The sequence below is a fragment of the Centroberyx affinis genome, unplaced genomic scaffold (genome assembly GCF_046629955.1).
Source record: "Centroberyx affinis isolate AG114_WGS23_722 - 3 ecotype Tasmania unplaced genomic scaffold, CSIRO-AGI_Caff_v1 ptg003629l_1, whole genome shotgun sequence".
Taxonomy (NCBI): Eukaryota; Metazoa; Chordata; class Actinopteri; order Beryciformes; family Berycidae; genus Centroberyx; species Centroberyx affinis.
This window is the reverse complement of record NW_027281541.1, coordinates 106,692-160,000: the sequence shown is the minus strand read 5'-3', so window position 1 is coordinate 160,000 and position 53,309 is coordinate 106,692. Positions and strand designations below refer to the sequence as shown.

Here is a 53,309-nt window from a genome sequence, read left to right as displayed (position 1 = left end):
AGGGGTGGGGGGTTATTTTCTGGGCATTGATGTGAAGAGCGTCACCGTGGGCCTGATGGTCCCATGGCATGCACATAAGCATGCACATCACACAACCACAAGTTGGTTATCTCTTGCCGAACTCTGATACTGTGATACTGTGACAGTTAAGAAGTCTGAAATTTGTGTTTCTCAAAGATGAAGAATGCGTGGGCTCCTATGTTTCGAAACTTCTTAACCAGAAGAAAGCTGCTGAGTAAAAAATTCTTCAGTTTCGGATAACTAGGGTTTCAGTTATCTCCATTATAGACTGCAGTGTGGGCAGCGTGAGACTTTGTGGTGCAGTCAACTGGGTGGACATTTCCCCCTGACTGTCTCTATTTGTGTCTGTAGGGGTAGGAGAGATAGTGGAAAGAAAGTAAGTAAGAAAGAAAGAAAGAAAAAAGAAAGAAAGATCATCCTCCAATATGGGCTTTGGTTTGAGTTGGCCCACCACAGAACCATAATCTCTTTCCCCTGACAGCAGCAGGTGAGCCTTCCTGCCTGGAGAAGCACACTGATCCACAAAAAGTCCAATGAGATTGTGGTGAAGAAGAAGAAGAAGAAGAAGAAGAAGAAGAAGAAGAAGAAGAAGAAGAAGAAGCAACACTTTGGGGAGTTTGGGTCTGAGTCCCAGCTGTGGCACTATCTGTCTTGTCACATGTTAGCTCTCTTTGCTTTCTAAAGCCAGGGGCACACTACTCGACTGTCAAAAACCTGAGATCTCTGTATCACTCACATTGCACAACCTTCTTTCCTGTATTTATTAGGACTCACACACACTAAACAATGTGGCACATGGGGTCACACGTACTGTAAAAAGATTCTTCAACTGATTGTGTTAAAATGAAGCTTGAGCTTGTGTGTGCACTCATTTGTACTGCAACAGAAAAAAAGAAAAGGGCTGGACACTGAATTTTGCAGAGACAATGGTCGTGTAAGGTGAGCCTGGCTTGAGTGAACAAGTGAAAACTAGCATAGCGCTAGTTACATGCTCGCCAGCTGTGAGCATCTTGATAAATAATCACCAATAACAGCTCAAGTTACTGCTCACATAACATGTAGCAAGGCTTACTACGGTAATATTACATCCTCAGCAAAGGATTAAGCTCACTTACAGCGAAGAAGTCCAACAAACTATATGTTAAACCTGAATCAAAGAATCTACTGTTGTAAAATGACATGACTTAGCTTGTCAGGAAACCAGGGAACTTTAAAATGAGTCTTCTACTAGCTGGGGAAACGCTAGGGAAACTTGAAATGAATCTTCTATGCTAGCAAAACGCTTCCACAAGCCATCTGAAATGTAGAGAAATGGGAAATGGAAAAAGCAATGTTCCAGTGCAACTGCAGTGAGGAATAGCCACAGCAGGGGCGGTAACTGACGGGCCATCAGCTCGTCTATAAAGGTGACTACCTCAGGCGTTTCACACATATACAGTTCAACAAGGACCTAATGAAAATCCAACAATCTCTTAGCAACATCAGCACATGTAGAAGAAATATAGACATAGAATCGAAACACAGACAAAAATGTTCCAGCACTGTATACAAACTAACACACATATTCATTGGAAATCCTGTGAGTGTGAGTGTGTGTGTGTGTGTGTGTGTGTGTGTGTGTATAGGTGTGTGTGTGTGTGTGTGTGTGCAGTCCACTAATGAGGTATTGACTCCATTGTGACTGTGGTACATTGTTTATCCCAATTATTTATTTATGAACATTTGATGTGTGAGTTCAGCTGAGTTCCTACAAACACACAAAGAGAGTGAGAGAGGCAGAGGGAGAGAGAGATCAATATGCAACATTAACACAGGATTGCCTTTAATGTTATTTTCATTTGAAAACACAGATCCAATCTTTATTTCCATTTCTTCACCCCTCATTCTCTTATGATTGATGTCAGCGGCGCTCCTTACCTCTCAGTCTAGCTCTCTTACCCCCCCCCCCCCCCCCCCCCCCCACGTGCACACACACACACACACACACACACACACCACACCCCGCCCCGGCCTTCTCTTTTCTCTCTCTCCTGGCTGTGTCAGCAGCAGCACTAGCGGTACCAGGGTCTTTGTGTCTCCTTCATATCATCTTGTTAAAAATTAAAGTGATTCTACTTCCCTCCATCCTTCTCTCTCTCTCTAATGCTAATCTGTTCCCTGTTGGACCAGTATGCAGATGAGACGCAAATACAGCGGAGCCTGATGAATAGTGATGAGGCTAGAACACACACACACACCACATACACACACACACACCTGAGCAGCCTCGGAATGCCCTGTGGTTTACCTGTCTGACTGTCAATCAAAGCAGTGACCGAGTGAAGGAAGGTTTGTGTGTGTGTGTGTGTGTGTGTGTGTGTGTGTGTGTGTGTTTGTGAGTGTGTAAAACCACTCTTGAAACCCTGAAATTAAAGTAATAATATAATCAAACAAAGACAATGTAATTTTTTTAATTATCATCATTGCATTAGAACAAACTACGCTGCTTCAATAGCTCCATTCATTAGCAAATAAACCACAGAAGGTCCAGTGATGTTTATACTGTTTTGCTCCCTTGCCTGAAACCTAAAACTTTAAGCCTAAATATCTTGCTTGGCCATTAGAGACACATGGGCCACATGGGACTTGTGGACTAGAGCTAACTGGCCAGCGTTTAAAGTCTATCTTTATGCCTGTTAGCATTATAACTGTATCTATTTCTCACCATTTACAGTCAGTTGACAGCACAGACAGCCGAATATGAAAAACTTGCCACTGCTTCAATCTTGACAGGATCACAAAGATCCAAACTAGATGTTTAGCTTTGGTTTACTCCGTGGTTTGGATGGTTATCTAAGAGCAGGGGATGACTGTGTACCCCACCAATGTGTTTTCCCCCTTTAACACCGCCTCTCTCTCTCTGGGTATCTGTAGCTAGGAGGGGATTCCCCTTTGTCCTACTGGCAGATGTATGGTTTCCTGCATGGGTGACCCAGGTTTGAATCGGGTTTGTTACGTAGAGAGACAGGAAACAGAAGAGAGAGAAGTTGCCATAGGTCAACTTATGCCCAAATCTGACTAATGTTGTGATATGTGGTATTCTGTAACGGTGAAATTATCGCTTTTGTGAATTGGTGAATTGGCGCTGACACATTACAAGACAGTTCTACAGTAGAGGATTGACAAAACGTAACTATATATACTGTATTTCAAACATATAGAAATAGTGTTTAAGAGTGTTATGAATTTGCCAACCAAAGACTTAAGTTGCCCACTATCTGTTAAAAAGTCCCATAATTTATTTAAATTTTGTGGCATCACTCATTTTGTAGGAGTAGGTGTCACTTTTTTTCAAGTGGATATCTCATTTTGGAACGAAACCCCTCAAATCCAAAAAATTCCAAATACATCAGAAATGTCATAAATATGTGAGTGTTTATGAGGTTTTTTTTTTTATTCCTCTCAATAAGAGCTTTTATATTCCAGAGGCCTTTCCGGGAGACAGATGACAAGTCACTGATGGGAAGTGCTTTTTGAATATGAACAGCAATCTGAGATCACAGCAGTCAGCTCTCCTCCAGTCTCGTATCAAATAAAACAAGTGAAGAGAGACTGGAAGGGACGGAGTGGCTCACATTTTTGATTATAGTGGTGTGTGATGCCATCTAGTTCTGCTGACTGTCACTGCATTCCTTTATTGCCTCTTCTGCATATAATGATAACTGCTGCTACTAATCACACACACACACACACACACACACACACACAGCTGCAGAGTAGGCTGTTTCCTGTGTACCGTTCTCAGCGTGTCCACATTACTGTTCCATCTGCACAGGCATTTCCTGTCCGACCTTGAAATCAGGCCCCCACCCACCACCAGCACCACTACACATGCATTCACACTCTTTCCCCATTTCCCCCCATGCCATGTACCTTTGAAGAGAAGAAAAACCCCTTCACATCACACACACACACACACACACACACACACACACACACACATTGACCTGTTCAGGAGTTGTTGAAATCCCCAACAACCAAAGACACATCTGCACAATCATACATTCACTAAAGCATTGACAAAAAGTTACAGATAAAGACGAAAGTGTGTGAGAAATAAGGACTTGGAACAAAAAATCACCAGTGGAAGATAAATAAATAAATTCCCCGAACCTGCAATTATCAATTATGAATAACCAAATTCCTACGGGAGAAATGAACGTGGCATTGTTCTCATAACCGGAGGCTAAATACACAACAAGCTCCAACTTTACGAGTGTCCAGTGATACTCTAATCTGCCACTTTCACACCGCAGAGCCGTGATGTCATCAATCAGCACTCTAACCCAGCGTTCGAACGCCGGCCAGCCTCCCTCAAAACTGGCCACATGTGTTTTTATTCAGTGGGAAAGTTATAGCAGAAAAGGTTAGGTCACAGATAGTTTACAATAATATTATTCATGTAAAGGAGAGTGGAAACGATCCCTGGATGTGACTTCACTCTATTTACACAAGCATGCCCTGAATACATTGATATCGCAAGCCAGTAAAATTCACCACCGTTCACACACGCACACACACACACAAAACACACTACACTTTAATTGCATGAACCGGGTTTCATAAGGTGATGGAAAGGAAGCAAGCCAAAGTCCGACAATTAGCAAAGATTTAAAATAACAACTGAGGGCCTGAGGCGCAGCGTTAAAGCAGCGGAGACATAATGAGACTCAGAGTTATGATTCCAACTCAGAGGAGAAACAGAGACACTGTTGTAACGTTTAAATGTTGCCCAATGCCAATGGTTACAGCTCTTGGGCTGGCGCTTTGATTGTATTTAATACTGCCTTGATAAGGAAAACATTAATTAAAATACGGGCCATTAACTTTAGGGAATAGTCATATTGTAAATTAGTGTTGTCTGTGTTTTAAGACCAGTTGCAGGATGGGTGGATGCATGGATGGATAGATAGATAGATGGACCACAAGGGAAATAAGTCTGACTATTTTTGTCATCCTAAATAACTTGTGCTTTACAAAACTGTCCATGTGTGTGTGTGTGTGTGTCTGTGTGAGAGAGAGAGAGAGAGAGAGAGAGTGTGTATGTGTGTGTGTGTGTGTGTGTGTGTGTGAGTGTGTGAGTGAGTGTGTGTCTGCACGTGTGTACAGTCATAGTTTCCGTGCAAAAAGAGGACACATCATCAGTGACAACACAGGATACTAGCAACATGCTTCCCATGGGAGAATGCAGAAAGAGAGAGAGGGGGGGGGCGGGGGGGGGCGGGGGGGGCGGAGGGAGTAACATGGAACTCTGATGCTCCAGCACATCCCATGTGTACAGGACGGTTGCCTCAGCTGAACCAGATGTTAAACAGCATTACTCTTTTAAAACCTTTATTTAAAGGAGCTATGTGTAGCATTTTTAAACATCAATATATAATAGTCAAATTAATTGTGATACTGTGGTATAATTACTGTAAAATTACCATATAATTGCCTCTATCGCAGGCTACTACTATGTTTAGTGCTAGTGGTTCTGAGAAATAAGACCACATTTCCCATAAGCCCTGTTGCTTTCTTTCACCAAGAGGATGTTGCTACTTCAGACAATGGTTTTCTCCTTCGCTGTACTGAGGATAAACATGTTGGAAGTGATTTTTCAAGCAACCTTTCACTTATTCCAGCATCTGCCATTGTGAGAAACTCTGAAGCTCCATTTGTACTGCAAGGACAGCACCTCCTCCAGTTTTGAGCAATAAAGCAATCCAGCAGATTTCCTGCTAAATCTGACCTGGTGTCACACAATGTAAAATGCAGTGTAGAGGCCTGTAGAAGCTGCCAATCTTCTCAGCAATGGTCTTCTTTGTTTACGGTAATTATACTAATGTCTCAAAATGAATGTGGTAATGATGTCTTGATGTTAAAATGCTACACATAACACCTTTAACCAAGCAAGTTGACTAAGACCAGGGTCATATTTACACCAATGGTCTTGAGGAGTAGTTGCAGGGGGGAAGAAGCATTACACACATTCACATACAATGTAAAATCATAGTTTTCTACTGCTGGCCACTGAGCTGAAGGGAAGGGTTGGGGGTTAAGGTGCCTTGCTCAGCTGCACCTCAATCGTATTTGCAGAGGGAGAAGAGAGTGTATCTGCATCTATTCCTGCGTCCATATAGCTGGTTTGTCCCAGTCAGGATTCAAACTAGTGACCTTTTGGATCACAGACTCTCTTCTGTAACCATTAAGCTACCGCTGCTGAATTCAACTGGTCAGTGTTTGGTTTAAAATACTGGAGACATTCTCCTTTTCTTGCTCTTACAAACCCACACATACACAAACACAAGCACACCCTTTTCCAAAAAAGATCAACCTTGTGTCATTTTCCCAGTAGACTGGAGCATCTGTAGCAGATCACTTTCTCTCTCTTTCCCTTTCCTTTTCTCTCTCTCTCTCGCTCTCTCTCACTCTCTCTCTTACTCACACATACACACACACACACAAACCGTTGGCTCCTAATGCATGTTTGCTGTCATGGACAGGTGCTTGTCTTCAGCCTGTCCCTTTTCATCAGTCACACTGCTGCCCCAAGACCTCTTCCCCGCTCCTTCACACACACACACACACACACACACACACACACACACACACACACACAGAGAGAGCGAGAGAGAGTGAGAGAGAGAGAGAGAGAGAGAGAGAGAGAGAGAGAGAGAGAGAGAGAGAGAGAGAAGGAAGTTATAGACAGAAATGGATGATTCCTCTTCTTAAAATGTTTACACTTTTAACTGCATCATAACATAGCATAGTTGTAATCAACTTAATGTGCTGTGTGCATGTGTGTGTGTGTGTGTGTCAATGGCTGTGTGTTTTTCTGGATGGAAATATGTGTGTATTTGTATTTGTTTTACTTTTTTTGTGGTCATAACATTTCCTTCTTTTTTATGCTTGTTATATCTTTTTTTTGTGTATTTGTGTTGTGTGTGTGTGTCCTTGAGAAGTCCTTGTCCTCATTGACTCCAGGTGTTTTCTTTCTATTCTGTTAAATAGTTAATTGAATCTAGCCATAAAAAACAGATGCTTTTGGGTCTGTGGGACAAGAACAGTAGAGGGGGAGAGAGAGAGAGAAAGAGAGAGAGAGAGCGCGAGAGAGAGAGAGAGAGAGAATCCAGTTATACCAGTCCTTGTTGATCTGTAACTGAGCAATGTAACTATCACACGAGTATTGGCTTGTGATCAATCAGTATTAGAACTTTCATTTACACTGTGTGACCAAAGTGAAAGTCAGTTCATGTGACGCCCCTCTGTTCCCAGCTCTAGGTTTCTGTTTCACACGCTGGAAGTCCCCCCATGCCTGCAGTTAATGGAGCGGACCTGTCTATGCTGTGCAGCGGACACATCTACACGCTGGAATTTCCCATGGCCGATCATCATCTACGGTCACGGACGCCTTCCATCCCGCCCACTCCCCCAACTCAACGCAACAAAGAGGGAAAACAAATCAAACAATTCACAATTTCCCATTATTCTCTCTGTCTGTCAGCATATGGTTCCAATCAGCAGTGTGAGTGTGCGTGTGCGTGTGTGTGCGTGTGTGTGACACACCATGTGAATGTTTTTATTTTCCATACATTTTCTCCTCAAATACAAAGCTCTTTGTCCGCACTCTCACTCTCCATCTCTCCAGCTCCTCCTTCCTCTCACGCCCTCTTCATCTTCTTCCATCTCTCTCTCTCTCTCTCTCTGTGCCCACGTCTTGATTCTCAGGTTGGAAATCTCTACATCTTCCCTCTCTCTCTCTCTCTCTCTCTCTCTCTCTCTATTTTAGTCATGCTTTTCTTGGCTGCATGTCAGACCTCAGGCAGACCTAGAGGTCTTTTTCCCAAGCGATCTCCAGGGTGGACTCCAGGGAGCAGTGAGCACATACACACACACACACACACACGCACATGCACACACACTCAATCACAGCCCCCCACTTTCCTCCTTTCCTCCACTTCATACTGAAACAACATCTAAACACACAGATATCTCCCCACACAACATGTCCTTCCCTCCCCTCACATGCTCTGTCCATTTCCTCCTCTCTGTTCCAATCCCATATCTTTCTCTGTCTGCACCTCCTCATTGAATCATAGAGAGTCATAGAAAGCTATTATACTACTTTTTTTTTTACTGTTCATAGTAGAACAGGGAGCACAGTGTCCAAGTGTTGTGTTCTTGGACCAGTTGAACTCTCTGTACCAACTACACCCCTATAATACACAGTACATGCTTTGTAGGGTTTTTTAAGCTTTATTTATCCAGGTTAGTGCCATTGAGATTAAGGATCTCGTTTACAAGGGAGACCTGGGCAAGACAGCAGCAGCAGCATTTAGTTACAGACAGAACAACAACATAAAAACAAACACACCCACACGGCTGATTGAGCACTAGCTTCTCAGTGAATGAAAGATTGAATAACGCTAAAGGATACTCATGGTAAATAACAAGATCTGTGTGAGATCTGTTGCTCCACCCTGCAACAGAGCTTTTGACTGTATGAGTTACAAACTACACAAATCCATCTCTGTATTCAACTTTGATTGGCTCAAATTTGATTAAAAAAAGCAATATTCTGCTGGGCATATTAGCATGAAATTTGGTATGTATGCTCCAAATTTTTGTCCAGATACGTATACTAAGTGTCATAGTGATTGTTTACACTACCTTTGAGTCATGAGCCAGCAAAACAAAAGGTTTATGTCATATGGGTTCGAACCCCTGAAAATGCTTTTGATATTTTTTCAAGCCTATGGTTCAAAATAGTTACTTAAACAGACACTTATTCCTGTTAGTCCTCATATGACAGACCAGTGATATCTGTATGAGAATAGGTTTTGCTTGTCATTAGATGCAATAGTAGGATTACAATGCTATCTAGTGGTGAGTCGGGGTACAGCGCAGAGCAGCCACAAACACACTTGGGTCTCTACCAAAAAGGAAAAAAAAAGAAAGAAAAGAGAAGTTGTAATTGAGTTTCACACTTTTGTCATCAGAAGAAACAGACACTGTTGACAGTTACTGGGGGTTTGTACCTGGTGATCAATAAGCTACTACCACTGTACTACCGCTACTGCTATTTCCACTAACACTAATCATACATTGACTGTGAAGTTTAAGTGTAGACTGTCTGCTGTTTTTTCAGCCTGGATGAACACTGAAAAAACTGCATCCCTTTTTGTATGGTAGAACTATGTCAGGATCCTACAATTATTATTACTAAGTATTGGGACAGATTAAAATTATATTCAATAAAGTAATAGGCCCTAATATCAATTTGTAGTCAAAAATTCTTACTGTGTAACAACTAGATGTCTGAATCCCATAATAATCACCCAACTCTTGGTATCTTTTCAGTTTTCTCTTGGTGTCCTTTTGCAGTTTATCTTGATGATAATTCAGCTGGGATGCAGCAGATGGGGTGAATGAAAATAAATAAACAGAGTTATAAGTCCAACTCTGAAGACATCATACTCATTCAAGTTTCCAGAATGGGAGGTTCAACTAAGCATTTATTTTTCATCCCCTTTTTCTATTGATCTCAATGGGCAGAGAATTGTCCTTTAGAATTTATGCTTTTTGTCTATGCTTGAAGTGTTGATAAAGTCAATTAATAAAGAGTTGAGTTTATTGTTAACATTTTAAGAAAAACAAGTGGGAAAACAATTGGGGACCTGACACCAAATATCAACAAATAAGTTGGCATTTAGTACTTTTGTTGCATCCAGCCGACAGTTTGCTTTCTGTCATTCTATTTCCAGTCATGCCTCCTGGGTTTCTTGTTCCTGTGCTCTCTTGACCTGTCCTCCCCTGTTAGCCTCCTGTCTTCCTCCCCTCCATGTCTTTTCTCTGCTCCCTTGATCCCAACCCTCTTGAATACTTCATCAGCTTTAGCTTACCGGTGAACACACACACACACACACACACACACACGTCTGTCAATCTGTTCTGCGAATCCTGTGATTCAGACATGATAGTTTCTGAAAGCTCTGGCCTCCACAGCCTTGTTGTTGACCAGGCAGGTCCGGTGTGTGTGTGTGTGTGTGTGTGTGTGTGTGTGTGTGTGTGCGTGTGTGTGTGTGTGTGTGTGTGTGTGTGTGTCTCTTGGGGGATAGCTGACAGGGACACTGAGTGCACTCTCATGTCATCCTTTTGTTTTCACTCAAACAGCTCCGTTTTTTATCTGTTTTTCAGTGTGCTGACTTCTTCCTTACTTTTCTCTTCCTGGTGTCTCTGCCTGTCTGTCCACATCCATCAGTGTGCAGATGTCGCGACCGCATTGAACACACACACACACACACACACACTCACACAAACACACTGTATAATAGTTTGTTTATGTGTTTGTGTATAGTTGTGTACTTGTTTAGGCGGACACACTGCTGTCAGTCACACACAAAATGAAGGAATCAGGAAACAAGGACTGATTCTTTCACTCCGACACACTCTCAAACATGTGCATGTGCTCACACACACACACACACACACAAACAGACACATACACACACTCACACTGTCTTTAGTATCAAGGCTGATACTTGCTGTGGCTTGTCAACAGTCTTTTTTAGAACGGCCGCTCAAGATGGATGGGACCTAAGGAGACATATGCACCAGAGAGAAACATGCACATGCACACAGATGATGAAACAACAGATACATTCGTTACCCAATTACTTTCCCTGTCCCTCTATGGAATATTTTCTGTCCAGAATAATCAGATTTTAACATCTCTTCTGCCACATCTAGATAGACACCTTGACATTGACATCTTAAGTTTTCTGTACTGGAGAGGCAAACTGAACCTATGGCGTGAGTCCTATGTATTTAGACTAAACAAAGAGGAATGTTATGAGTGAAATGTGATATGGCAACTGTGTGCTTTTAAAAGCAGGGGAGCTTTGTAGTGCAGTGAATAAAGTCCCCACCTCTAATGTGCCATTAATGCAAGCCCTCTCTCTGTATTACACAGGCCTGGTAACAATATAGATGCCAAAAAATGTCAACACAACTGCCAGAGACGGTTTTAATAATGAAATCATGAACTGAAGGATTATCAGGTCACGTCTTTGCCAGTAACCTACAACGTACTCTGAAGGTGTTCATGCATGGACAACTTGTTTTACAAGTCAGTGGAGATGGGCGTTATTGCCTTCAGCATGGGGATAGACAAATAAATTCAAATTAATGTGGTAGCTACATGGACTTTTTGCGGTGAGGTGAGGGGAAAACTGAGGTTAACGTTGGAACAAATGCAAAATGAGAAAAATATTGGCAGTAATTAGTTGGTATCAGTATCTTGGACGGCAGGGTGGCATGGTGGTTAAAACAGCATCCTTAAACTGGAAAACATAGTTTCAAGCCCTATGTTCCCCAACATCTGCCCTGCTGAAGTGTCCTTGAGCAAATCACTGAAGCCTGGCTTTGAGCCTTGGATGTAAACACGCACGTAATTTACTGACGAAGTCCGGGGCGAGGGCGCATCTCTACGTTTCAGTGACGTAGGCAGGGTACGACGTTTCCGTAGCAACTGGGGCCGGTCCGTTAACCGCAGCCGCCGTACCGGAGCTCATCTGGGGGGGATTGTCGTCGGTAACCGGAATCCATATCTGTGTGTGGGCGTAGAGACACGGGGCGACGCAGTATCGAGGCGGCGGGCCCGCAGTTCCGTGTGGAGATGCTGAATATGTGGAAAGTCAGAGAGCTGGTGGACAAAGCGTGAGTACTGTGGGACAGGCGGAGCGGGTTGCAGCAGCTAACCAGGCTAGCAAGGTGGCTTAGCTAAGCAGCTAGCTAGGTGGCTTAGCTAAGCAGCATCAGCAGCTTTTATCGCTGACAAGAGAAAGGAAATGGGCCGTGACGTCACAGAGATAGCCCCTCAGCTGTTAGCTCCCAAACTAGCTGGCTAGATGCCAGTTCTCTGCCTTGTGGAAGAAACAGAAATTTCTGTTGTACTATTGTATGTCCCGTCGTCCCCTTTATTACACTCGTCATATGGAGCCGGGAAAACAAACTACTATGTTGCTAAATGGCAACTATTTGTGTTCCCAATACAGAATGAAAGCTATCCAGTTAGCCAATTCCGCTAGCATTGCTAAGCCCAGGACGGCTCCGTTATCTGTAGTGCTGCTGCTGCAGAATCACGCCCTGTCCCGCCCTGGCGATGCTCGCTACATCCAACATGCAGCAACTTATGTCCCTACCGGCGAGCTAAGCGTTAGGAATAGGATGGCCAGATAATTATATGTAGTTAATTAATTGTTTTGCTAATTAGCTAACAAGTGAGCCTCATTGTGTGGCTAAACCGGTCTCAACAAGGCCCATGGCCGGGCAGAATAACAACAAAGCTGGCTCAGAGACCAAGCTAGCTAAACAGTTCATAGTTCATTATGGTGGTGGTGCAGACGAGTACATCCTGTTGTTACTCACAACACTATGCTAATTGCTATTGCTTCAAGTATAAAGTGCAGTATAATGGTGTATAGTGTTTTTGCTATGCACCATTAGGAGGAGGGAAGAACAACAGAGCCTCCTGTTCTACTGGACTTAGTAACCAAGTAAACGATTTGCAAATTGTCAGAGTGGCTCGAAGGGAGATATTTTACTAGTCCTGAAGGATAGGTCTATCATAGCTCTATATATTTATATACAAAGAACTTTACAAAACAAAAGTTTTCATAATGTGCTTTACAGTGCAATAAAATAATGCAATTTAATTAAGAGAAAGCGATAGAAAAACAAATCAAATCCAAGGACAGCATTTGAAGTGGAATGTAATTCAGGTTAATCTCAGGCAGTCCACAGCTTTCAAAGCTCAGGGAGGGTGGAGGAAGTGCATACTGTAGCTACAGATATATGTAACTCAATTTATTATAAATATTCACAATATCAGCAATTACTTTGTTTGACAAGAATGTAGTGCCTTTAGAGTCAGACTATCCTTAGTGTGGAGTAGACCAAGAATCAGAATTAGGTCAGTTTGAAATGACAGTCTCACCAGTTGCATCTGGTGCATCTGCTTTCACACAATACCTTTGTAGATGCTCCTTTTAAACATTGGGTCTAACCCGTAATCACAGGCATGATTTCATGTGACTATCACCATGCTATAACAATGTCTGTTCAGTTTGACAGAACAAGAATTGCCCTAATTTAAATGCCATAGAGCAGTGGTTCTCAATGTGGGGTCCAGGGACCACAAGGGGTCCTTGAGGGGGTTCCAGGGGGTCCCCAGCACATTGATGAAGTGTTACACTTCACCATTATTTAATTTACAAGAAGTTAACACAATTAGAGAATGTAGAAGAATGACTATTTTGATCATTGTTTCACTGTTATTTCCTTACCTGCAATACAGATAGTCATGGAATTGTGGACAAAATCATATCTAACAATAAAAATATTCTCAGATTTGCGTCTGAGAGACAAAATCTCATCAAATGAGGGTCTGTGGCCCTAATGTGTTCTAAATTAGGGGTCTTTGATATGAAAAAGGTTGAGAATCACTGCCGTAGAGGATTTGTTTTTCTTACATATGGTCTTCTAGTTTTGGATTCACAGCTACTCCCTCCCTAGATTAGATTTTTGCTACAGCAAGTCAGTCATTTAATTTCGACCATCATGTTCACACCCTGTGGTATCTGTCTTGTTAGTCAGTAGCCACTGTAGGACACGAAAGTCCCAATCATCATATCCATATGTGCCAAAGGGACTGGAAGTGTAGATAAACTTGCCAGTCACAGACAAGATTTACCGTCATTTGGCTGGTGGTTGATGTTAATTTGCTCTTCTCATATTCACTTATCTTGACACTATCATAGTAGTATAGATATAGTATAATCACAGTAAGGTAAGGAGAGCAGAGGCCACAAGGGGCTTAGTCAGCATACAGTTTATTGGTGTGTTCCCTTACAGTTGTCATGCATGCAGGCTGAGAGCGAGCCTTATGAGGGTTTTCCCTGGATATCATAGAGGCTTATCTGGTGTGTCGGTGCTGTTGTCAATCAGATGTTGCTGAAGCTCCAGGAGCCAAACAGTCCTGCTTCCAAACACTACTAACATCGGCACAGATATAATATGCCTACAAATCTCACTGTGCTGTCCTGTGTCCTTACAGTTCATAGTTGTCTAGTCATATAACCTGACTTTTAATCTCTGTCATAAACTAGGCAACATACAGAGTCAAATATAAGGCCAAATAATCAGTAACACCAACATCACTCCTGCAGTAGACTTCTTTTACAGCTGCACTATACGTAAGCATGTTAGCAGCTCCAAATGGCACCAAGAGGTCAAGTAGGCCTACCTCTTGGAAAAAATTGAACTTCAATACCCAGAAGTCATGTAGAATGACATCAGTAAACTGCACATAGCACGCTCATGTTTACTAACCTGGCCAGTCTGTGATGCCTCATACCAAAGGATACCAAAGGGACAAGAGAGGCAAAAGATTGAACATTGGTCAGACCAGCTTTCTCTGGACACAGCGCTGCTCACTGCTGTTTAGGAGACCGTTTCACTCCTAAGTTTCAATTCACTACTTCCCGTGTACAAGTGTACATAACAGTCAGACACCAGTATTTCCTTTGGGCAAACAGCAACAGCAGCAACAATGGGCGTTTCCCATTGTTGTAGAGTTTTGTCATCGTTTTTCATTGTTTGTTTATGTTTTTTGTCTCTTTCTCTGACTTTCCACCTTTGTTCACACTAGGGCTGGGAGATATATCAATATTATATCGATATCGTGATATGAGACTAGATATCGTCTTAGATTTTGGATATTGTAATATCGTGATATGGCATAAGTGTTGTCTTTTCCTGGTTTTAAAGGCTGCATTACAATAAAGTGATGTAATTTTCTGAACTTACCAGACTGTTCTAAAACAGGGAAGGAAACCCTGTCTTTACATTTTATTTCGATCACAGTCTTGTTTTAATGAAAGTGCTTGTGACATCTCACATGTGGCTTTGACTTACAACTGAACATTTAGCCTACTTCGTAGAAAATACCGAGATATATATCGTGTATCGCCATTCAGCCTAAAAATACCGAGATATGATTTTTGGTCCATATCGCCCAGCCCTAGTTCACACCAGCTGGGTATTTGGAAATGGCGATTTTAGATGACTGTTGATCCTGTGCATTGCTCGCGCATCACTTTCTAGATGACGACAATCCTGCCAGCACCCTTTGAAAGCAGGCTGGTATTAGATACATAAACCTGCTGTATCAGCACGCTTGTCCTGTAACCTAACCGTACTGAACTGTGAAGAAAATCTAATGGAACAACATACTGTTCCATGACATCACTGGTATAGTATAGCACATTAGTGCAGTGGAAAAAGCATATTTGTTATTTGGCTTGATAAGATTATGTTGGGGTATTGTTGCATAAAAATCTTAGTGTAGCTTTATATAGATATTGGTATGAGAAGTGGTCCTGTTCTTTCCACCTTGTGACCACTGCATTTTCAGTCCAATAAACAAAAGCCCTTTCAGAAAAAAATCACTGAGAGAATGCTAACATGGAGGTGATGGATAACATTTTCAGCAGTCATACTTCACATTTACTTTCAGTTCAGAGTTTTTAGACACTGTATCATCCTCTAGACTCCACCAATAGACTCAGGAACCTATTATATCACAAAACCTGATGAGCAGAGGAGATGAAAGATGGGAGAAGAAATAACCAAGAAAATGGGGATGAGAAGTGAAGAAAAGGGGGAAAGAAGAGAGCAAGGAAAGGCTTTGGGACCATGGGATATAGAAGAAGTAGCATAGTGAGGTCTCACCAAAGCCCAGATAGAGTAATAGACACCTGCTCCTGTTAGCTGTTGGTCGTGCCTGGCTGGGCATGATGAATACACTCTATTATTGATCTACCTAGACAGGGCTGGCAACAGAGGCCTTGGTTTTCCTGCAGGTTAAGAGTCAGGCTATTATAGAGCTCTCGCTGTCTGTCTCTATCTTATCTGCTGACAATAACATGTTCCAAGTCAGCTCTTGGAAAGTACAGGTGCCGCTTTTTCATTTTCCTTTGCTCGGCTGGGAGGGTGGAGGAGTGCGGAGGAGCAAGAGATGGAGAGAAAAGGTAGAGGAAAAGAGAAAGACGGCTTAGGGATAAAGGAGGAATGAGAGGCTGGAGGAGTAGGAGAGGAGAGGAGCAGGAGATAAGACCGGATAGAAATGAAATGGAGGAGACAGAGGAGCTGGAACAAAAGGCTGGATGAGAGGAGATGAGGGAGGAATGACAGGCTGGAGGAGTAGGAGATAAGATAGGAGAGTGGTGGAGGAGAGGAGAGCGAGATGGATAAGGGGGAGGTGGAAAAGAGGGAGAAGTGTGTTTCATGTTGCAGTGCTTTGACTGTGTCTTTGCCAGGGGTCTGTGTTCAGGTCTGCAGCAGCAAGCCAGGCCCATCAAGAGACACACACACACACACACACACACACACACACAGGGAACAAACACAGCAGCAGGTGAGCCCACAGAACAAAGAGGCCAGGAAGTAGAGGTTGCTTATGGGGAGGTTCGGCTGTGTTTACCTCACTCTGTTACGCACACACACACCCTGCTCACCTCACTTTCATGCACACATCCACTCGCCTCCCTTTGTGTCCTGAACAGCTGAATATTTCCTCAAACAGTAGGCCTGTGTTTGTGTGTGTGTGTGTGTGTGTGTGTGTGTGTGTGTGTGTGTGTGTGTGTGTGTGTGTGTGTGTGTGTGTGTGTGTGTGTGTGTGTGTGTGTGTGTGTGTGTGTGTGTGTGTGTGTGTGTGTGTGTGTGTGTGTGTGTGTGTGTGTGTGTGTGTGTGTGTGTGTGTGTGCGCACACATGCATGTGTATTTGTCTTTGATGTGTAAGTGCACTGGCCAGGGCATAGGCTTTTAGAAAGCTTTCATTAATTATTCAGTGGACTGAGATTCTCCTTGTCGTGTTGGAGAAACACTCATTCTCTGTCTCTCACTCTCTTTTTATACTACAGTTTATTCTGTGTGTGTGTGGGTGTGCATGAATGTGTTATGATAATCCTGTTTTCCACAGTTCCACTCAAAGTGTCAGTGTGAATGTGGTGTGTGTGCGCGTGAGTGAGGTGTTGCCATGGGTAGCAGTAGGTAGACATCTGTGATGTGTAGATCTGTAGAATCTAGATATGATAATCAGGGTTTGGTAGCCCGAGAGACCGTCTGTCATTGAGTAGTTGTCCTGACTGTATTTGTGTGCATTTGTTTGACATACTGGGTAAAATATGTGCGTGTGTTTGTATCTGTCTATCTTCCTGTCTTTTCCTCTTACACACTGCCTCTCTCTCTCTGTTGTTGAGTGTATGACCTCTGACCTCTGGGGATGTGACCAGTGGAGTGTGAAGGGGACCAGGGAGCCAAGCCAAAGACCATTTGCTGATAACTGACTAACGAGGCCGACTGACTGAAAGACTGACAATAATAATAAGCATCATATTCACAATAAGTCAATAGAAAAACACGGACGGAAAGCAGCAGGGTTTCAGTTTTACATGCTTGAAATAATAATTTATTTATATGGTACCATTTGTGTGTGTGTTTGTGTTTTTCTTTTGTCAACAGCACCAATGTGGTGATGAACTACTCTGAGATCGAGTCCAAGGTGAGAGAGGCCACCAACGACGACCCCTGGGGACCCTCTGGACAACTGATGGGAGAGATAGCCAAGTACGCCTAACACACACACACTAAATAAATGCATGCACATATCTTAGAGCTAGCTGAGTGAGTGCAGTGTGTGTGCGTACACTCACATGTACCCATACAATCAACACTATATGTTTTGATAAGAGGTTATTTAGATTAAGATAACACTACCTTTAGTCTCCACAAAGCTGATTGTGGTTTGATTTACCTGCATGTTGAGTTTCTGCAGCTCAATAACTTCTTTGATTTTGTGTGTGTGTGTGTGTGTGTGTGTGTGTAGGTCTACCTTCATGTATGAACAGTTCCCAGAGGTGATGAACATGCTGTGGACCAGGATGCTGAAGGACAACAAGAAGAACTGGAGACGGGTGTACAAGGTAACGTTACCATGGTTACCAGGGGTTCTGTTGGAGACAGGTCTGTGTAGTCAAAAGGAGAGTTACCATGGTTACAGTCTGGTTGGTTCCTCTCTGTGAGCTTGCTGTGTTCTGTTGCGCTGCGCTGTTCGGTGCTGTGTTGGTACCGTCAGGAGTGACTCGGCTTCTTTGTGGCTGCGGTTAGAAACCGACACCTGGTTCCACAACTGACTGCATCAAAACACGTTTGGTTTATCGCGCACCAGTTTTTTTCTTCTTTTGAATAGAACAAAATGTGCACTTTTTAATTTGAGAACAAATCGTCTCGCTCTCCTTTCTCCCCTTGTCTGATGTGTGTTTGTGACTGTGCAGCACAGTGATCTCAGGGGGAGCAGAGTGTGTTCAGTTTAGTTCTCCCCAGCACAGGAGCAGTTTCCTTGTACGTTAGAAAGAAGAGACCGAATGTTTGGCTACACTTCTGTAAAGAGTCTAGTTTATCCTCTTGTCACTATGCTGCTGCGCACTTCAGCTGCAAGCAAACTGCAGCTGAAATGCCCTCAAATAATTTTTTAGGAAATATAATTTCTGACTGAGCTGTACTGACCACATCTGCCTTCATTTCCCTTGCTCTCTCTCTCTTTTACTCCATCTCTCTCTATCTCTCTTCATCTGTCACTCCCCCTCTTCCAGGCTTTACTTCTGCTGGCCTATCTGATCAGGAATGGGTCAGAGAGAGTAGTCACCAGCGCCAGAGAGCACATCTATGATCTGCGATCTCTAGAGAACTACCACTTCATTGGTGAGGCCCTAAAAGAAAATAAACTACCTCTTTATTGATTAGACTCAGTCCAGTCTTTCAGCTGAAAGGCCTGTTATCAAACCCCCATCAGCAAGAACGGGTGCTGTTCCGTACCGGACCTGACCTCTGACCTCCCTGTAGCAAAAAGACAAATTTCTACTTCAAGGATCAATAGTGTATCACAAAAAGCTAGAAAGGGCATACACTAGAAATCAATGTTTAAATCCATTTTAAAGCCTTCCATAGAACTTTTTAGAATGTTTTCATGGAAATTTGTATTTTGTTGAGGTGCTCTTCCTGTTCATAGTTCAAATTATCTTTTTGTGTGTCTGTGTTGTCTGTGCCTGCTCATATATGTATATGTGTGTGTGTGTGTGTCTGTCTGTCTGTGTGCCTTTTGTGTGTGTGTGTGTGTGTGTGTGTGTGTGTCTGTCCAGATGAGAACGGTAAGGATCAGGGCATCAATGTGCGTCAGAAAGTGAAGGAGATGGTGGAGTTTGTCCAGGACGATGACAGACTGAGAGAGGAGAGGAAGAAAGCCAAGAAGAACAAAGACAAATACATTGGAGTCTCTTCAGACAGTATGGGAGGAACAGGAACAGGAGGAGGTGGAGGTGGAGGTGGAGGTGGAGGAGGCAGCTTCAAGAACTGTGAGCAATTCTTTGAGTTCCCTTGTGCTTTACAGCTTGTGTCAGATATTGATTAAAATGTAGCAAAACGTCCCTTATCCAAACCCCACAGGAATGGAATGTGTTTGAGAGAATGAAAAGTTTTGAACAACTATTTGGTGGACGCTTTTATACAAAGCGCCTCACAAAAACTCTGTGAGTGCCTGTCAGTCTGTGTGTGCAGACACATTGTTGTGAACACAATAACTCAAGAACAATACATGGTAGAAACCTCATACTTACACCACAGGTTCCCCCTATAGAGTAAATGCTCTGATTAGATTTTGGAGCACCTTGCTACATAAATTTGCATATTAATGAGGAAAACACATTTTCCTGAAACTACTATAAACTCTTTAATGCTTTAAGATACAGATTTCATATTAATGCCACCTATGTGTTACGTGAGTACAATGTTGACATAGAAATATTTTCTAATTATAATTAGCTTAATTAATGGCCTCATTAGCATAACTGGTTTAATATATCATGGTGATTATGGTGGGACATTAGGCAGCTCATGTGCCTCTTGTTAGCATGTGTACACCAGTGGCAATAATAATCTCTCTCTCTCTCGTCTCTCTCACTCTCTCTCTGTCTCCCTCTGTCTCTCTTTCTCTCTGTCTGTCTCTGTCTCCCTCCTTCCAGCTGGAGGTAGTGAGTTGGACCGGAGTAAGTGGGATGAGGACTGGGATAAGAGCAGAGGAGCTTTCCCCTTCAGCGAGAAGCTTGGAGAGATCAGTGACAAGATCGGCAGCACGATCGACGACACGCTCAACAAGTTCAGGAAGAAGGAACGAGACGACTCCCCCGACAGAATCAGGTACATATGCACACTCACGGTATCTGCATGCACACCTATACATGTACTGTATTTACAGTGATATACAATGATAATCATTACACACATAGACATAATTGATACCTATAAAGCAGTCAGTAGCAAAATCTCCTGGCTGCTGATTGTGATACAGTATTTGTCTGGTTGTCGTAGTGACAGCGAGGAGGACCGGGTATCCAGGAACGGTCGGCAGGAAAAACTAGAGTTCAAAGATGAAGAGGAAACCGTAACAACCAAGAGCATCCAGATCACCCAAGCAACAGAAACCACGACGACCACCACACGGAAACGCAGTGGAGCGGCAGGCAGCAAGACTCTGGACTTGGGGGCTGCAGCCCACTACACTGGAGACAGGAGCCCGGAGGAGAAGGTACACACACACACACACACACACACACACACTGTTTCAAACATGAAATTAATTTTATGTAATACATTTTTAATCCCTCTCTCTTTCTCCTTCTCACTCTAGCCATCAGTCAGGCAGTCAACCAGTAGCGGTCTAGCTGACCTGCTGATGGTCGACCCTTCATCCAATCAGAGCGCTACAACAGGTAACTCCTAACTGCTACACACACACACACACACACACACACACACACACACACACACACACAAACACACACACAAAGATAAGGGAGGATGGTTAAGTTGAGAGAGGACATGAAGGTGGATTTAGGATTCACTTTCATCTTGGGATTATGGGATCTTTAACATTTGAGACAAGTTTGTTGAACTGTGAATTGCAATTGAGTCTGTGTCTGTTGCTCATTGTTTGTTGGACAAGACAGATCTTAGTTATGCGCTCTGTGTGTGTGTGTGTGTGTGTGTCCGTCCAGGTGGCAGTTCAGACCTCATTGGTGGCTTTGCTGACTTCTCCTCTCCCGCAGCCTCCGCCAGCCTCCCATCCACCACCGGTACACCCCTCCATCCTCTCTTCTCTCCTGTCTTTTTCCTTCTCTCAGCTCCTCTAGCTACCCTGCTACATTCATCCTTTTATCTATTCCGCTCTTCTTCTCTTGCCTGTCTCTCTTCATTCCTCTAGCTGGGAATAAGAGCAGAGGGTGAAACTTCCCTTGTGCATTTGCCAAGGATCAGCTTCACTGTTCCAAATCTTAACCTTCACCATTAGCGATTCTGCAGTGCCATCATTTTAGGAGAATACGCTGCCTATAATGAATTTATTCCACTTGTAATACTGGAAAAGTACCACATGTGCAGTTTTAGATTCAAAGTAGTGATGAAAATATGTCCCTTAGTGGAAAAAAAATGTCACCATAGTTGTAAAATTAACCCTAGATCAGTGTGCATGGGCAAATTTAATGGTAGAGGTACATAAATTGGGGGAATTGAGGACTGAGTGAGGGAAGAATATTAAAGAATGGAAAGAATTAATTGGAAGTTAGGGAAGAAGTGACGGAGACAGGAACATAATTTAGGATGGCCGTGGATTGAGTCAGTGTGTGGGACCATTGAGATAAACACTAAATAAATGTGTGTGTGGTGCAGATACCTGTTGAATGCCTGTCCACATCTGGATGAAGAATAGGAAGGGTTAGACTGAAAGGAGGGGAGATGAGGTAGAAGATACTAGACGACAATGTCAAATTAGGAGACAGGGGGCAGAAAATCAAAGTCAAAATCAAAGATGAGCTTTAGAATAACAAATTGATCAAACCACTCTTCTCCTGTCACCAGGTGCTGCATCATCCAATGGGAATGGAGAATTTGGAGACTGGAATGCCTTCTCAGCCAATCCCCCAGCTTCCTCTAGTGCTGGTCCCTCCCAGCCCGTCACTGACCTGTTTGGCAGCGTCCAGTCACCTTCAGCTCCAGCCTCTAATCCCGCCTCTGTCCCACCTTCAGCTGAGCTCTTTGACCTGATGGGTGGGGTTAACCATCAACTAACCAATCAGCATACAACACTGAGCGCCTCTCAGAGCATGACTTTCTCTCTGGGCGGGGCGACACCAGGGACAACTGTTGCCATGCCCGTCATCCCCCTCTCTCGCTCCCAACAGGTAGGTACTGTACACATTACAGGCCTTGTTTGTCCGAACTTATCAGGAATTAGCGTTAGAAGGAAAACTGAAATGTTGAGAATAATGAATTGCACTGAAATACTAACCCAAATGTTATATAGAATATACAATTAATGTGCAGGCATTCTAAGATGTATTGTATAGTATAGTTTAATTTAATTGATTTGGATTACTGTTTGGGAACATAATACTGTATTAAATCTGTAATGTGATAACACACTCATAAACACTCCATGTCAACATTCATGCCAGAATTGCTTTTGTGCTTGTTTGTATGTTTTTTTAAGTGTATGTTATCTTGCATAACCTGTTCCTCGTGTATTTATAAAACTATAACAAGTATGTATTGTTGTTTCAGAGCCTGGGAGGCCTGATGTCCCAGCAGCCCATGGGACAGCAGCAGAAAGTTGGGGTCGGAGGTCAGGGATCGTTGGGGTCGACCTGGTCTGACCCCTCCGTCAACATTAGCCTGGACTTCCTGTCAGCAGGCCTCAACCCCACCAAGACACCACCCACTCTTAACAATATCATCCAGCAACAAGGTGTGCTACATATACTGTGGTCCATCTATCTTCTCTGTGCATGTACACTGTATGTGGATGTGAAAAAGAAAAACCTGTTGTCCATTAATATGTGTTTATTCTGTGTGTAATACATTATGTGTGATAGGAAGATGTCAAAAAACTCTTTTGCTGGTTTTGGTTTCCACTTTATACTGTGCTCACCCTTGGCTTGTCAGACTGATTTGTTGTAGTAGCTGACCAAAAATTACCAACCCACAATACACCAGGCTTTGAGACTGGTGTCAAGTGGTAAAAGTGATTAAAAATAATGTGTAATAACTCCTCCCCTTTCTGTCTCCCCAGGTGTGCCTCCTGTCAACTTATTGGCCCAGAACTTCGGAGGGTTGAACCTCAGCTCCCCACCCCCCGTTACACCCATCAGACCATCAGCCAATCCCGTGATGGCAGGCAACACCATGACGATGGCAACCGGCATGCCTGCTTCCGTGGCAGCCGGTATGCCGGCCTCGATGGCGACGGGTACCATGGGGATGGGCGGCATCCCTGTCAACCAAGGCATGATGGGAATGAACATGAGCATGAATATGGGCATGGCATCTCCGGTGATGATGGGCGGTATGGCTGGCATGGGGATGTCAGGAGTAGGAATGCCAGCCATGGGCCTAGCACACTCCATCACCCCCGCCATGGTGCCACCCAAACAAGATGCCTTCGCTAACTTTGGCAACTTCGGGAAATGAAGGAGTGCGCATGTTTGTGCGAGTGTGTATGAGAGAGTGTGTGCGTGTGTGAGAGTTTGTGTGAGAGAGAGCGAGACCACAGAAGGACTACTGTACTTGAAGACGACCTTGCAGGTTTCCCTCTCAGCTCCTGCTCTTCCTGGCGATCTACCACCAGTGATCTTTTGTCATCCCAGTTTGTTTGTGTGCTCTTGGAGGTAGAGGGAGGGGTAATGTGATGCGTAAAATCATAAGGCGCACTAGATTAAGGGCGCCTGATGCACTCCAAGCAGCAAAACAGTATCTGGAGTATACAGTGTACATACTCTAGTTGTCCAGCAGAGGGCAGGATAGGTGTAGGCATTGAGAAAATACGGTCTTACTTATTCCTGAGCCTGATTCAATGGATGAATTGCATATTACATGGGAAGATCTTTTCTCTTTGTCTCCCCTCTCCTGTCTTATCCTCTCCTCTCTTTTTATGAAGCTTACCTCACCAGGCTCATAGGTATTCACAGCAAACAGATATACATCAGGGCACCCGACATTGTTGTGTACAAGTATAAATGATGACATGACTGAAGCCTTGAATGGAACTGCGTAGAACGGAGTTGAACCGAGAAAGAGGGAGCAGAAAAGTGACCCAGGTCCTTAAATTACTTCACTACTGCTTGGCTCTGGGTCTCGTCTTTAGTTATATTACAGCTGTACAGTCTGTTACTGTTAGGAGTGACGTCTGCCCGCCCCCTCTCCACTTCGAATGCCTCTGTCAGATCAATGCCTCGCTGTTTGGTCTGATGGAAGAGTCGATCAGTATTTTACCCAGAGTACTATTCACTGATAATTTCTCTTTACATCTCTTCTGTCGTTGTATCATTTCAGAATGCCTCGTCTTCATGAAAGAATGGCATTCTGGCATTTTGAATATACATGCTTTTGACCTACATAGATCTTAGGATTCTACTCTAACCTTGCATACAGAAACTGTTTACTGAATAGAAATAGAGAGTTAAGTTTTTCCAAGAGTGTTTTGAAGCTTTCATGGACACCGACTGAGAAAAGAGGATGAATGATAAAAGTCGTCATTACCTTTTCAAAACAGAACATCTTACAGTCTTCTCCATTTCTCCCACATCTTTAAGGCAGTGGCACACAGGACAATTTTTGGACAACTCAGCAGCACCCATGGAGTTCCCTCAGCAGCGTTGCTTTAATCACAAAGCATTCTTGCCAGGAAACATTTGAATTGATTTTCTAGCTGGGAGCATTGCATATATGCGTTGCCCAAAAAATTGCCTAAATCACCACCCTTACATTTGAGATGGAATGGACAGATAGAGTGGGAGGAAGCAGTTTTCTTCCGTTAACTGGAGACCGATCCAAAGTGTTTTTGGCTCTTGAGTGAAGTGTGTTTGTGTGTGTGTGAGGAACAGAGAGTGAGCGCGTGTGTGTGTGTGTGTGACTGTGAATATGGGTATAGTTTTCTCTCTGTTTGACATGCAGACACAGCTAAGCAGAGCCTCTTGTCATGTTCTGAGGTACTGCACTCCAAATGACCAAATCTTTATTTTGTTACTCTCAGAAGGATGATTCCATAGCTATTAGTTTAATATTTTAATAGTTTACTTGTAAGGTTACGTTCATATACTCATGTTATATGAATGAGAGAGTTACTAAAAACATAATTTAGTGATATGAAAAATGAAGGATAAATCACTTTCATTATGGTTTTGTGTTTCTTTTCAGTACAGCTTGTTTGATTTGATTGTACTCAACGATATTTTCTGTACTTCATTCAACAGTTAATTAAATTATGACATGAAGGATTCTGTTTTTCTTCCTTTTTTAAGAATGTTTTGTTTAATTATCTGGAGCAAGTGGATGAAACAAAATTAATCCTCTTTTGAATACTCCTTATGGTCCAACAAAATAGAGTAACTAGTCTGTCAATGCAAGGTGACAACAACCATCATAGAATTGTAATCTCAGGTAGGATTTAACCCAGGAATCGCTTATAATAACAGCAACTGGCTATTCATCTTTGCTTGCAGAATTTGGCAGAATCATGATGGGGTCCTGAGAAAAGACTTAATTTCAATTGTATTAATCTAAATCAAGGCCGTTTTTTTAGGTGAGAAATCAGCCCACTCAAGCAGACCTGCAGTCGGATACTGTATGTCTTCAATTGTCTTTATTTTCATGTTTATGTCAGTTGAAAAATTGGTTCACAGGCAGGCAAGAGCTCTTAAAAGTCTCAACTTCGTGAAACGCGCCAAAAATTTGAACGTTCCAAACCAAACATTCTATGACAGTTTGTTTTGATTGTTTCGGTAGCTAACGGTTTTCGGGTCATCATAATCCACACAAAACAACAGACTTAATTCAGACTTTCTCTAAACAATCGCGACAATGGACAGACACCCCAAAAGAAGAGCGCAAATATCATTCAAAAAAGGCCAACAACAAGATGAAACCGAGGATGAGTCCGGTCTGGCGACGACGAAAATGCGCAAACGCAACCAGGCGGGCCAAGCGACGGCTACAGGGCCGGGAAGTCTGACCGGGGCCGGGGACCACAACCAACCGCTGGATAAGACCCGAGACGGCTCCAGAAACCGTGAAAACACACGCATCGATAAGGTTACAGATGGAGCAAGGTATCAGAGTGGAGACTGGAAGCAAACGCTGACCATTTCTAATGAAACAACATCACTTTCCGAAGCTGTGTCAGTGGAGGAGGCGAGTGGCAGCCAAAGCTGGGCCAGGCCAAGCGCTGCTACTGAGGCTTCCTCTGTGGCTGAGATGCTCCATCCTGTGGTGGATCAGCGGTTCAACATGACCAAACTGCCGCCGATAGATCACCAGATCCATCAGCCAGAGTTCACACAGGGTGTTGACATGTGCCAGGCCATGACGGCTGGACCACCAGTAACCCTCACCCCGCCCCCATGTCCCCCCACTGCAGCCACAACCAGACCAAGAGTTATCACTGCAGGCATCAGCCTCACCATCCCACCAACAGATGCAGGTACAACCCCAAGAAAAGATCACTACACTATTCCTCCATAGGTACTAATGGTGTAACTTGTATTTTTTTTTTTAACGAGTATGGTGTCATTATAACTAGTAATTACAGGGTTCTCTTCACAGTCCTGGAAAACCTGGAAAATGGGACATGGGATTTTAAAATAGTGTTTTTGAGGCCTGGAGAAGTATAAGTATAGTATATTGTATTTGGGGTTTTTTTCTTGAATACTGTCCAATGTCACAAAAACTGTGGCTGTGGCCCAAAACAGTCTAGACCTCCCTGCTGGAGAGACACATTGTTGTGTTTTTTTGTTGACCAAGTTAAATAATATTATAATCCTGATGATCCTCATGATTTTAAAGTGAAAAACAATCTAATGCTTAAAGTTTGTGTAGTTGATGGTTACTTTAATTCTGTCTCATAAAATTTGGTCATTGAAAAGGGGTCATGGAGAAGAAAAAATTGGAATTTCATCAGTGAAAAGGTGTGGGAACCCTGTAATTAATAGTTGAGTTATAGTTTTGCTGTGGAATTCCTATGGTGTCCTTCTAAATATGCAGGTTATTATAGGATTACCATATTTCTATTTTCTGAAGGAATCTAGGTCTAATAATGTCTCAAATTAATGATACATGTTTTGTGTCATATTATTTGTGCCCCAACTACTCGGTTTAAGTTCCACCAAATGTTTCCCTTTAGATGTGATGGAGGCGCTGTCTACCAAAGACAAGAATGGCAACATTAAAAGGCCAATGAACGCCTTCATGGTGTGGGCTCGTATCCATCGACCAGCCCTGTCCAAAATCAACCCCAGAGCCAACAACGCAGACATCAGTGTCCAGCTGGGCCACGAGTGGAGTAAGCTGAGCGAGGAGCAGAAGAGGCCGTACTACGAGGTGGCTTACAGGCTGAAGGATGTGCACAGGCAGCAGTTCCCTGGTACGACCTATTATCAGGTTAACCTAATGGTAGTAGCTGATAGTGACTAGAGGACAATGAACTATTTACAACAAGGTTACTGTTATTCTACTACATCCAATACTATACATCGCACAGTATATAGTATAGTGTTTGGTTTGCCATATGGGTAACATGGGTTGGAATCTGTTCTGGTATGGATGAGCCATGGTTGGTATGGATGGTAAAACTGCTGCTGTGTTAAGCAGGTCTTCTCTGTCCATAACTGTGGCCGTCTCCTTTGTGATCACTCCAGGCTGGATATATCAGCCCCAGAAGAAGAAATGCGGCGAGTCCTCATCCTCCAGCCTGTGTGGCTCAGGGCAGAGAGCTGAGGCTGAGCCGGACCACAGGTCTGCACTGCCTCCTCCTAACCACAGCCAGCTGGAGCCAGGTATAACATACATACACACACACACACACACACACACACACACACATATTTAAGTAGGCGCAGATGCTCATTTGATTCAATTATAACAAGGGCAGTTTTAATATCTAATCATTTTTTTTTGTTTGGATAGGGTTGTTGATCAGTACCAATGAGTCAATAATTACTTAACCAGGCAATGAGATTTTTGGCTTTCAAAACTCACTATCTGGCCCATACTCTGTTTTGGAACAACAAAACACCAAATGTTTACCATTAGATTTGATGGAGGCACTGTCCAGCGAAGGCAAGACATTAAAAGACCAATGAATTCCTTATATTGTGCCCAAAAAGCAAATGCAGTATTATTATTACAATATTACCTCTTCACTAGACATTTCTTTTGGTTTCCAGCTCTAATTACCTAGCTTACTTACATTGTGAAAATGTGAATTTTATATTTTTGTCTATTACAGGCTACCATAAGCATTGCCAGAGACCTGTCAATGTTTGATTCCTTGGTCACCGATGGAGGTCGATAAAAGTCATGAATTACTCAAAGTCCCTTTAAAATCTTGTGAAATCTTGTATTGCAGGCCCCAGCTGCCCTCCCACTGCCACAGCTGCTCATGATCCCCAGTTAGCTGTCCCAACCTACAGTGTTGTTGGCAGCATGTGCCCAGCCACGACGGCTGCTCACCAGTGGATGACTGGCATGTGTGCCGACACCGGCTCAGTGTCACAGCTCCCCTCCTCCGGCTTCGCCTGCTCCTTCCCACAAGCCGTACCAATGGCTCAGCCCAGGCTGCCGGCCTCCAGCATGTACCCGTCTTCTGCCATGGTCCCCTACCCAATGGGCTTCTACCCCAACCCACCGCTCGGCCGCTATCCTCCAGTGGGCTTCTACTCCGGGGTCCCGTACTACCCCTACAGGTTAGATGTGTCTAGTAAACTATCTCCACCAGCCAACAGCTAATTAGAGCTAGTTTCTTTTCCGCAATGCACCTTCCCCAGTCCATATGATAATTAAATCTAAAAATGTAGAAATTATATCTAAATTTCATTTTTAAATTGATGTTTTTATCATAAACAAAACAAGCAGACAAGCAAAATGTATTAATAGTGTTTCATTTAGATTTTTTGCAGCAGTGGGAAGTAGGGGATGTTCTGGTTTTCAGGACACTGTTAATGCAAAAACAACACAGTAATGTGATAATCCATTAACATAACAACACTTTGAAGCTAATAGTATAATAATCCTGTTGATGTAATACATTTCCCATTGATGTTATAAAAGTTGCCATTAATGTGATAACTTTTTGCATTATTGGGTTATTACATTAACAGCAATGTTAAAAAGTTTTTCAAAGTTTTAAAAAATGTAATAACTGATCTGATTATGTATTCATCAAAGTGTAAACATATTCATCCTTTTTTAAACATAGCATTTTAGTTAATAACCAAATCTGTGAATGGATGACAGTTGTGTATTGAATGTTGACTATTATTACATCATCAGTTCAGTTTGTGAACGGTGAACATTTCAACCGTTAACTGTTCAACTGTTAATGTACTGCAATAAAGCCCAATAATATAATAAACAACACGTTTACATGATTACTGTTATATTTTTCTAGCAGTAGGGGCAATTTTCAGGCAGACTGCCACTGCTGAATGATTGTAGAGGAAACACTGCTTTAATCAGTCACTGCAGGCATCAGAGAATCTCATATATCTTAGTCTTTACTTACGTTTGGTTGGACAAATTCACCTTTTCTAATTTGTCTTTGCTGTGTGCTCCTTTCAGTTTTCCCTACAGCTACCCAAATGCCAACAACTCCATGACGGACGTGATAAGATACTATGAGAATCACCTGCAGCGGCACGGGACGGCTCTGGCCGCCCTCAACGAGGAGCTCATGCAGCGGGAGCATCAGCAAGCCGGAGGCAGCCAGCAGTCCTTCACCTCTTCCTCTAGCTCAGAGCTGCAGAATCTGACCGCTGCTGGGAACACCACAGCCCAGGAAAATGCTCTCATACAGGCTCACAGTGTCAGCAGCCAGGATCACCAGGGCGAGGTGAAGGTAGAGGATTGTAAAGATGAGGATGGCGTTTATATTGTCAGATTGCTCTAGGAGTCATAGGCAACACACACAATACAATACAAGCATACAAAGATTTTTTTTTTTTTTGCAAGATTGGCCTGCAATTCATTTAATGGTTTCAAAATCAGTTTTGTTGTGTTGCATTACATATGAATCAGCTATTTAGGTGTCAAAGAAATTAATTATTCTACCATTGTATGTATTATTCTGATATTCTAATATTAAAATATTCTGAATGTTCTAATATTCTAATATGAAATGTTCTGGATTTGTTTGAGTTGATTTCATTTGGATTGTGTTCAGAGATAAATGCTGTTGAATAAATTATTGTTGTTTATTGTTTACCCTGAAGAAATAAATAAAACACTCTGTTATATCTGTTATCAGAGGGTTTTTCTCGTAGTATGTTAGAAATTCTTCAGCTGTGCCCTTTGAACAATTTACATGTGATTTAGTGTGTGTGTGTGTGTGTGTGTGTGTGTGTGTGTGAATGTTTAAATTCGATAATATCAGTTGACTAAACTTTAATGAATATGATGTCACCTCATTCAGCACAGTCATCTATAATTATATGCAGACCCTAAACTTACCCATACTTAAGGTAGTTTCATCCTCCCACCCCAACAAAATAGATACACACCACCATCAGATACAGCATTATGCAAGATAATGCAGAGGAACAGGTAACAGCTAACAGAGTATGCAAAATTTACTGGTGTGTTAGAATTGAGTTGTGAGCATATGGTTAGGTCTCATCAACATCAAGCAAACTGACTGAACAAAGACATCCTGGTTAATGGGACACAAGATTGCCCAGCCAAACCTTGGCGACAACTTCGTCGTCCAATCAGAGCTTATACAGCCGGGGCCTGCCTTGTGAGTGACACCGTGTTTGGCGAATACGAAATGAAAAAATCTGTTAGGGGCGTTTCCAGGAAGAGCCGTTACATTTTCCTGTAATGGCGGACCAGGCAGACAGCGAAACTATCGGATTCAACGACAACAGGTCAGATGGAAGCGAATGAAGGGTTAAAATGTATATAAATGCAATGTAATGTTAAACGCGTTTCTACAATTGATACAAAGTTGGTCAAAGTAAATTTTGCCATGCGGCCGTGATAAGCATCGGCATTGATTGTTAATGTGGCCACGCTAGCTAACTAGCCTTTTAGCTAGCTAGTGTTGCCAAGCTACTCGCCTTTGCTCTCCGCTCGTGGCACGCGGTAAACACAGCTAGTCAGGACATAACTAACCTAAACACTTCTCCTGTTTTAGTGGACTACCTACCTACACGGTAAGGGCAAGGCTCAATACAGAGGCACCGGTCGCGTCATATACATCCAGTGCACAGATGTTGATGCACAGTATCTAGATAACCGCTAGCTAGCAAGCTATGCTAGATGCGTTTGTAAGTTGCAGCATAGACTCGGGCAGTGTTTTGAATGGATGGACTTGTTATTGCTAGCCTAGTTAGTAATAGGCGATATGTAAGTAGCTGTTACTACTATCAGTTATTATTAACATTTATCGCTATTCTGTAGCATGGTTGATAGCAAGCTAGCATTTAGGTATTGGTCAAACTGGCGATGTCGAAAAGGTTTGTGCTAATGCTACATAGTGATTTGTCATCAAACATCAACCGTGGCATGATATTGTTTTGGTCTGCTAGAATGGCGCAGCAGACGGTGCGGTTTCGCGGCCCTGCGCCTGCCCAGTCCCCAGTGTTACGTGGCCCGCCCCCACTCCTCAGGCCACCGCCCCCTCCTTTCGGGATGATGCGGGGACCCCCGCCGCGACCCCCGTTTGGACGGCCACCGTTTGACCCCAACATGCCGCCTATCCCACCGCCAGGAGGCATGCCGCCGCCCATTGGACCTCCCCACCTACAGGTGACTGTTCCCCAATCTTGCGTGACAGGAATGTTTGTCTCCATAGAATTGTAGGGCTGAATTCTCTAGCTATGTCTGCAGTGGTGTACCACACAGCATTTTACAAAGACAAAAGGCGCTTACTGAGGTAGGAGCATCTGTTCAAACGAATTTCTGGGTAACTTTATCTTAATACTACCATTTCTCTATGATCTTGGCACAAAATCTGTCCAGTGAGTCACATACACCTCACCTGACAGCCCTTGTTCCAGCCAATGTTAGATTCTTTAACAGAGCTCAAGTGAAACTCTAATCATCTAATTTCTCATATTTCTTTCCCAAGCATACATGTTACATGATCTTTCTAAAGCAGTGGTGGGCAACCATGTGCTGTGGAGGGACAAGAGTGCTGGTTTTCATTCCAGCCAAACACTACACCAGCTGATTTCACTGATTAGCACACCTTCAGCTAAAGAGAGGAGAACTAATCCACGTTGGTTAAAATGATAACCTGCATACTCTCAGCTCTCCATGGAAATGGTAGCCACAATAGCTCTATGGTCACAAGGATATTATCAGGGCACTATTACTGTGACCGTTGCACTGCTCATTACTGCTTGCTTCTAATGTTGGTTATCTAGGAATGGAGTTTTTTTTTTTTACTCTTCTCATTCTGAGTTACTCTGGTAAAGAGCATCAGCTGAATGTCTAAAATGTAAATGACTCAGAGAAACTGGTTAATCACTCCTCTAGTAGAGATATGATCCACAGCCTAACTCAAGAGTGTGCTTTTGAATTTATATTGATCAGTAGCGCAGGCAGAGTCTGGAGCGAAACTGAGAGGAGCAGAAGCTATAGTCCTTGCTTGCATGACATCAGTATCTCTTACCTCTTTGAACAAGAGAGAAAGCAGAATCATGGTGTGATGTGAGTAACACTGTTTTTGAATCTCTTTGGATATCACAGGCTTCTTACATTTTGAAAACTCAATGCTAGCCCTTTTCTGTTGCTGCAGAGACCCCCATTCCTTCCACCTCCCATCGGGAACCTGCCACCCCCTCCAGGGATGCTGTTTCCTCCCGGAATGCCCCCAGTTCCTGCATCTGGAAACCCTGCGCTCAACCCTGCAGAGGAGATCTGGGTAGAGAACAAAACTCCAGAGGGAAAGGTGAGGTGGCAGTCACATGTAAATTATTTTACCGTCCACTTGACTGACTGAAAGGACGGATGTGCATGGGTAAAATCAAATAACTGACCTCCCCTGGTAATACTAATGCTGTCCGGATGGGGCTTATGATTGCGTGTTATGTGTCGTTGCAGACTCATTGTCATTTCACACATTGTGGTGGAGTTTGTTGTGTAGATTAATCTCCAGTTACAGAGTGATAGAGTGATATGGCCTAGCTGACAGTCATGTTGCCCAGTCAATACCAATCAACATCTTCAAATTCAGTCAGGAAATTAAGTCTGGAAATAGGGTGGAATTTTGAGATTAACAAATGTGCAGGAACATATGCTTACACACATACTTGCCATATCACTCCATCACATACTTGCATTCTCATACACATAACCATGATGTAGTACATTCTCATGTGCACTCATGTTTACATTTTCACATATACTTAACTTTTATAACACGCGTTAATATGTCTATTCCAGTGCTTAAAAGCTGTTTTTTCCCTTACAAGTCTCCTCCTCCTCTCCAACCCCCCTTTCCTCAGGCGTATTACTACAACGCCAGGACCAGAGAGTCTTCGTGGAGTAAACCAGACGGTGTGAAGATCATCCAGCAGTCTGAGCTCAACCCTCTACTTGTAGCCGGGGCTGCTGGGACGAGTGCGGGGCCAACTGTGGCTGCCAGCTCAAGCAGTGTCAACACTACAGCCAGCACAGCGGCAGCAGCCACCCCTACCCAGGCCCCCTCCCCAACCCCGTCCCGCACACACACCTCCAGTCCAGACTCCAGTACCACTCCCTCCCCTTCTGTGTCCATCGCAGGTTAGTGTACACGTTTATATCAAGCATGTACATACACACACACACACACAGACAAAATATTTACTTAATATGCTCTCTTTTTGCCCCCATGTCCCCAATAGCCTCTGTTGTAGCAGACCTAGCCCCTGTTGCTACGGTGACGTCAAGTGTTGCTGTCTCTCCAGTCGCCGTGGTGACTGTTTCCACGGTGCCATCGTCGGTCACAGCTGTGCAGACCATGCCACTGCTGCCTGCGGCCCTGCCTCACAGCGTGGCCCAGCCCAATGCAGCCATACCTGCCTTCCCCCCTGTCATGGTGCCACCCTTCAGAGTGCCCTTGCCTGGCATGCATATCCCACTACCAGGTAAGACCCACACACTAAGAACAGGAAGCCAAGGCTACAGTGTTCAGCCAAAGATTCACTAGCTACTTTCACTGTTCTACTAGCCAGCTAGGTTTTTAGAATACAGTAGGACCTCCAAATGATGGTTAGATAGCTGCCAAAATGGCTGGTACACAAACCTAGCAACCACAGGTAGAATGTACTAGCATTTGGGTGGCGATAATTTCCTAACGATGCAGGTTACTATCAATCCACTCAACAAAATAGGATTGCACATGACAGCAAGGATATTTTGCAACATTTAATTAAATTTAATGACAGACAAAATGTTCTGTCAGTGGCTACGTTTACATGCACGGAGAATTTTAGTTTTGGGTTGACACATGTAAAAGTTATAACTCTGATAGAATAACCCGGTAAAGCTCATACAAAAATGATGAGAAACCAGGTTAACATGCCTGGCGTACTCTGATATTAAACAGGTTACTGTAGCGTGTAAACATCTTACTCCTTGCTCTTTTGGTTTACACCGTCTGCGCACACAGAATTATGGGTACATTTTGATGTCAACAAAAAACATAGCGGCGAGCAGTACTTACTATTGGAATTACTATTTCTTTCCCTTGTATTAAAAGTAACCTACTGCTAAGTCAATGAGAGTCACTGGCGGCCGCATCTTTTTGTGGACCATTCTAGCTGTTATCGGAACACCACAAGTGGACAGAAATATTATGTTAACTGGTTTATTAATGTCAGCAGGGATACTCAATCACAAGGTTTCATAGGCGCATGTAAACAGCTAAACCCAAAATGACCGGAGTATGGATAATAACTATAATAGATAATAGTTACTCTGTGCATATAAACATAGCCAGTGTGTGGATAAAAGATTTTGAGTTCCGTCTTAAATACTATAGATATCTCTCAGTCACAGATGAATCCATTTGATTCAGTCAGATAAGATTTTCAGAAAACATTGTTTTTGAAAGGATCACACCCCAACTGGTCTGAGTGGAGTGGCTTACCTATAGTCTAAGTGCTACTATCAGTCCTCCATATTCATTATAAAAGACCTCAATCCTTTCTGTTGCTTTTTTCCTTCTCCTCTTCCATTATATGTCTACTCTCATTCTTCCTCTCTTTTTGCTGAGTTCTCACTGTCCCTTATTTTGAGGTAAACCAATAGAAAAGGTTCATGCCAGCAGTTGCTGTGTACAGTTCTTCTTCTTTGTGTTTTATATGGAAGATGTGCCCTGCATAGGATCTGAATCACAATCGGAAGGGGTCACACAGTTGTCTCTGTTACCAATTTAAAATGTTTTAATTAACGGCTTTTAGGTTTTTCTGGGAATAAATTAAAAAGCTCTTGCCCTTTTATATCACAATTGTAAATGCAAATTTAGAGGCTTATAAACAAATCTTGGTTAAGATTTCACTCTAAGCATGAGGAACACTTTCCTCATGCCCAGTTTTTATAAATACAGGCTGATAAATGCCAACTCAACACTGATCAACTGTTGAAGCAGCTATGCTGTAGCACTTAGAGAATAACAGAATGGTGCACAACCCAAATCTAGGTGTGTGTGTTTGTCTGGGCTACAGAGAAAGGGTAAAATGGTGCCGCACACACACACACACACACACATACACACTGTAGCAGCCGATGTCCAGTGTCCTGCTGTGTTCAACCAGATGCTTGCTTGTCCGTTGTTCTTGCAGGTGTAGCAATGATGCAGATAGTAGGCGCACCCTATGTAAAGGCAGGCCCCAGCGCCAACGGTAAACACCCACCCGCTCACCTCTTGAAAGCTAGATGGCATGGTAGTGAATGGTGTCTACATGAGTCATATGGTGTATATGGGAACCCTCAAACAGTGGCATGGTGGTGAATGCTGTGAACATGATCCATCCGGTGTACAGTGGTGTAATTCCTCCACTCCAACAGACAAAAAAAGAACGCACAGCTTGGATTGTTGTTTAGCTTAGTTTGACCTTCTTTGTCATAACCATTCAGTTTTAGAGTACAGACTTCAAACTTCTGTTGGGTTTACTATGTTTACACAGAAAGACAGACAGGCCAGCAAGGCATACACAACAAAAACGTCACCTGTATATTTCTCAATACATTTGACAGAAGACACTTGAGGCGTTCTATCATGCTAAATGCTAAAATAATTAAAAAATCTTGTTTCCCACATTTCCTTGTTTAGAGAAATGCAGAGATAACAAAAACATATTTTCTGGTGCTGTGATTGCATTGTAAAGCAAACTAACAGCATTCAACTGTCACTAAGCGATGCATGCACTTTGGTTGCGTGTTGACTTCAAGAACTGTTGGTTATAGTATAAGACAGTAATTGGTTTTGCTCAGGTTACTATGGTTGGTAGGTGAGAAGCCACTTAATCAACATGTAAAATGTTGGATTGGCCTAAGTCATTGATCGTCACTATCAGTCATTTTGAGTTGTATGGTTGTTGACTACAGGCCATAAACAAGTTGAGAAAGAAGCTGTCTTCTTTGATAGGTCAGTCTGAAAACCCCAGGCGGGCTAGTTGCTATTTGTCCAGTAGTGAGTCAGTAGTGTAACATTTAGGGCTACATGTCATGTGGTCATGTGGTTGTCTAGTGTTGTGGCATGGTTGTATGTGTGATTACTGCTGTATGTGGCTGTTTATGTGTGTGCTCTGTGTTTGTTCCTTCTAAACATCTTTGGACATTAGCTATTTCTTCCACAAAATGATTATATCCCCTAAAAGTCTTAAAGTCAATCCTCCTAATGTTAAAAAAAAACATATCATGGATGACCAGGCAAACCGGGGCAGCCCTATTAAAGCTGCAGTAAACCAGGCTTATTCTCCCAGTGGAGCTCTCTGATGTATTTCTGGTTGTCCTGGCACATCTGTTTGATTTCAAGATGGCACCCTGTGAAATAAGCCGTATGCTACGTCACTTCACAAATTGATGTATGGATGGATGCCATCTCTAGAGAGTATTCCACTGCTAGTGTCTCAGACAGAAAAATATCTCTCAACCAATCCTGGTCTGTCTCTGTCCTCTCTGACCAATGGCAGGTATGCTTCCTGGTATGGCCCCGCCTCTGGTTCCCATGATGCACCCACAGCTGGCTCTCACAGCAGCTCCTGCCTCCTTGGCTGGATCATTGCAGCTCCCTGAGTGGTCTGAGTACAAAACAGCAGATGGGAAAACATATTACTACAACAACCGAACACTGGAGTCCACCTGGGAGAAACCACAGGCCCTGCTGGAGAAAGGTAGGCACAGCTGACAGTTTGTCATGCCTGACATGTAGACATGGTCAACTGTACAGAGAATGTATAGGGGACCATAAGATATGCAAACTTGTTGTGTGGGCCACTGCTTATAATGTTTGGTGGAACATAATGGGATTCGGTGGATTATTTATCCAAAACTGCAGTGTTACGAGTACTAGGCTTTGGCTGGTTTCGGGTATCACCAGTAAAATCAGTGCTTAAGCTTCACCCAGTTTTATTTTCCTATCGCTGACAATACCGCTATTTGTCATGTATGCAACCTGATGAATAATGGCCATGGACCAGGTTTTGTTTTTACTGATGGCATGAGGTTTGACGTTGTACAGAAGGCAGAAGATGTACGGTCAATTTTCTGCTCATACATTTGTATAGTACCACTCCTAGCCTCACGTGTGTGTGTTTGTGTGTGTGTGTGTGTGTGGTTCCCTCTCTCCCTGTCCCCAGAAAAAGAAGCGGAGAAGGCTAAGGAGCGTCTGGCCCAGGAAGAAGCTGAGGCCATGGAGATGGAAGATGAGGAGAACAAAACGGACAACACTAATGAGAAGGAGGTATGGGAAGTATGGATTAGCGGACTTAACAACGGAAAGATTCTTAAAGGTTTCCGAAGAATAACAGATTTGTTCTCTCTGCCTCTGTGTCTCTCAAGGAGCCTAAAGAAGAGGAGATGACAGAGGAGGAAAAAGCAGCACAGAAAGCCAAGCCTGTAGCCACCAACCCTATCCCTGGCACTCCCTGGTACACACTACATCACATCCTACTTCACCACACCACCCCACTTTATTGCAGTGGTTCTAAATGCATTATCTTGCTATTTTTTGTATCTGTTCTGATCTCTATACCTGTTTGTGGGATGGCTGTGTGTGTATGTGTGTTTATGTTGATCAATTTGTGTCAGGTGTGTGGTGTGGACGGGTGACGACCGTGTGTTCTTCTACAACCCGACCACACGCCTGTCCATGTGGGACCGGCCCGAGGAGCTGGTTGGTCGAGCTGATGTTGACAAAAACATCCAGGAGCCGCCACACAAGAGAGGCCTGGAGGACAGCAAGAAGACAGGTAGCAACACACAGAGAACATCCTCATAAAAATAGGCTTGGAGGATGGCAGGAAAATAGGTAGAATTTTAGGGGGTGCAGACATGTACAGAAACATGGTCAGCAATAATAACAATGCACACAATACACTGGTTATTGTGAATAATCAGATTAAAGCAATAGTTTGATTAGTAGCTTTGATAATTTAAAGCATTTACACGGAACACAATATCTCCCAGTAGCCATGGTTTGCAGGACTCAATGTCGTACGCTAAATGTCAGAGTGTGAAATCTAGGTGTATCAATCAGGTTATGCTAACACCAATTAATTTTAAACAGCCGGTAATATGACATTGTCTATAGTCTTGCCTTAGTTTAAGATTAGATGATCTAATTATATATTATTATAATTATATATTGTGTGCATGTAAACATGCTCATTAAGACACAGATATCAAGCACATGCCCACACGTGTCTAAATGCTTTACACTTCCATGACTGCAGTATTTATTTTGTGTGTGTGTGTCTCTCCGTCCAGGTATCAATAAGGAGGAGCCGGAAGTAGCTGTAGCTGCTGAAGAGAACCAGGATGAGGAGCCAACCAAAGCCAAGAAGAGGAAGTAAGTGACATCTCTCTCCCTTTTAATCAATGCTATAATACTATAAAACTTTATTTTCATTTCTCAGAAAATTCATTATCTATCTTCCCTATCTCTTTTCCCTTCTCCCTCCTTCTTTGCCTCCTCCTTTCCTTTCTCTCTCACTCTTCACCACCATCTTCTCTCTCCATTCTCATCAATCCTTCCCTTTTCCCTCCACCTCTATATCCCACTTTTTCTCCTCCATCCTTCCCGGCCTTCTCCCACTACCTCCTGTTCTTCCCCTGCCTAACTCCTCTCTTTCTAACCTTTGTGATTCCATCCTTACAGGAAGGAGGAGGTGAAGGAGGCAGACTCAGAAAAGGAAGCAGCGATGGAGGCAGAGCTGCGAGCTGCCAGAGAAAGAGCTATAGTGCCCCTAGAGGCCCGGATGACCCAGTTCAAAGACATGCTGCTGGAGAGAGGGGTAACGCATACGCACACACAGATTTAATGCTCCTATGCTATTACATTATTAGTCTTATTAATAACATACCACAAAACTGTAATAATACAGTAAAGTAAAGCAATAATAAGTTCTTGTCCACGTTAGCACATTGCACCAGTTTGAAAACTGTTTTAGCATCCTAGTCCTTTGTCCTTTGTCTCTGCACTGTACAATCATTTCTTTTTTGGCTACCTTGTTATTTCTTTTTATCTCTTATCAAATCACTGCTAGGATTGCACTGTCAAGGACATTATTATGAACATTCAGATGTTGAGGGTGCTTCTGTTTTTTCACCATGTGAATGTTAAAATGAAAACCTTCACCTTCAGCCTTTACCTTTTGTGTGTTGTATTAGAGTTGTGCAGTAACGAGTTAGCTGCTGCGTTTGTCTAAACCCAGCATTACCTGTCTTTAATGTAGGTGTCAGCGTTTTCAACCTGGGACAAAGAGCTGCATAAGATCGTGTTTGACCCTCGCTACCTTCTGCTCAACCCGAAGGAGAGGAAACAGGTACGGTGTCTCTCCCTGTCGACATGTTTCTCTTTCTTCTCTCACTGTTACTAAGTTTCCCTGTCTCCACATATTGATGCCTCTCTCTTTCTCACAATATGTTCCATGTACTATCCATTTTAATGAAAGACATTCAGTCATAGCTTTGTGTCTGTGTCCACTGCAGGTGTTTGATCAGTACGTGAAGACGCGAGCAGAGGAGGAGAGGAAGGAGAAGAAGAACAAACTGATGCAGGCCAAAGACGAGTTCAGGAGGATGATGGAGGAGGCCAAGTTCACCCCCAGGTAAAGGGACAGTCCACTCTCGTGTGACTGCATAACAAGAGACAGATCTGTGAATCGGTTAATAAATGGCCAGCTTGCAAAGCAAACAAAATTGTCCATTCAGCCACCAGGAAATCCTAAAATCTTTGTACGTTTTCATTCAGGAATTCGATTTTTCTGGATTTATCTTTTTCTTTTCTTTGTTCTGATCACAGCACTACTATTCCCTCCTACTCGAGAATAGTTTTCCTGCTTTTTTGTTTTGTTGATGAGCACAAGAACAAAAACTTATTTGGTCAGAAAGAAATATACTTATCAGAATCCTGGCAAAATCCTCACCTCAATTTGTGACATTATTTTAGTATTTAATGTAACAAGCTATTGGTGAATGTCTTGCTGTTTTGCTATGTTCCATGAACCTCAAATGATTCTAACTGTTCACTTTGCCTTGCAAAATATTGAAGCTGCAATGCTGTTTTTTAAATCTTTCCAGGACAACGTTCAGTGAGTTTGCGGTTAAGCACGGCCGTGACCCGCGGTTTAAAACCATAGAGAAGATGAAGGACAGGGAGGCCATCTTCACAGAGTTCATTACCGCTCTCAGGAAGAGAGAGAAAGAGGACTCCAAGAGCAGAGGAGAGAAGGTATCACTCACTCACACACCAATATTGATGTACAGTCTCTCTCTAGAACAACAACATACAGGGCAGCAGGGTGTGGTTAAAGAGACTGGATGACCGAGGTTCAATACCCATGTGGGCTATTATTTGTACTGCTGAAGTGTCCTTGAGCAAGATACTGAATTCCTACCTTCTGCTAGGGCCGCTGTTCTGTTATCATTATTATTATTATGAAATACAGATTTGTAATTATTTTTTGTCTGTGTGTGTTTGTCCAGGTGAAGCAGGACTTCTTTGAGCTCCTGAGTGAGCAGCATATAGAGGGCGGCCAGCGGTGGAGCAAGGTGAAGGAGAGGCTGGAGACAGACCCGCGGTACAAGTCTGTGGAGAGCTCCGCACTCAGAGAAGAGCTTTTCAAACAGTACATGGAAAAACAGGCCAAGGTACGACCAGCTGTGTGTGCACATGCATCTGTTTTTGAGTGTGTTAGAAAGATGGGAGAGAGATAATGGCTTTAATGTTTGGTTAGACTGGATTGACTTGAATGATCTGTGTGGTTGTGTTATCTGATCCATGCATCTCTGTGAGAGCAGCTGAGGAGTTGATGTTCAGTGTCAGCTAACATTACGGGGAGCTGCAGATGAACTTTTACTTCTAACTGGTTTATATGCATATACAAGTCTGATTGCAAATTGAAAATACATTATTTTGGGGGTCTTGTAAAATCTTGTGACTGTGCCGTTCTTGTTCATGTATCTTGTGTTTATTGTATTAATACGTACATAAATAATCCAAGTATGTGCGATTGATTTTTATTTGGGTGAGAAGCATCATAAGATGGATGCCAACCCAGTGAATAGCTTGTGAAATCATTCAGTGTTAGGACATCAAATGACATAAAATGACACATAATGTGTGTGTGTGTGTGTGTGTGTCGCCCCCCTCAGAGCGTGGACATTGAGAAGGAGCGGGAGCTGGAGCGTCAGGCTCGAATCGAGGCCAGTCTGAGAGAGAGGGAGCGGGAAGTGCAGAAGGCCCGATCAGAGCAGACCAAAGAGATCGACCGAGAAAGGGAGCAGCACAAGAGGGAGGAGGCTATTCAGCACTTCAGAGCCCTCATGTCTGATATGGTGAGACGCTGAGCTTTTTGTTTTGTCCCCCATGAATTGTGCTGTTACATGATCATGTATTGTGCTGTTATATGATGTATCAAATTATGTTGTAATTTGCATAAGTCCTACTTTCCTCACCACCAATTTGTAAATTGTCACTTTCAAGATTTGCAAGGCAAAATGGGGAAGTAGCAATTAATTCCTTCCATTTGGAATAAGGCACAGTTGTATCTCCACCCTGAAAACCTGCAGACATACAGATACATGACAAGTGAGAGGAGCTGTTTTCTAAACAGCTGAGAAATTTGAATATGTAGGTGAGGTCACAAGACTACTAGGACTTGACCAGTACCACTGTGTTTTGACTTGCTGCTGGTAACTCATTCTTAAGTGAACAGATTTACTCATGGAATATTTAAATGATAGTTACATTCAGTCTTTGCTTTGATCTTCATTTGTTCGTTCCTCAGGTACGTTCTTCGGACGCAACGTGGTCGGACACACGTCGTAACCTGCGCAAGGACCATCGGTGGGAATCAGCCTCGCTGCTGGAGAGAGAGGAGAAGGAGAAGCTGTTCAACGAACACGTAGAAGCACTGGCCAAGAAGAAGAAGGAACATTTCAGGCAGCTACTGGATGAGACCAGCATGGTGAGACACATGCACACAATACAAACACTAGGTACCAAAAGCCCAAAAAGTTGCAAAAACTGGAAAAGTAGGCAGTCCAACAATCAATTACATTTTTCTCTATTCATTGGTCACAACTAGTTATGTTTTTGCACAAGAGCGCACACATCAGCATACCAGATGGAACCAGTGTGGTGAGAGTGAGAATGATGTTGCAGTTTTTCATGACGGCCGATTATATCCTATATCAACAAATCCAGGCAACTTTAGTCAGCTCACTTACTGATTAATTGTACTTGCTTATCGATAGATTTTCTGTTTTTGTTGTAGATCACTCTGACCACAACATGGAAGGAGGTGAAGAAGATCATTAAGGAGGACCCTCGCTGCATCAAGTTCTCCTCCAGTGACAGAGTAAGGCTTTTTAAGGTGTTTTGTGACAGCTTCATGTGAACTACATTTACACTTTATTTGACTTTTGATGACTGATGATGTGTTTATCTGTCTTTGTAGAAGAGGCAGCGGGAGTTTGAAGACTACATCAAAGACAAGTACATCACAGCCAAAGCTGACTTCAGAACTCTGCTCAAGGAGACAAAGTTCATCACATACAGGTCTGTACACAATTACGCACACTGGATATATGCAATCAAGACAGGTGTCACTAATAATACCGTAATTCTAATGAATTGGCACAAACATTCTGCATACTTAACATTACTTGACACAATTGCAGCCCGGAGATGTCGGAAGAGATGCTACGCTGTTATAACATTTTACTTACCTTAGTTTGTACTAATTAGAGGAAAATACTGGATTTGTTTTTCACAAATCATTTCACAGTCATTTTCCCACTACCTCAGAACCAGCTACTTAATTGTTCTCTGTATGCAGCAGGTTGTGAGAAGTGCAATTCAAACTGAAATTGCTGCTCATATGATCTCAGCCTGTTTGAAACTCAAATAACCCACTGACAGACATCCTTGTCATTTCGAGGTCATACACTACAAGTGTGAAATGGCTGAAATAGGCTCCTTGTTTTTAGTTTTTTAATCCTAATAACTGCTACCTGTTTGCAAAATCCTGTACAAGTAGCATTTGAATCGAAGCAAGCAGCACAAACATTGTAGATGACACAGGAAGTGATGGTGATAAACATATCCTGTATAACTGGGACACTATGAGACTGCAGTCAGATGTTTTTACAAACCTTGACAAGTGAAAATAATTCAAGGGACTTTGCTCCAAATTGGAGCCAAACAGTAGAAAATTGTGTCTAATGAAGTAAAATGAACCAAAAAGTGAAAAGCCGTTTTCAATTTAGGTTTGTGTTTTTCTCCAAAAATCTCCCCCAAAATCGATAGTCCCCACAGAGGACACTGTCCATAATATTAACATCCTGCTACTGCCTGCCCTTCCCCCAGGTCCAGAAAGCTGATCCAGGAGTCAGAGCAGCATCTGAAGGATGTGGAGAAAGTCCTTCAGAACGACAAGCGCTACCTGGTCCTGGAGTGTGTTCCCGAGGAGCGCAGGAAGCTCATCATGTTCTACATCGAAGACCTAGACCGCCGCGGGCCGCCGCCTCCCCCCACCGCCTCCGAGCCCACCCGACGCTCCACCAAGTGACCAATCAAATCGCCTCGCGGCCGGTGCCCTACTCTTCCCTGTCCCCCTTTGGCCAGAGCATGACCCCCCAATCCCCCCCACCCACCCCACCCTCCAGGCCCAAGGCTGGCCTTCCAGAGAGCAGTGTTATAGCGGGGGGTAATGTTGCTTAGAGATGTACCATAGAGATGTACTGTTAAGGTCTCTGTGTTATGTCGCCTCGTAGCCCTGAAATAGCCCTGCAGCTAAGGCAGCAGCAGGGAACAGAGGTTACCCCATCTCCAGGTAACCCTTGACCCCTCACCTCTGACTGACTGCATCGGAGGGAGGGGCTTAGTGATAAGGCTGCTGTCCCAGCAGCCAATGAGGTGTAAGATAGCTGATGTAAATGAAGTGTTGAGTGTGTATGTGTGTGAGTGTGCGTGCGTGTGTGTGTGGGAGCGTGTGTGGGAGCGTGTGTCTGAGGCGTCCTTAAGCCTTACTGCTCCACTGTGCCAGTCATTGTTTCAGCGGCTCAGTGTGAATGTTTGTTTCTGCTCAGTGGTTTACTCCGATGTCGCAGCAGTTTCTCTGTTGAATGAAATAAAGGCAACTTCCACTGTTTTTTCAATTTCTCGTCTTGTGGGTTTTGTTTCGGTGTTCACTGTCATCACATCTTTAAACTACTGTGTGAATGTTACTGGAGGAAGCTCTCTTGGTTACCGGGTAAATTAAAGAGTCAGTCTGTCACATGCAGAAGATAACCCCGACCCGTAACTCCACTGACATGTTTTGTATGAGAAGAAGATGAGAATAGAGAAACATTGGGTTGTCCCTGACTCACCATGCCTGAGTGGTAGGCAGCCTGACTGGTTACGCTTATGATGCAGTTCCACTTCATATACAACAAAAAAAATACTTTTCTCACCCTTCAATTCTAAAAAAACACCCAGTTTAGACTTCACATTAAACTGGATGGTAACGCTAATGTTATCTGCTCGAATGGTTTAGTGCATTCATCATTAGTCTTTAATTGATTTTAGGTTGACCTCTGGGAGTCGGCCTGGGCCTCTGCGCAGCTGCAGGTGTTGTCTTTATGGTAATGCAATTGGTTAATGGTAAAATAATCCAGTGGTTAACATCAATTTCGATAAACTGAAATAAAATGACATATAGACACATACAGTAGCCTATATTGGCTTTGTCCTGCCAGACACCATCTCCACTGCTACAGCTGGATAAAAGGCTTGGGAAAACTGTTCAGAAACACGAGCCTGACAATTAAAATAAAATTAATATATTTACTAATTATTTAAAGTCCTGCAACACTTAATGGCAAAACCGTAAGAGGACAAAACCGAGGACGATCGTGATAGTATAGAAAGCACAAAGAAAACCCTATGCCTCGCACCTGCTCCTACAGCTGTGATTGGTCGAAACAAGCCCGACTTTCAGATCACGTGGTAATGTTGCCGGACATGGACTGCAGGCGACCGTTCATCACCTAACGGATCGGTTGGATCTGCATTATCATCATCACCATCACCAAAGCGTCTTGTGCCACACTTCTTGTGTAATATACCGCACTCATCTAAAATATTATTTATAGCAGCAGCAGCAGCAGGTGAATCGCTTTCCAAGATTTTTTTCTTGCAACAGGAAGAGACAGACGGTGGTAATGCAGTGATTGTCGCCGCACCGCACCGCACCGCACCGCACCGCCTCCGCCTCGGCTCGCCTGTCTTCTCCCCGTCATCTGTCCTCTCCTCCCCGCTATGACCGACTCTCTGTTCCCGCTGTTCCCCCTTCTGCTGGCAGCCTGGCCGGCTCTCGGAGACCCGGCGGGATCCGCTCAGCTGGACGGAGCTCCGCCGTCTAAAATAGGTGAGTGAAGATCCGTGTGAAGACATAACCAGCCGGATAGCTTAGCTAACGTTAGCCGGTGTTGCAGTGTGGTCGGGATGGAGTGGCAAGCTAGCTAGCTGGAACGGGGGAAGAGGACAATTTATGGCGTCCGTTAACTTTTGAATTTGAATTTTACTTGACAGAAATTAAATTCGAAATGTATTTTAGATCTTAGAAAAACATTTACTTCCTATGCGTTGTTGACATCATACTTCTGCAAGTATATCCCACATGTAGTTCATATGAATGTGATCTTCGTGGTCAGTCTTTGTTTTGAAACGGATGTCTGAACATATTCTGTATATGAAGTATATGTAAAATATATTTTGTTTTCCTTATTGGAATTTGCAATGGATCCAGTGTAGCCTCATCTAATTTGCTGGGAGGAAAGATAAACTGTCACTTGATAAAGCATTACTGCTGTAATGGAGACAAAAATCACATGCATTAGGATTGCCTGGGACTCAGGGGCGTAGTTAGGAATTTTGGGGCCTATGCACAGGTGGGCCCCCTCCACTTTCCCCTCAACCCCACACCACCATTATTCCACCATCCACAACTCAAACACAGTTTTGTTTTAACCTGCACAGGAAAAATCTAGCCAGATTTTATCCCCGCTTGTTCCAGTGTGTCTCAGATAACACAACAGTTGGTGTGTCACAGATATGAGAAAGTTGAATTTGTTTGCAGTTTTGTAGATTTCAACCAAACCACCACTGTTTCAGAGCAGTTCACAGAGCAGTGTGAAAGAAAAGATATAAAATATTTAGTAAAGTCCACTAAAAATGTCTCTGTTTTCCTTGTGCCAGCAAAAGAACAGGCACTGATAAGACAACAATCATTACTTTTTTTAATCAATCATCTGATCTGTACTTTTGGGAAGTTAGAGCGCTCAATTGCAATGTTACACGAAATGTGAGTAGCAGTTTATTTCTTCATATATCCCTTTGAGAGACAATACACCAGTGGGTCCAGTTACAGGTCAGTCTCTGCTGCCATGTAGTAAGTAATATCATATAAAGTCTGTATGATTGACCATCATCAGGTTTAAGACACATCTTCACACAAACTACACTCTGATTTCCTTCTTTCTTTCTGTCCCTTGCTCTGCTCCTCTCTGGTGCAGCGGTGGTGGGGGCGGGGATAGGCGGGACCGCCACCGCTCATTTCCTGCGGCAGCACTTCGGCCCCGAGGTCCAGGTGGACGTGTTCGAGAAGGGCGAGGTGGGAGGCCGCCTCGCCACGGTAACTGTCAATCGCCATGACTACGAGTCTGGAGGTTCCATCATTCACTCCCTCAACCTCCACATGCAGGACTTTGTCAAACAGCTAGGTGGGTTTACACACACACATATACACACACACATAGGGTCTCACAGGATTCATTTAGTCTATTAATATAGTGAAAATATAGAGGGTGAAATGTTAGTGAGTTTTTCCTGTCTAATTTCTCCATTGACTTTAATAGTAAAAATCGACTGAAAAAACCCACTGAAACTGCACCACCCTACACCCTAAAATCCCATTAAGTCCCATAAAGATCTAGTGAAAGGTCTCAGATTTGTTAGCAAGAAAGACAAATTAAAACAGAAGTTTGAAAGGAAAACATTCAGATCTGCTAAATACAATCTAAATATGACATCTGAGTAACAGATGAGAAGACATTTAAGTGGGGCAATTTAGCCCAAACAAACTTGATTTCTCTTCTCATTTGTTCTTATTTTCATTTTATACTTTCACATACATTTCTAGTTTTGTTTTCACTTTGATAGAATGGAGTGCTTTGCATAGAACTCAGACTAAAAATAAATGCATTTTGAAATAACTTAATAGCACAACAAAATGTGCAAAAAGTCAAGGGGTCTGAATACTTTTGCGAGGCACTTAATTGTGGTTCTGACTGATGCTGATTTGTAATGTTATAATGATGAAGGTAAGCAGTTCTAAAGTTTGTAGAGTCTGTTGTTCACTAACTTAGAATACACATGTATGACTCATCTGCTGACATGAGAGAGTGGTAAAGATTTATAATTAATTAATATAATTAATTTATGATGCATCAGTAGTGAGTGTGTGTGCATTGCTGAGACTTGTAAAAAAAAATTGCTGTTGACTGTGTGTATCCATGACTGAGGCTTTGTGAGAGACACAGATGAATGCAAAACATGCTGAATATTTAATTCCTTCTCCTGTGTGTTGTCCTGTGCCCCCCCCACCCCCGCGCTCCCCACCTGAAGGTTTGAAGTACCGTCGCAGCGTGGCGGGCAAGACGGCGGTGTTTAACGGCGAGGAGGTGATTCTGGAGGAGACGGACTGGTACCTGCTGGACCTTTTCCGGCTGTGGTGGCGCTACGGCATCAGCTTCATACGCCTGCAGATGTGGGTGGAGGAGATCATGGAGAAGTTCATGAGGTAAGGTGGAGATACTTCAGGAGAACGAGAGAAATGAGAATGTTTTTATTACTGACTTTGTTTTGTCTTCTCTCTAAACCAAAAACATTGTGCCTGTCTACCTATCTATCTGTCACTCTGTCTCTCTATCTGTCTATCTGTCTGTCTTTGATTCATGCTATATGTATATATGTATATATATATGTATATATATGATATTTTTTTCTATTTATTTAGTGATTGACTAGTATAATTAAGATTGTTGAACCATTTGTTGTTGTTGTTGTTATTGTCACATTGTCATGTTTGTTGTTGTTTCTTGTTCTAATCTTTTAATTGTTGTTTGCAGTAAGTATTTTTGTATTTCATGCCAATCAAGCACCTTTGAATTTCTAAGGTGTGTGTGTGTGTGTGTGTGTGTGTGTGTGTGTGTGTGTGTCTGTGTGTGTGTGTGTACAACCTAGGATCTATAAGTACCAGGCCCATGGCTATGCCTTCAGCTCGGTGGAGGAGCTGCTAGGCTCTCTGGGTGGGAGTGGCTTTATCAACATGACCCGGCGACCGCTCTCTGATTCGCTGCTTGAGTTGGGCGTGTCACAGCGCTTCATCGATGAGGTCATCGCGCCCATCATGAGGGTCAACTACGGGCAGAACGTCAGCATCCCCGCCTTCGTAGGTCAGAAGGGTGGGGAGGAATGGGAGAGAAGGAGGGAGAGAGGATGTGATTGGTAGGAGAGAGGGAAGGAAAGAGTGGGAGAGGGCCAACTATGAAGTGAACATCAGCCTCCCTGCCAATGTAGGTCAGGAGAGAGGAAAGAAAGAGGGAGGAAGAGGCAGAGAAGAGAGATTTGGGTGAAGAGGAAGGGAGGAGCTGGGAGTCAAGAATAGGAGAGAGGAAAGCAAGGTGAGAGGAGGGGTTTGCCTCTGGGAGCGAACAGGAAAATGTGTGGGCAGCTGATAATTGGTTTATAGCACATGGAACTGTGTGTGTGTGTGTGTGTGTGTTTCAGGCGCTGTGTCTTTAGCTGGTGCCCAGACCAACCTGTGGGCGGTGGAAGGAGGCAACAAGCTGGTGTGCTCTGGTCTGCTGAAGCTAGCCAACGCTAACCTGCTGCAAGCACAAGTCAGCAGCATCTCCCCCGTCTACTCTGGTACTCTACTCATGTTGGCTTTGATGTGTGATTATTTAGAGCTACTAATTCACACATACACTCCATTACAGTTCTGTGCCATAAACCAGGAAAATACACAAAAAAATAAAAGGGATTTTTATGAATAGGTTGCCAGTTATCCAAGACAATTCAAGTGAAGTCAAGTGTGATAATGAAATTAAACAGGAAGAAATAACATTTAGCCAATTTGAGTTAATGCAAACTGACAACTCGTTTGCTTTTCAAATAACGGTAATATAAAAGGAAACGTTCAACATAAAACAGCTAATGTTGATGTTCCTTGCATTTCTGGTCCAATTTTGTTGTTTGGTGATGTATTTTACACGTTGAGATATTTCCAGCACAGCTACTTGGAGTTGGAGTTTGATAGTAGAAAATCTTTAACTATCTAAAACATAAATGGCAAATGACAGGGCCATTTTGAACCAAGATTCAACAATCATACAGGGAGAAATCCATCATAGAACAGGCAGAGAGACCAATTTCTCCATCAACAGCAGCCTCAATAGACCAGAATGCAATGCAGCCACAAGACAGTGTTTTGAGTATGGGTGTGTTTCACTTTTGGAAAAACTCTTGCTCCTCTATCTCTATTTCTACACATATACCCCACAGCTAAATGCAACAAGTTCAGGCCCCTTCTCTGGGAGTTGTCAAAAGGCATTCTGGGAAATATAGGAAATCTAAATCTAATCTAATCTAAATTAGAAGTAGACGAGGCAGGTTGAGGGAAAGTGAGATCACAGACTGATGATATCTAACAGCATATGGTGTTTTCCTTTAATCTAGTGTTTGCATGTTAGAATTAAAGTAGTAGTATTATGGGTCATGCATAAGAGCCCGCTATATTTCAAATGACAAGATGTCATTTGAAATAAGCATTTGAAATTAAAATCAAGCTGTCATGTACATGCATTCATAATGTTTAGATTTTTTTATTTATAATCTTGTCCTTTCATAACAGCACACGCTTTTCATTTCAAAGTGTCAGCATTCGCCTGCTGGCAAGCACATCTTCTGCTGGGCAGATCCAGATTACATCCCATCTGGTGCAGCTCGCTAGCTTTCACACTCCACTAATGGTAGTAGATGTGGATGAATCTGAGTCATGTGAAGTATAGAGTACAGTATGTAGGTTTGGACGCACTGTGAGACTTTAATCATGAACACATTTACATTTATTGCATACTTCTTTTTAGGTATATTTATTTATTTATTGACATGTCTTTATTGTTTTTATGTGACCTCATGTTTGCCCTGCAGGCGAGGCGGTCCAGTACCAGCTGAGCTTCACCACAGCGGCGGGGACGGGGTCAGAGCTGTATGACATTGTGGTGTTGGCGACGCCACTGCAGCCCAGCGTCGAGTCTGGAGTCCAGTTCCAGGGCTTCACGCCTCCCCTCGACACGCTGCCCGGCAACTACCATCTCACCGTAGCCACCGTCGTCCACGGATACCTCAACACCTCCTTCTTTGGTTTCCCGGACCCGCGCTTGTTCCCCTTCGCCAGCGTCCTGACGACTGACACTCCTGATCTGTTCTTCAACAGCGCGGCCAGCGTGTGTCCGGTCAACATCTCAACAGGCTTCAGACGCAAACAGCCGCAGGAGGCCGGCGTCTACAAGGTGTTCTCGCCTCAGCCTCTGGACAAGACTCAGCTCAAGACTCTCTTCAGGTCTGCCAGCACTCACACTACAACGTTGTATTTCTTCCCCCTGTTTGACTCTCTTTGCTCTCCATGCTGCAAACTGCAAACTTCTGGAAAACTGTCAACGGTCAACATAGCGAGAATTTTCTCTAGCCCATGGAAACTCAGTATTAGCATGATGAGGACTTTATATGCTTAACCTTCAATATTTTTAATTTACTATATTGCTATCTATATTCTATTTGCTGCTGCAATGGCCCAGTTTCCACTCAGGGATCAATAGACTTAATTTTATCTTTGTTACATCGCAGCATCACCACTTTAAAGGGCCGTGAAGTCATTTCTGACTTTTATTGACCTCTATCAGCAACCAAGGAATTGCAGCAACATCGACACATCTCTGGCACTGCTTATGATGGCCTGTAATTGACATAAATAATGAAGTCACATTTTCCCAACAGAGACAACTCAGACGAGTGAGCTAGCTTATAAAAGCAGAGATCTAACAGAAGCGTCTAGTGAAGAGGTAATATATCATGATGCAGAATACTGTAATAATAATACTGCTTTGTCATTTGCCTTTTTTTTGGGCTTGAGAACAAAAGGTGTTGCGACACCGGAAACCAAAACAGAGTACAGACCAGAAAGTTAGAAAGCCATAAATCTCAGTACTGGCAAAGTAGTCGTCGAGTCATTGGTATTGATCAACAAACCTCCACATCAACTCTCTGCAGATATATTATGGTGATTTTGTGCTATGGGACAGTAAAATCTGACTTACTGCACCTTTCATGTGTAAACAGTGGATATTTAATAATCAAACAACATTGATTTGACTTTATGACAATGCACCATACTGATATATGCCTGCAACATCATGAGAATAATCTGAATAGTGCAATAAGAATTCCTCTCTCTCTCTCTGTAATTCCAGGTCCTACTACTCGGTGCAGGTGACGGAGTGGCAGGCCTACCCTCGGTACGGCAGCAGCCAGGGTCTGCCGCCGGTGGAGCTCCACTCCAACCTCTACTACCTCAATGGCATCGAGTGGGCCGGCAGCGCCATGGAGATGAGCTCAGTGGCCGCCAAGAACATCGCCCTGCTGGCCTACCACCGCTGGAACAGACAGACGGACATGGTGGACCAGAAAGACCTGATGCACAGGATCAAGACTGAGCTATGACCCGGTCGCCACCGCCAACCCAGGTCTGAACACGAAGGACTGGAGGCGTGAAAGAGCAGAAAGTACCCAGCGCAAGTGCTTGCCGTCAGTTTGTGAAATGTAAACAAAAATTGGTTGACACATCCCAGGTGTTTTGTCTGCAACACTGTAACTAAAAAATTATCTGTTGGTTTGCTCTCCAATGCAATCACAACAGGAATAACGTTTCTCTGCTTATCCCAAGTTAGAAAATTTGATTCTAACGATTTGACAGGTAACATAATGGATCGCTTCACGTCTCCAGTGACAAGAAGTGTCTCCAAAATGTTTTTAGAAATATATCCAGGTGATGTATTAACTTTTGTTGCATACACCTGATGCGCAGAATCAAAAGTGAATAACATGTACTCTGACCCCTGACCTCTGAACCCTAATCTGACCCAGCACTATCCTAAATGAACTCAAGCATAGTTCGGCAAGCAGAGAAACCTGGACACCTATGTATCAAGTGTCAAACTCTTCGCTCACACCACTAAACCACATCCCTGCACTCTCCAATGGCCAATTTGAACTCGCTGTTTGCTT

General features: G+C 43.2%; 3 protein-coding genes across 3 annotated transcripts; all 3 read left to right on the top strand.

Moving 5' to 3' along the window:
- Positions 1 to 11,630: 11,630 nt before the first annotated feature.
- On the top strand, positions 11,631 to 25,431 carry LOC139661834 (clathrin interactor 1-like). Its single transcript, XM_071540401.1, has 12 exons — positions 11,631 to 11,760; positions 17,627 to 17,731; positions 17,991 to 18,087; positions 18,757 to 18,865; positions 19,303 to 19,515; positions 20,182 to 20,356; positions 20,528 to 20,744; positions 20,847 to 20,928; positions 21,214 to 21,291; positions 22,073 to 22,395; positions 22,775 to 22,958; positions 23,283 to 25,431. The coding sequence occupies exons 1-12, from the start codon at positions 11,720 to 11,722 to the stop codon at positions 23,678 to 23,680; spliced, it is 2,022 nt and encodes a 673-aa protein (XP_071396502.1). The 5' UTR covers positions 11,631 to 11,719; the 3' UTR covers positions 23,681 to 25,431.
- Positions 25,432 to 31,066: 5,635 nt separating this feature from the next.
- On the top strand, positions 31,067 to 45,053 carry tcerg1b (transcription elongation regulator 1b (CA150)). Its single transcript, XM_071540396.1, has 21 exons — positions 31,067 to 31,125; positions 31,789 to 32,008; positions 33,003 to 33,155; positions 33,712 to 33,988; positions 34,090 to 34,332; positions 36,031 to 36,090; positions 37,384 to 37,584; positions 38,050 to 38,153; positions 38,252 to 38,340; positions 38,501 to 38,661; positions 39,179 to 39,260; positions 39,570 to 39,705; positions 40,147 to 40,236; positions 40,403 to 40,521; positions 40,994 to 41,144; positions 41,399 to 41,563; positions 42,068 to 42,250; positions 42,703 to 42,882; positions 43,192 to 43,275; positions 43,375 to 43,475; positions 44,286 to 45,053. Exons 1-21 carry the CDS (start codon positions 31,079 to 31,081, stop codon positions 44,485 to 44,487), a joined length of 3,048 nt encoding a protein of 1,015 aa, XP_071396497.1. The 5' UTR covers positions 31,067 to 31,078; the 3' UTR covers positions 44,488 to 45,053.
- Positions 45,054 to 46,220: 1,167 nt separating this feature from the next.
- LOC139661837 (prenylcysteine oxidase 1-like) lies at positions 46,221 to 52,858 on the top strand. Its single transcript, XM_071540404.1, has 7 exons — positions 46,221 to 46,329; positions 47,477 to 47,683; positions 48,588 to 48,762; positions 49,206 to 49,417; positions 49,752 to 49,892; positions 51,177 to 51,588; positions 52,496 to 52,858. The coding sequence occupies exons 1-7, from the start codon at positions 46,221 to 46,223 to the stop codon at positions 52,743 to 52,745; spliced, it is 1,506 nt and encodes a 501-aa protein (XP_071396505.1). The 3' UTR covers positions 52,746 to 52,858.
- Positions 52,859 to 53,309: the final 451 nt, after the last annotated feature.

Coding starts and splice junctions, on each gene's coding strand:
- LOC139661834 (XM_071540401.1), top strand. CDS start 11,720: ATGCTGAATATGTGGAAAGTCAGAGAGCTGGTGGACAAAGC. Junction 19,516..20,181: donor AGGAGGCAGCTTCAAGAACT/GTGAGCAATTCT, acceptor CCCTCCTTCCAG/CTGGAGGTAGTGAGTTGGAC. Junction 21,292..22,072: donor CAGCCTCCCATCCACCACCG/GTACACCCCTCC, acceptor TCCTGTCACCAG/GTGCTGCATCATCCAATGGG.
- tcerg1b (XM_071540396.1), top strand. CDS start 31,079: ATGGCGGACCAGGCAGACAGCGAAACTATCGGATTCAACGACAACAG. Junction 37,585..38,049: donor ACAGGCCCTGCTGGAGAAAG/GTAGGCACAGCT, acceptor CCCTGTCCCCAG/AAAAAGAAGCGGAGAAGGCT. Junction 39,706..40,146: donor ACATGCTGCTGGAGAGAGGG/GTAACGCATACG, acceptor TCTTTAATGTAG/GTGTCAGCGTTTTCAACCTG.
- LOC139661837 (XM_071540404.1), top strand. CDS start 46,221: ATGACCGACTCTCTGTTCCCGCTGTTCCCCCTTCTGCTGGCAGCCTGG. Junction 48,763..49,205: donor ATCATGGAGAAGTTCATGAG/GTAAGGTGGAGA, acceptor TGTACAACCTAG/GATCTATAAGTACCAGGCCC. Junction 49,418..49,751: donor CAGCATCCCCGCCTTCGTAG/GTCAGAAGGGTG, acceptor TGTGTGTTTCAG/GCGCTGTGTCTTTAGCTGGT.